Raw genomic sequence first — 63,620 nt, 5'->3', positions numbered from 1 at the left:
AACTAAAAGAATAAAATTTGATGACACAATTTAGAAAATTAGGGCGAGACAAACATGTGCCTATAGCATTATTCACATAGAAATTACCTAATTTCAAATGCATTTAACATTCCTCAAATACCTGGACATAACTAACATGGAGAAGAAAATAACTGCTTTGAAAATTGAAATATGAACTTGGACATCCACCAAAACGATCTTGTTTCCCACAATGGCCTCAACAAGCATTAAGCATATTAACATCTCTCCGGAAATAACAAAAACTGTGGAAGGATAATAAATCAAGAATCCCAAACACTTCAAAACGTATTCAATTTGAAGTAATGAATCCAAAATATTAGAATAATAACTCATTAAAGAGTCGATTATAAGCATTTAAAATATAATTTCCAAAATATAACCAATCATTTTGAAATACAATATCTTATTCATTCAACAAGTTTTAGCTAATTATTAGTATATACTACTATCTTAAATCACTATTGATTTGATAAAATATCTGATAACCGTTTTAGCTAATTGTATCCAAATCATCAAATCCCTCGAAAGTTCAGTATGCCTAGAGCATCAAATATATTGAGTCAATGTGTCTAGAGCACCAAATATACTAAGTCAATGTGTCTAGAGTACCAAATAACCTACACTAATCCCGCAAAGGGCCAATGTGCCTAGAGCACCAGATAAAATAAAATAAAAAGCAGAGAATTATACAGATGTGCCCAGGGTTACCCTCATCATCAACACGAGAAAAAAAGGAAAATGGGAGAGAAAGAAAGAAGAAAAATAATAATATCGAGGAGACAATATCATCAAAGCGAGACCGAAAATGTGTATTAGAGTCCCAACCAAACCATAAGAAAAATTATACGAGAGTTTCAACCAAAATCGACAGAAAAGTTGTATGAGAGTCCCAACCAAAATCAACGGGGAAAAAAACTTGAACCAAAAAACCAAGTCCCATTAGAAATTCAACCAAATTGAGGGGGGAACAAATTAATAATCATGATTAAAACTTAAAAGCATCCAACAAAGAAAAAAATAACCGGTTTGAATAAGAAGAAAATGAGAAAAACAATAATCAAATCACATGTTTTAACCCAACATGTGAAACCTAAATCGATATAACTTATCATCAACCTATTCCGGATCGAACAATAGCTCCGAATATCATTTTTTTTACAACCAAACATAATAAAGGAAAATATCCTAATAAAGAAACTATTATAATAATGAAACTATCCAATAATATAATATCATTATATATGTTAACAAATAGTATTTTAATATTTTAGTAGTTTAGCAAATATATAATACTATTTATTTATTTTTTTAATAACCAAAATTAGGGGATAACCGTTGAACCAAATTATACCCTATTTCAGTTATTAATATTATTATTAGCCTATAACCCGTGCGATGGACGGATTGCTTTAACACTCGAATAATTTTTAATAATATATTTTATCATAAAATTATTAATATAGTAATATAGATTTTCAATATTTGAAAAATAAATTGAAGAACATAATAAGTTATAAGAATATATGCTTTATGATAATTTGAGACTTGACTGAAAATAAATAATATAATATATAATATGTTGTTCACGGGATTCGAACCTTAAACATGTAGAAATTGTTAAAAATAAATAATATAAAGTTTAAATATAATACGCCGTTGACGGGATTCGAACCCTGAACCATGTGAGCGGTTTAAATATTAATATAATATTATTTTATTATCACATCCCACGGTTCCCATCTATCTGTTTTTTAATCTGACGGTTGTTATTTACCATATCAAACAACTGTACGGAACAACCAACCAACTACCAAATAAAGGATGTTAACCAACTACTAAATAAAGAGTGTTTTACTTATAAAAATATAGTATAGATATAGATAGATAGATAGTATAGTATAGATTATTATAATCAATCATTACATTCAACGTCACTCTAGAGGGGGGGAGAACAAAGAAAATGAAGATGTTAATTCGGGTCCACCAGATTATAATTTTTTTATAAAAAATTTTGAAAGAAAAAGTTTGAATAATTTAATTTTATATTTTTGAAATAAAATGAGTTCTTTGAAAAAAACAATCTTTTTTCACTATTTAATAATAAAATTCCATCTTTTTGCACGAGAGTCCGTTGAAATTTGGATTTTTTGAATAATACTAGGTAAACCAAAATTTGTATCAAAATATTTACAAAATGATGTGATAGCACAAATGTCAAAATTTTAATTCGTTGGTGCATATAGATGCACGCAGAGTGTCACATTATTACGAGAAAAATAATCATTTATAAAATATTTAAGAATTTTTTTTATAACATTATTTGGGATATCTAGCATTTTCATTTTTATTCTTCATTTAATTTCTTTGTGTGAATGAGTTATAAACTTTTAATAATGCATTATTGAAGTGAGAGGAAGAGAATCGAGCTGAGCAAGGGGCATTAGTTTGAAGACTGATTTAAAAATGATTTTGAAAATTTTAGCATTTCTCGTTTCAATTTAAGTCTTCTAGTGTATTAAGCTTTAAGCCTAATTATTTTGGATATAAAGTTTTTCTTACTGCCAACGGATTGTTATAAAGAAAAAAAGGCAAATGATAACTTCACTCCCGCGACAATCATGAAAAGCTTTGCTATCGTTGTTTATTCCACTTGAAAAGAGAAAAAATTTAACTGCAACTGGACTGGAGTTCTAATCGTAAACATTAACGGCTTGTGTAAACAATTACTTACAAAGTTTGTATATACAATTTTCTGTTACAATCTGTTATGATCATCTTCTTCATTCCTTGTTTACTAGCTTTAATGGAGTTTCATGTTGTTCAATCACTCAAGATGTTATCAGAGCTTACCGCACACAATCATTCTCTCAACATGATCTTCTTTTCGTGTTCATGATCTTCGTTTCATAATTTTTCACGATTTCTTCGCAATCTCTTCAATCTCTTCGCGATCTCTCTCTTCGATTTCTTCGATCTCTCTCACGATTCTTCGTATTTTTCTGTAATCTTTACGTTACAGCCTTCTCAATTTTCTGCAATTGTTCGTATTATTGTTGAGTTACGCTTGTGTAATGGCTTCAACTTAGCGTCAAACATATTTTAATGATGTCTCTGGTGATCAACGAGCTACTACGCCGGTGAACACGTCTTCTACTGATCAAGCACACACATCTGTTGATGATATCAATGTCAACACACATCCGTTGTTTCTGCACAATAACGATCAACCTGGTATGATCTTAATCTCTAAAAAGCTTACTGAATCTGATAATTTTGCTAGTTGGAAACGTTCGATGCAAATTGCGCTTTCAGCTAAGAATAAGCTAGTGATTTTAACTGGTGATTTTGTTGCTCCTGCCATCAATTCTCCTTCATTTCCACACTGGAAACGTGTCAATGATATGGTCATAACGTGGATTCTTAACACTGTATCAGATGATATTAGTAATAGTATGAATTACATGGATAGTGCTCTTAATGTTTGGACGGAGCTTAATGACATATTTTCAGTTGTTAGTGGTCACAAGATATATGAGACACAAAAGGAACTATTCAAGCTAGAACAGGGCAATGATTCAATTGAGTTTTAATTTCACAAGCTCAAAGGTTTATGGGATGAATTACGAACTTTAGAACCAGTTGTTAAGTGCACTTGTGGTGCTACAAAGGATTGGGAGGATCAGCTTGAGAAGAAAAGATTAATCCAATTCCCTATGGGTCTGCACAACAGTTACACTGCAGCTAGAGGAAATTTATTGATGATGAATCCTTGGCCATCAGTAAATCAAGCATATATGCTTCTTAAACAAGAAGAAAGACAGCGTCAGACTCACACTACATCTACTCCTCTTTCCTTGATGGTTAACTTGCCTAAACAGTCTCAAAATCAGAACAAGTCATCATCTGGTTCTCTAGAATGTAGCTACTGTCATGGCAGGAATCACACAAAAGATAGGTGTTTCAAGCTTGTTGGATATCCTTTGGATCATCCTTATCATCCAAATAATAAAGGAAAGAAACGTCCATTTACTCATAAGAATGCAGTAGCTACACCAAAGATTGATCATGCTATGCAAACTGCAACATCTGGTATTGCTAATAAGGCTTCTGACATTGTTGTTTCTGATTCTGCATAATGGACTTCTCAAATGAATGTTTTGCAACAACAAATGAACACTTTGATGCGGCATATTTCTCCTAAAGGATCTACAACTCCATCATCTTTTGTTTTTGGTCATAATGTGGCAGGTACCACATTCTCTCTTTCTTCCATTTCAACATTGTCTTCTGGTGTCTGGATTTTGGATACTGGAGCAACAAACCACATGTGTTGTGATGTCAACACAATGCATGATGTCAAAGTATTACCACAGTCCATTTCTGTGAATTTTCCAAATAGAGAAGCATCTATTGTGACACATTCAGGATCCGTATTTCTAAAGCCTGTTAACATTACTGTTCTTGATGTTCTTTTGGTGCCTTCTTTCAAGTTTAATCTATTGTCTATTGGCAAATTGGCATCACAAACAAATTCTCCCATTCACTTTTCTGCTGATGAATGTATTATGCAGGGCCTGAATCAGAATCCTCAGATTCTTGGTAGATTGACAGGAGGTTTATATCAGCTTGATAATACTGGTATTCCCTCTAATTCTAATCCAAATAATTCTACTGTGTCTTCTACTTTTACTTTCTATATCTTCTTTATGGTACAAAAGATTAGGACATGTTCCCACTAGAATTTTGTCCAAGATTCCTTTATTGTCATCCTTTTATACTGATTCCACACCATCTCATTTGACTTGTGACACATGTCCTTTAGCTAAAATGAGTAGATTACCTTTCCCTATTAGCAAATCATCTACTCAACACATCTTTGAACTTGTTCATTGTGACATATGGGGTCCTTATAGGACACCCACTTGCAATGGATGCAAGTATTTCCTCACTATACTAGATGATTATTCAAGAGGCTTATGGGCCATTCTGTTACCTACCAAACAGCATACCAGTAAAGCTTTGCAAGATTTTTGCACCTATGTTCAAAATCAATTCGAATGTTATATTAAGAGTGTCAGAACATATAATGGTAAAGAGTTTGTCAATACAAAATTGATTTCTTTCTTCTCTCAGTTTGATGTCATTCATCAGAAAAGTTGCCCATATACACCACAACAGAATGGAAAAATAGAAAGAAGACATAGAAATCATCTTGAAATGAGTAGAGCCCTTTTATTCTAGAGTCATCTTCCAACCAGTTTTTGGGGAGATTGTCTGCTTACTTCCACATACTTGATTAAAAGATTACCTAACTCCAAATTACAGTTTAAAACTCCTTATGTCAAATTGTTTAAAGAGCCACCAGACTATAGTAATCTCAAAGCTTTTGGTTGCCTTGCCTATATGTCCTTGCATTCCGGTGACAAGTTAGTTGCTTGCGCCCTTAAAACTATATTCATTGGCTATCCTGCTAATCAGAAAGGATACAGGTTGTATAATCCTGTTACTTCCACCATTCACATTTCCAGACATGTTCTTTTTGATGAAACACAATTCCCATTCTTACAATTCTCACCTTCTACTCCAACTTTCATTCCTCCTTCTGATTCCTTTGTTGATGATTACGACACTCCTATTCATGAAGTATTGCATCAAATAGAGGTTTCTCAATCATCAACTCCTGGTATTTCATTACCAGTTTCTGTTGATTCTCATTCAGATATGAGCATTGGTCTCAATACTGATTCACAAGATGTCAACACTGATATCATTTCTGATAATTCATCTGTTTCACAAAATATTGTGCCTTCACCTGCACCTGCCAGATTTTTTTTGAGAAGAAAAATCCAACCAACTTGGTTTAAGGATTATGTTGTTTCTACCAACTGTATCTCTGCCACTTCTATTTTACTAGATTGTCCTATAGATGCTGTCAAGTACAGTTTCAGCCTTTATTCTGCTATTCCTAGCACCATTTTCTCATGTACTGTCAATAAACAATATGTTGTCAAGGAACCATATAACTACAGTCAAGCATCTATTGACCCTCGTTGGATTGATGCTATGACAAAAGAATTGAATGCCTTGGAAAGTAACCATACTTGGACTATTGTACCTCTACCAACCAACAAAAAGGTTGTTGGTTGTAGATGGGTATATAAAGTCAAATATTTGGCAAATGGTGAAATAGATAAGTTCAAGGCCCGTCTTGTGGCCAAGGGTTATACTCAAACTGCAGGGGAAGACTATCATAGTACTTTTTCCCCTGTAGCTAAGATGGTTACTGTCAGAACCATCTTGTCAATAGTTTCTACTAAATCATGGCCTGTTCACCAGTTGGACGTCAATAATGCCTTTTTGCATGGCGATTTGCCAGAAGAAGTTTATATGGAAATCCCACAAGGAAATCCACAATATAACCCTGATTCTAATTTTGTCTGTTTGCTTCACAAGAGTATCTATGGTTTAAAGCAAGCCTCAAGGCTTTGGTTTGAAAAGCTTGGAGCTGCTCTTCTTTCTTTTGGATTTAAACAGACCACTGCAGATTACTCTTTGTTCACCTATAATCATCAGGGTTCTTTCATTGTTGCTTTGATTTATGTAGACGACATACTTTTTGACTGGAACTGACATTGATCTTATCTCTCAAGTTAAGGCCTTTCTTGATAAATCTTTTACAATTAAAGATTTAGGTCTGGTGAAATATTATCTTGGTTTGGAGGTTAGTCGTTCTGATTCTGGTATTTTTCTACATCAACACAAGTTTATCCATGACTTGCTTGTTGATGTTGGTTTAGAAGATAGTAAACCTCTTTCCTTGCCTGTATATACCACTATTAAATTGTCTCTAGAAGATGGCTTGCTTTTAGACAATCCATCTGTTTACAGGAAGTTCGTTGGAAAGTTGTTATACCTCACTGTTTCAAGACCAGACATTTCTTATATTGTACACCACTTGAGTCAGTTTTTACAGGGGGGTAATTATCAACTAGGTCATTTACTCCGTCCAAATGTATCAAGTGAGTCACTTATTATAAAACGGACTCAAATGAATCACTCATTTAAAATTTTGTATCAAAAAGATCACTTTATCGTTAGTCGAAATTCTTAAAAATATTATATATTGAGTTTCACACATTTTTTTATGAATGATATTACATCTAAATAAAAGATTCCGAGTTATAGTATTTTTAATAATATTTTTAGATTTTTAAAAATTTATCTACTATTTATTTTTATTTAAATCAAATAAAACAATCAAAAAATTAAAAATAAATAGATGATAAAATTTAAAAATCTAAAAATATTATCTAAAATAGTAGAACTCGGAACCTTTCATTTGGATGTAATATCATTCGTAAAAAATGTGTGAAACTCAATACATAATACTTTTAAGAATTTCGACTAATGATATAGTGATATTTTTGATAAAATTTTTAAATGAGTGACATATTTGAGTTCGTTTTGTAATCAGTGACTCACTTGATACATTTGAACGCAATAAGTGACCTACTTGATAATTAACCCGTTTTTACAGTCACCATGAGTCCCTCATTTGATTGCTGTTCAAAGGGTACTTCGATACCTCAAAGGTACTCCTTCACAAGGAATACTCTTCCTGGCATCTTCTGATTTGCAGCTCTGAGCTTTTTTGTGATAGTGACTGGGGCAATTGTCTTGATACCAGTCGCAGTATTACAGGTTTTTGTTTGCTTTTAGGAACGTCATTGGTGAATTGGCAATCTAAGAAACAAAAGGTTGTTTCTAAGTCTACTGCAGAGTCTGAGCTGCGTGCTTTAGCAGACACAACTTGTGATCTGTCTTGGATGCATTTACTCCTTCGAGAATTGTTTGTTTCTCAAACACTACCAACTGTTGTTTATAGTGATAGTCAGGCTGCTCTTGATATAGCAGCTGATCCAGTTTTTCATCCAAATACTAAGCATTTTGCTATTGAATGCCACTTTGTCAGGGAACATGTGCAATTGCAGATGATCCAGCCTACTTATGTTCATAGCTCACACCAACTTGCTAATATATTCACTAAAGGATTGTCAAGAACTGCTTATTGGAATATCATTTCCAGATTGAATGTGATTACTTCTCCAACACATTCCAAACTGACAGGGGAATGTTAAATGTGTATTAGTCAAGATAAAGTAACTTAGAAAGTCAATCTGTAAAGTCTATAAATAGAATTCTCTTTACTCATTTGTTTAGTTAGTTAGAATCTTTACAATCATTAGCCTACATATTCTGTTATTTAGCTATCATGTAAACAATTACTTACAAACAATTACTTACAAAATTTGTACATACACTTTTCTGTCACAATCTGTTATGATCATCTTCTTCATTCTTTGTTTACTAGCTTTAATGGAGTTTCATGTTGTTCAATCACTCAAGAGCTTGCTCCCGAGTTTTCAGGAAGGAAGGAAGTGATCAGAAGGTGAAATACTTTCATTACAAGATTGTCAAATTTGCATTTACTGACACTTGGTTTCACTCCTTTTAAAATCTTGGGAACATAGTTACGGAAGTGAAACTACCTTATTTATCCTCCACTTGCTTTCCTTCATTTTTAAAACTCAGGAGCATGGGTAAGAAAACATCCAGAGAGTGACTTGGTTCTTGCAAGAGGTTTAAAAGTTGGGATATCAAAAACCTACTGTTAATTACTCTTTGTAGTAATTTGTGAACTGTTAGGGGTTGGTGTTTCCAGTGTAGCTATGCTCAACCATGTAATTAGTTTCTTTCTTGAGCTGTAAATTTTTTTTTTTTTATCAAAACAAAAACTTTTCTATTTCCCTCCTACAGCTAGCAGGCAAGGTAGTACAAAACTGAATCATACAGTATCATTCCCAGCCCCATTCTCAGCATTAACAGTTTAACACAGTCTGTCAGTCTATATGTTTCAATTCACTTTCCAAGTACTCGTAAAGTTACGTCGAGAAAAAGAAAAGAATACCACTAATTCGAAAAAGTACTCAACTGTAATTACAAATGTAATTACATACACGGCTCAAACATTATAACTGAAAACGACAGACCTGTTCAACTTTGGATTTAGGGAGGAGGTCAAGACTAGAAAAGGAATTTTTTTATGAAAAGGGAAAAAAAGTCAGAAGATGTGTCTTAGCTTGCTCAAAGTGGTTCCTAATTTTGCCAAGAAAGATTTCTTCTACCTTCATGCATGATCTCAAAGGCTACTTTGAATCTTTCGATAGATGTTGCCCCTGCCTCGATGTAGTTACGAGCTTCTTCTCTCAAACTCCACAACATCAACGGCTTATAGTCTTGATAGCTGCCTCCGGAATCAACATCTCGTAAGATTCCGTACTTTGCATTTTTGGTCCAACGATGTAAAATATAGCGAGATGGAAGTTCCCTTATGTTCACTATTTGGAAAACCTTTAATGCATGTCTACACAGTATACCTTCAAATTCAAACATCTTACAGCTGCAACTGATATTAAGATTGGACGCATTGAAGGCAACTGTCTTACTTTCCTCTCCATTGCCACACTTCTGCACCAGATATCTACTAATAGCTCCTTCAACATTTAACTTTATTCCAGCATAACCGTAGCATTCTAACAGCTCCTTTTGAAACACTTTAAACATTGAGATTGTGTAAAGCCTTCGACATTGTTCCTCTATAGGGTCTTTAGTGTGCAAGACAGGCTGCAAGTTAAATGAACTGAAATCCTCTTTCTTTTCCTCCTCCTGACGTTGCTCAAGACCTTTCTCATAACGTAGGATAAATTCGTTAAGGGGTGTTTGAGAAGTTAAAATATTACCAAAGAATGGCTTCATCCCATCCACATGGATGCCTGCAAAAAACGTTCCCCTTATATACAATGGAACCCAGCTTTTGCGCATCAGGTACATTTCCTTCAACCACCCATTTTCCTTCAAGTTGTACTTGCTGAGAAGCACATTCCAAGAAAGATCGAATTCATTTGCTGTCTGACTCTGCAAAATGCAAGTTTGATATTCATATTTAAACTCATCATTTATGGAAAACAGTGCCCCCAAATTCTCTTCCATTTTTTGACATGTGGAAAAGCGGTGATGTGTCCCGGGAAAGACTTCTGCAATTGATTGTTGAATGATTTTGTCCTGATCTGCTGTTATCGACAAAGGATGGCGACCTGACATAGCCCTAAGCCATGCCTTGAACACCCAAGTAAAGGACTGCTCAGAATCATCCGCGATTAAAGCACAGCCAAGAAGTACTGGTTGCTTGTGATGATTAACCCCAACAAAACAAGCTAATGGCACAGAAAAACTGCCTCTCCTATATGTTGTATCAAGAACAATGGCATCTCCGAACTGTGAGCAAGCAAATCTAGATCGTCCATCAGCCCAGAACACACTCATGCATTTTCCATTATCTGCTTCGACTGCATAAAAGAATCCTGTATCTTCTGCCTGCCGAGACTGGAAATATTCTATAAGCACGTGATACCAATCACTTCCAATGTTACTCCTTCGTCCTCTTCCAACAGGACTGAAGCTGCCATTTGCTTCAACTAGATCTGTATGTTCAAAACCATTGCCTAATTCCTCCCTAAATCCCTTTGGTAGAGTAAAAGTCCCACTAGCATCAACCGGGCAGTCCATTGAATGATTGTGTTCCATATCAAGACGATCAACAACCCACCTTCCTGATGCCTGTCTTTGTATTCTCAAGAATGCTGAGCAACCAACTCGTGAAGGGTGCTGATGGCCTTCCTTTGAGCAAACAAATCTTCTGGATGTGACAGAACCATCTTTTTTTGATCGGAACAACTGACCAATACGAACTTTGAATCCTACACTAGCAGCATATATATGGTAATATTTGTAAGCTTCTAAAGCAGAATTAAATTCAAGACCTTTGTATGGTTCTCCTCTAACTACTACGCTGGTTTCTTCTTGCACTTCCTCCCTTTTAAAACGTTTACGATCGATTGTGCCAGATGGGCTATCCTCCTCAACCGAACTAATTCCAGTTCTGGCGGACACACCAACAGACGATCTTGGGGCAGGAAGGGATTTTCTTTGTATACGGGGTGGATTTATCTCACCGGGAAGTTCAAGATCGTGATTGTGTTCCTTGTTGACGTTGGCGAGCATCCACATCCCAGAGTCATCTTTTTGTACCCTAATGTAAGCTGGGCAGCCAGTTCTTGTATTTGTCTGAAAACCCTCTTTTGAACAAACATATTTACGAGAAATAACTGACCCATCCACCCTGGATCGATAAAGCTGACCAATCCTAATTCTGAATCCATTCCGGGTTGCATAAATATTATAAAACTCTTGTGCACCTTCTGCTGAATCAAACTCCAACCCCACATATGGTTCAAGTCTTATATCTCCATCTTCTCTGTGGCTGCTATTTCTTGGGATGCTCAGACCTGCTGGTTCAATATCGTCTCCATCTTCTCTGTGGCTGTTATTTCTGGGAATACTTAAACCTGCTGGTAGCCCCCTTAAAGGCATGACATTCCCGAACTCTTCTATATTCATGTTAGTATCTGAGAAAAGCAAATACAAAATCCATGTAAGAAAGAAAACACCTTCACTGAATATCCAATAAATCTTGTACTATTGACTGCCACAGCATTTGTACTTGGAAAAGTTGATAAGAAAAAAACAGGAAAAAAAAATACCAAGAAGAAACCACTTGTCTTTAACTAGTGCTACTAGTTAACATGGTTACCATTTAAACTTTAGCCTACATAGATATTCAGTTTCATAGAACACAACAGAGAAACTACGAAGTTACATAGACAAAATTGTAGCAATCCTTGGTCAAGGAATTAAGGCCCTCGCTCGAGGTACAAGACCATAATTTTTGCATTCTCCCGCTTGCTCGAGCCTCTAACCTTTGTTTCACTCAAGGGTTGACTTCAGTTCAAGTTTTTGGTCCAAAACATATTTTTGGTTATTTCTTATCTAGGGTTTATAAACCATATATATTTGTTCATTCTTTTGGTTTTGAGGTAGTTATTAAAAATATTAAAAACTGTAAACGTGTTTATCCCCTTCAGTATTCTTCTTAAGGCAACAAATATAGGATTTTAATTCCTAGTATTACTTGTAACCAAAACGTTGCAGAAGGTTAATATTCTGGTATTTGGCGGAATCAACAGTGTATTGACATTTATCCCTTTTAGTTAACTTCTGCCATGTCACACAGCGATGTTATCACCATCAGATCGCCACAAGAGAACAGAATATATTAATGAAAAAATTATGGTGTGAATTTGCAGATGATAGGAAACTTTATCCTATTAATTATGGAAGAGTAAGGTTGATGCCTCTAGGCAAGAAGTTAAAGAGAACTGAGAGCTGGAATGGTAAAAAAGGCTATTTCCTTTCTTTTTTAGGAATTTATATGTTCTAAGTTGGAAACTAACTTTTTCTCCAAAATCCACTTAAAGGCAGACTGAAACGGTTAAGTGGAACCCAAAACCTTTAAGTATAGCGGTATTTCCTTCGCTCCCTTTAAGGGATGTCGAGGGTTCGAACCTTATCTAATACAAGGTGGGCGTGTGAGTGTGTTTAACTAGCAAAAAACAACTGGTGCCTAATAATCCATTAAATTCTTTCATTCAGTTACTAATCTATAGCAATTATACTGTTATCTAGAACCACACTAAATATTCAAGTAATCGCAACTGTCTCCCGCCAATTCTTTTAGACATACAAGGGAGTGGAATAATATGCATTTCTGTCTATAACGGGCTATGTAATTCCATCAATTCTCAAAGCATGACAGTAGATGTAGTACACAAAACACAAGGCTGTTTTTACCATTCATCACTTATTCTAACCACAAACCATATATTCAAATTCCCTTACTCTACTAACTCAAAAAACGAAAAGGCAACACAAATGTACCCATCATATCCAACACTAAACCATCCACACTATTTATTCCCTAGAACACGTAATCCCCTACATTAACTACAGAACCATAATTAGTCTATCTTCCCCATCCATTTCAGTAATTCAACTATCACAAATGCAAAAACATGCATGCCACACATAAAGATCCAAACTTCACACATGCAAACACCACTAGATAACAAATCACACTCAATTTCACACAATTCCCAAGAATCTTGATCAAACTCACAACAAAAACAATAAAAATCCAAACTTTACCACAATTACAATCAAACTACCAACCCAAACCAAACCCAATTCAAATAAACCAAGAAAACTCCTACCCACAAGTCCAAACACACCTAACAACCTATAGACACAACATACCCACATAATCATTCCAAGATGTTACCTCAGATGGTCAGAAAAGAAATCAAAATTAGGGTTTTTGGGCACCCAAATCTGGCAAAATGAGGGGAAATTAAGCAGTAATTTGAAGTGAAATCAATGAAAAACAAGACAAATCTTAGCTGATAAAATCAAGAAAAAGTGAAAAGACAGCATACCTTAGAATTTTGACAGGATTTGATTTGGGTATATAGATACAGATAATATATCAGCAGCCCATGTATGCAAATGTTATCATAGACATATTCTATAAAAATCTCTCTCCTCTCTCTCTATCTCTCCCAATCTCTCTCTCTCCCTCTGTGTTTTAACCAACTATGGTTCTGACTTCTGATGAGTTATTAGGTCATGGTCCCTATCCTACTACTTTGCCTTTATTTTTCAGTTTGTTAAAAAATACTATTGCAACTCCGTAAAGATGAGCAAGTTGTGTAAATTGTGTGCGTGACGTTTGATTTGTTTTCATGGTTTTGTAAAAAAATGTGAAAAAATTAATAGAAATTAAAAAAAATACTAACAATTTTAGGTTTTTTTTATTTAAAATTTTTTTGAATTGAGCACATATATAACTAGTTGAATAGAGGTTTTTGATTGTATTTGAGATTGCATTTAGTTGCATAAACTTGTCAAAAATTTTATTCAGTTGATTTCAGTTGTCAAAAATCGTATTTTTAGAAGAAAGAAAATGAAAAATAAATTTTTTATAAATTAAAAAATATTTTTGCAATTTATTTAAAAAATGAATATATTTTTCAAAAATATTCTTTTGGATATTTTTCAAAAAAAAATAAAAATTAATGATCTCGAAAAATTGAGACGCGTATTAATTCCATATTCGAAATTTATTTTCTAAAATATATATTTGCACATCTTCCGTGCCGTTGAGATAAGATGTTTTTTAATTTTTGTAATAAGGTGATTTCAATATCAAATTTAATTAAAAATGTTGTAATATTTTATTTTATTTTTATTAAAATAAAAGTATGCATAAAATTAAAAAAATATCAAAAACAATCTACAGTTCTCTAATATTTAAAATAGATCTTTTCTACGAGCACAACAATTTTTATCAGTAATTATAAACTGAGCTGAACAATTCTGACAATAAAGACGATTATAACTAATAAAACTTTAAAAACAAAAATATAGTTTAAAAAAAATTCTCAAGAATTGAAATTTTATGGAATACCTAAACAATTCTCGTTAGAAGAATTTATATTATAAGAGTATGTTATTATTTAGAATTATTTGTTGATTTATTAATAAACAGTGAATAATCAACCCAATTATATTAAAATTTGGATCAAACATAAAATTCATTCAAATATCGACAAAAATCAGTGTTATCATTCAAAATTGACATAATTGTTAAAATAATTAAAAAATTAAACAAAATTTAAAAGATATATTTCTGAATAAAAGAAAATACTGAATCACTATTTTTTTTTGTTTTTGTCCCTTTCAAATTGACCCCCAATTCGAAAGTCACATTTTAAACATTTTATTTGTTCCAACTATACAAAATTTTAATTATATTTATAGAAATATGATAATAATATACATATATATATATTAAAATAAATATATTAAAAATATGTTAAATTAGTTTCGATTCATTATGTGACTAATGCACTTCCAATGATTAACTTTAATTCCATTTTTTAAATATTGGGATAAGTATTCACAATTATTTGATTTTCTTTCAACTTCGAAAAATTATGTATATAGAATAATTTAATAAAGCATTTACGTCTTATACATTACAATTTAATAACATGCCTAAATAATACACATTATAATTATTATTTTTCAAATCATCTCTTCATTAGAGATATGTTAATCTTAAAATTATATTGAAAAGAAAGAATTCATTACTTGAAAGAGTTGATTAAAAAGGATCAAAATATCGAAATTAGTGATAATTTGAAAGTATTATTGTATTAAAAATATCCAAGTTTTTAAGGAAAAGGACAATTGCGAAATTTACAATAAATTAAAATCAATTTACAATTTCGCCTTATAGTTAATTCAAATTATTAAATTACAGATGTTCTTTGCTATTAGATTGAACGGTTTTCATCTGCTTTTGGAATAGTACACAGTACTTACTTATACTTGGTTTAAATTATTAAAGCATGGAATATTATTTTGTATTATAATTAATTATTTTTCATATATTTATTTTAATATTTAAGTGCATCTTCAATGATAAAAGTTAAAATAGTGGCTAAAATATAACGATTGGCTATCTGAATTATGTAAAATTATTGTGATGTATTGTCTAGATTTCAACTGGGTTGATGTATTGTCTCGTAAACTTATTTATAATTATGATTATGTAAAATTATAGCTGATGGGTTTTAAACCGCACAAATATTGCGACAAATTATGTTTGTCTATATTTTTTATTTTTTGTGCGTGTGTATGTTGTGGTCCGAGCTGTTGTCTCTACGGAGATCATGAGTTCGAATCTCGGGATATAATTTATTTATTTTTTGCTTTTATGATGAGAGGATAAAAGGATGGAATGCTAATTTTTTTATATGTTCTCTTAAAAATGACCCGACACTTATATGCTATTTAGATTATTTAGCAAACGCTCTAATCCTGAATTTTGAAGAAGAGATGAAGTAAGTGTAACACCGTAAAATTTGAAGAAAGAATGAAGCAAGTAATACATAATTAGATACTTTCTTTTTACAAACAAGTGAAAAAATATTAAAATATTAGATTTCAACCAGAACAATTCTGTGAACTTTCAAATACAATCTGACTGTGAAATAAAAGAAAAATTAAATAAATAGTCATTTTATTTTCAGATCGCTTAGCATATAAAATTTACAAATTCTTAAATCTAGAAAGTATTATATTAACATCACGAGAATTTCAACCTACACCTAATGTGAAAAATGTAGCATGATAATTGATCTTCACATAAGTATCATTTATAACCCATTGTTCAAAAAACAGTTACATCAAATTGATATTGAAGTAATTAATACCCCTAAAATGTAAACAACTTTTTAGTTATGATATGTGAGATTTTGCAATATCAACCACCATCCTGTATGATTCGAGTCTTGCAGAATCCCAAAATATCATATAAATCTTCTTCAAAAAGTTACCGAATCCCGTAACATGACAAACACAAAAATAAAAAAAGAACACACTAACATAAAAAAATGGGCACAAATAACAATTTTGAATCCTGATAAAAATGTATTCAACAAAATTTCCTCCAAAAATGATTAGATCTCGATTTCATTAAAAAAAATTGATAAATAGAAGAGAGTATTGGAGAGGGAAAGGGAGAGGAAGGACCGAAAAGTGAAGAATGGGCGGATAGGACCCCGAATATGTGAGTCAGTTCTCAAAACCTTTTTTCAAGAATTATAATACTTTCGTTTCATTTTGAAGTGAAAATTTTAAAGCGAATATATGTCAAATTAATTTATTACTCCCTTATTTGTGTTCTTCTTAAAAACTCGAATTTAACTATTCTTATTTAATAATAATTGTTATTTATTTTGGGGTATGGCCTAACATAAAAGATGTAACTTAATATTATTAGAGTAAATTGAATGGTATCCTATATCCTATTCTATATATATATTATAGAATAAAAACTAAAATTTATCATCTCAACGATATTCTAGGTCTTGTGCTAAAATAATACTATAAAGTTATAATTTCCAACTCATAAAAAAATAATAATTTTATATTAAAAAGGGTGGAACCTAAAAGTCGCTCTGCTATGTTAACATCAAAAACTACTTTTTTAGTGGCATTAATTTGAAAACCCTAGTAACATATACATACATACAAAAATCTTCAAGGTAACATATACATACATACATGTTTACTAGTTTCTTCATACAATCTCATACACAATTCTAATTTAATTTTAGTAATTTTATTATATATTGCTACTGCTCAATCAATTCATCTTGTTTGTGTAACTCTAAATTATAAATTTATAATATGTTTGTTTTAACATAGCAGTTATAATTGATCTTGTTTGCGTTTAGTGATTAAACAACTTCGAATTTAGCTGAAAAAGTAGTTATAAAATCCCGAAAAGTTAGTAGTTGGAAGGGAGGTGATTAATTTGGTAGTTTATGAATACGGCTTCAGTTTCGGGTTGAATTTAATTGGAAGTGATTACGGAATGTGTTATGGCGTAATTGAGAGTTTTGGAGTGAAGGATTAGGTGTTTGATATGATGTTGGAAAGTTTGTAGGGTAATTATGTCGATTTGGAGAATCTCGGGAGGGATATAATTGGGTATCTTACGTAGTAATGTGTTTGTTGTTTAATGAGTGTCGATCAATTTTGACGATTCCTTTATTCCTGAACCTCGGCGGATGGGATATAATTGGTATAATTGGATTCCGTTCGTAGTAATATGTGTATGTGTGTGTTTAGTGTAATGTCAATCGATTTTTATGATTGTTACGTATATGCATTTTTCCTTTGTTCCTCTATCTTTGGAGCATGATTTGTGGAAAATAGTTGAGCAGTACTTGAATTGTCATTCTTTGGTCTCATCATCGATATTTTTTTTATAAGTGTTACTCGGGAAAATATGAATGTTGGAGTAATTGACACAAATAGATGCTTGTTCTTTAAATGTGTGCTAACTGACTTGTATAATTTAACCTGTTCCTGTTTTTTATATTATCCTCACTATTACAATTAATATTTCCATGTTTTTAGAATTACAAGGCGAGAGCTTGCTTTGCGGGTACCAGCAGTGTTCACTTCCTCACTATGTCGGACGGTCATAAAACTGATAATAACATTGAGATCTGGAAGATCAAGAGCCTCATGAAAGCTCTTGAAGCTGCTCCTGGAAATGGAACCAGTATGATATCATTAATAATGTCTCCTCGAGACCAAGATGCTTGGGGATGAATTTGGCACTGCTTCAAACATAAACAGCAGGGTAATCGTCAATCTGTTTTAGGTGCAAGTACATCTGCTCAGGAGAGACTAAAGCTGTACAATAAAGGTCCTCCAAACAGACTTGTGCTCTACATTGGGACTATTATAACTGATGAAAGGAAGGAGAAGAAGGTTACATTTGACTTTAGCCCTTTAGGCCTATCAATGCCTCTCTTTATCTTTGCGACATCAAGTTCCATACTGAAGCTCTAAATGAACTTTTGGAATCTGATGACAAGTTTGGCTTTATTGTTATGGATGGTAATGGGACCTTTTTTGGGGCTAAAGTGGAAACACGAGAGAGGTTCTTCATAAGTTCACTGTTGATCTCCCAAAAAAACATGTATGAGGAGGGCAGTCAGCTCTCCGTTTTGCTTGCCTCTGAATGGAGAAGCGCCACAAATATGTAAGGAAGACAAGAGAGCTTGCCACACAGTTTTATATCAATCCTGCCACCAGTCAGCCTAATGTTGCGGGACTAATACTTACTGGATTCACAGACTTTGAAACGGAGTTGAGTTGGTCTGTTATGTTTCATCAACGTCTTCAAACAAAAATATTGAATGTTGTTGATGTTTTTTATGGTGGAGAAAATAAATAATCAAGCTAATGAGTTATCGGCGGAGATACTTTCCAGTGTGAAGTTTATACAGGAAAAGCGCTTAATAGGCAATTATTTTGATATAATTAGTCAGAATACTGGAAAGTATGTATTTGGTGTGGAAGATACTTTGAGTGATCGGGTTCTTCATTGAGCTAGCTCTATATCAAAGTCCATCTAATTCATCTTTTTCTTGATCATGGTTTTGTGGCATAGAACATTGGCATCGCATGTTCGAAATATTATTGAATGTACTAGCTAGTGTGGTATCAGTTTATCACAAAGCAAAATCTACAAGCCCAGCTTTTTTTTACCATTGGTAATGTAGACATCCATTTATATTTTTTAAAGTCTGTTATTATTTGACACAGGTATTCATAGATTTGAACAAGTCGTTCAAAGGTGGGTGGATCAGATAGTGGGTATAAAATCTCAGGAATACATATCTGATGGATTATTCACCATATATCTACAGGTTCTTATTGGATTTGTGAGCTCGAATAGATATTACGTTTTTATTGTTGTGCGGAGTGTTTTTTTTTTGTATAATAGACTTTTATGCCTCACACTTACAACTCAGTACGGTTCTAACAAATCTAAGGGGTGAATACTGAATACTGGGTGAACACTTTTGAAAGTGAGGACTGCACTTTTAAATACAGGAGGTGCATACATTTTTGACATGCCTATGTATATTTGCAAGTCTTTGCTTTGATGTGGGTACTTGGACAGTTAGATCTGATGAAAAAGTAGCTTTTTTTTGCTAAATAAAAAGTAGCATCTTTGAATATCCACTAGTTATTATTTTTATTTCTAGTTAGTTATTATTAAATAATCTTTTAGGTATTAATTTTTTTTTAAATATAATATCCATTTTTCATTCATATTCATAGTTTATTAAAGTATAATAATATTTTTAATTATTCAAAATTTATAAAAAGCCTTCATATTTGAATTGGACTTGGACCTCCAAAATTCTTCAGCCACATGGTTCTACAAGTTGCTGGTATCAAGTTGGGGGTATTTCGTTGTCTTTATCAGTCAGGACTCAGGAGTCAGGATGGCCATATATGAATATTAAAAGAACTGTATTCTAACTCCTAGATAAAACAAGTTATCTTCTAAGAATTTTTCCGCAAAAATAACTGTAATCGTATAATTAAAATTATTACAATAATTATTGTATGTGTTGAGTGATTTTTATTGGTTGAGATTTTTGTGCATGCAGTCCATTACATATATTGAAAAATAACCAATTCAAATTTGACACGTAACTTATTATTGCACAGATTAATCGTTTTCTTTTCTTAAATTATAGTATCACCTACATATTTTAATCTATTAAAATTACATGTACTACTTTAATTATAAATTGAAGTACTTCCAAATGTGCGCAAAAAGTCATAATAATACAAAGTTGGCAGACTTCATTTGTAGAATTGTAAAGAAGTCTTTGCCTTCTCACAGCTTTAAAACCAGAGTAAACTTGTGCACATACTCACCATTTTTCCTTCAAAGTTCTAACTATTTTTCATGGCTACTGCAAGTAATCTTCTTGCAACTTCTCCTTCTTCTTCTTCTTCGTCTTCATCTCGGCCTAAACGGTGGGATGTTTTCTTGAGCTTTCACGGCATGGAAACTGGTAAAAACTTCGTTTCACATCTTTACTCTGCTTTAGATCAAGCTGGAATATCAACATTCCTATATGATCCTACTTCTGAAGAAGTGGATGAAAGAACTAGAATCGAGGATGCAGTCTTATATTCAAAGATGTTTATCGTCGTTGTATCAGATAACTTCTTACCAGAGAACATTATTACTCCATCAGATTTCTTGAAGCCCCTTGGGGGGCTTTCTATGCTTGCTGGAATCCTTAGGTTTGCTGATATGCCTAGCCCCTATGGAATAGCAAATCGGGTTATACCTGTATTTTACTATGTCGCTCCATCAGATGTACGTCACCTGAGAGGAGATTACCAAATTATAGAGACCTTAAAAGAGGACTTACCGGAACTTTTCTCTGACTGGAAAGGTTGTCTTGTTGGCATCGCGGCGCTATCTGGATACCATCTCAAAAAAGAGCAAAATGAGTGAGTCCCTTCATTTGTTGTTAGATTATGATTATTTGAGCTGTGCTCGTTTGAAATATCTTATAAGTAGCTTAAAAGTTGAAAAATAATATTTCCGACTTAGAGTAACTTATGGTTATGTTATTGCATTACGTCACTATTTAATGAGTTGTCATGACTCGTCAAACTATTTAAGAAATTTTTAGAACAATAAATTCAGTTTTAGAACTTGAAACTTTCTGAGTAATTAATTTAATGAACTGTGTTTGCTCCCTGCTATTTGTTATGCTTATTTGTTTCTAATTACTATTCTCTTCAGTTTCTTGAAAATGTTAATACAAGGGCAGTAATTAGTATGCAGTGTCTACATATAAAAACTTTTGGAATTATAATTCTGTATGTTTGATTAAACACAGGAATGAATCGAAAATTATTCAAGAAATTGTGGATGATGTGGTACGTAGAACATGCAGAAAAGTATTACATCTTGAGCAACATCTAGTTCAAATAGATTTTGCTGTTGAAGAGGTATTTCAAAAACTTAGCATGGAGTCGAATGATGTACGTGCTATTGGGATTTGTGGCATGGGCGGAATTGGGAAAACTACGATTGCCAAAGTATTCTACAACACATATTCCAACTATTTTGAAATCAGCTGCTTTATTGAAATTGTAAAAGAATTTTCACAGGGAGGTAGCCCTCTACTTCCTTTACTTCAACAAATCTTGATAGAGCTTCTCGGTAAAAAGGATTATAAGGTCCGCGATGTTGAAAGTGGTATAAGACATCTGAAACAAATTCTTTTTTCCAAGAAAGTTCTAATTGTTTTGGATGATTTGGACCAGTTAAGCTATTCGGAATTTCTAGCAAGGTTTTGCAACTTGTTTTCAGGTGGAAGTAGAATTATCATTACGACAAGAGATGTAAACCTTCTTAATCAATTAAAAACAGAAATTCCAGAAGTAGAAATTTGCATGGTGAAGAAATTGGGACAACTTGCTTCATTGGAGCTTTTTAGATATTATGCCTTTGGTAAATCAACGGCGCCTGAAAGTTTGAGAAAGCTCTCTGAAAGCTTTGCAACTTATGCTGGAGGTCTTCCGTTAGCTCTAAAAGTGTTGGGTTCATCTTTGCGCGGTAGAACTAATGATGTCTTATTTTGGGAAGCTAAACTCGAAAAGCTTAAAAAAATTCCAGAGAATGGAATACATAAAATCCTTCAATTGAGCTATGACGAATTAGATGATGAGACATTGAAGGCAATGTTCCTTGATATTGCATTTTTCTTCGTCGGAAAGGACAAAACTGAGGCTGTTCATGTATTTAAATCTTGTGATTTCTATCCAGAAGTTGGAATACCAATTTTAGTGGAAAGATGTCTACTTTCAATTGACAAGAATAATAAGTTTCAGATGCATAACCTCATAAAAGACATGGGAAAGGAACTCGGAAAGAGCACACACTTGTTTTTGCAAGGAGATGAATGGAAGAATCTGCAAAATTTAGAGGCAAGTAAAAACAAAATATATTCGATATTTTACAATTCCAGTTTTGAATATTTAAATTGATAAGTGATAAATTCTTACTAAAAAACTACATTCAAGAAAATAAATAATCAAACAAGTGCATATCTACCATGTGTCTATCAATCCGAGTGGGGTTTGAAATTTTAGAAACAGCTTGTTAGAGATTTTTTTTAAACGGAGAGGTTTGTTTTAGGAGGGTCATGAGTGAAACTCTCTCTAACCCTCACAAACCCTCCTAAACCCGACCCCTTCTTAAAATCTTCCTATACCAACATAGTGCTTATTTTTTGGTGGATCAAGCACCAGCTTACTAGGACATTCTAGTTTTAATATGAGCTTACTTATTTTTTCATTGATAAAAACAGGGACCAGAAAAGATCGAAGGTCTCATCTTAAACCTGACAGTGTCGACGGATAGACAAATAAGTTCCCAAATATTTAGAAGGCTGACCAACTTGAGATTACTTGAAGTAGTTCATGCCAGTGACATTAAGGGAAATTTTAAAGATTCATTTCATGAGTTAAGATGCATCCGTTGGAGTTATTGTCCGTGGACTTGCTTACCATCTAGTTTTTGCCCACAAAAACTTGTCACACTTGACGTGCCGGGCAGCAAATTCAAGATACTGTGGAATAGAGCCCTGGTACGAAGCTGAAAATCTTTTCCATTTAATTCTTTGTTTGTTTAGTAGATACATTTTAACTTTTTATTCAAACTTAAAAACTTACATATGATGCTTATGCTTTTCTTTATATGTATTGAAAAACATTATGTCTTGTTTGATCACTTGAAAGTTGAAACTCATTTGAAAAATTGAAATATTGGATTGGTACGATTGACATGTTTGGATTTGGTTATATTCCATGACATTCAAATATAAGTATAAGCTTGACAATTAAAATGACAACTCAATTATGTTACATGAAATGAATTATATGTTTCCAAACATAAAGTTAACAGAACTTTAATGCATACCCGTATACCAGAACTTTAATAGGAATAGTTTTTTTTTTAAATTTACTAACATGTATTTTTTTAACAGCCTTTAGTAAATTTGAAGACTATGGATGTCAGTTATTCAGTGAACTTGAAAACGACTTCGGACTTCAGACATTTAAAATTGGTTGAGAAGCTTTCTTTCAGGGGTTGTGAAAGCCTGCTAGAAGTCCACCCATCAATTGGACAGTTGACTGAACTGATTCATCTAGATTTGAGTGGATGTGGCAAATTAGAAGAATGGGATGAATCAATCAGACAAAAACCTAGACTGGACTATCTTTTAGTTTATTTAACTTATTTATTTCTATTTCTTGTCAGCAAATTGGACTATTTGCGCATGTACAGATCTGTGAAGCGATTGCCTGATCCTATTAAACAGTTGACTAACTTAAGCTATCTGAGTTTGAATTTTTGCCGCAATCTGAAACGATTGCCAGATCAGTTGGGTGATATGAAAGGACTAAAGACGCTTGATGCAAGATATACCCCAATTGAGCAACTGCCAGATTCAATTACTCGCCTGAAGGATTTGGAACGGTTGGAACTGACTGGTTGTTTCAATCTCAGTATGATACCAATGCAAGTTGGGGATTTGGAGAGCTTGAAGGTGTTCATTGCAAATGGTACTGCAATTAGACAACTGCCCGACTCATTTGTAGACCTGCCAAATTTGGTAAAACTTTCTCTGGGATACTGTGTAAACCTTACGAGTCTTCCAGATGACATATGGAAGCTAAAGTTTCTTAAAACACTAGATGTGGAACATTGTTCGAAGCTGGAGAGCCTGCCTCTGAATTTGGGGTTGATTCGTGGCTTAGAAACCCTTGATGTTTCTTATACGGCAATTGAAGAATTACCAGTAACTATTATACTACTAAGTGAGTTACAGGTGTTGGATTTAAGCCATTGCGAGAAGCTTAAGGATCTGCCGGATGTATGGTATTATTTTAAATCACTTAAAAGTTTATCTTTTGATGGAGCGGACACTATTTGCCAAGTTGGTTTCCCTGTCCTGGTAAGAACTATGGAGTTGGAATATTTAACTCTAAAATGTGATATTAAATCATGGTTGCCTATAATTTCAACTTTCTCCTGCTTAAAAGCGTTATATCTTAACGATGAAGGACAGAGTTTCGCTCCAACAGAACCGTATAGTCTTTCTATGCTTTCCAACCTAAAACAACTCACGGTGGCGAACTGTACAAGTCTAGGGTCCTCCTTTCCTGAACTTCCTCTTAGTTTAACTTACTTGAGGATACATAAATTTGCAATACTGGAGCAGCTACCTGACTTATCCAGCTTGAAACAGTTGAACCATTTGTATATATCGAATTGCGTCAGGCTTCATTCACTTCCGCCACTTCCTCCTCGAATGCAAGGGCTTATAATATACAATTGCACAAGCCTAAAGGATGTGTCTGATTTCTCCATGTTGAAGGAATTGGTATATTTGACTTTTGGTAGGTCCAGCACTCAGAAACCATTTGGTTTGAACCAGAGTTTGCCTCAGGTTTGTTGTTGTCTCTATCCCTCTATGATATACAATCACACTTTTAATAAAATAGTCCCTCAGTGTTTTTCACGTTACAGGTTGAACGAGACTCTTCCAGTTCACATACAGAGGATGTACCAAACATGGAGGGTATAGAATTCTTCAGGTACACAAATACCTCCAGCACTCAGAATCCATCTGGTTTGACTCGGGTTTGTTGTCTCTATCCCTCTCAATAATACACAATCACACTTTTAATAAAATAGTCTCACACTGTTTTTCATGGTGCAGCATGAACGAGGATTGTTCAGTCCACAGAGAGAGAATGCACCAAACAGGAAGGTTACAGAATATTTAAGGTCCACAAATAGCTCCAGCTCTTGGAAACCATCTGCTTTGAACCAGAGTTTGCATCAGGTTTGTTGGTGTCTCTATCCCCCTCAACAAAACACAATCGTACTTTAATTAAATATTTTTGCACTGTTTTTCGCGTTGCAGGTAGACCGAGACTTCTTCAATTCATATATGGCTGATGTATCAAACAGGAAGATTACAGAATGGTTCAGATACACAAATAGCGGACTTAAAGTTTCTTTAGAAATACCTTCAATAGCGGAAGATGATATCTTAGGTGTCCGTCTCTTGGTTGTTTTTACATGCAAAACTGTTGATCGTCATTATATCTTAAGAGCTGTTATTAATAATGAAACGGAGGGTAGAAGAGATTTCTACGAGGTCCCTGTATATTGTATGAGAGGTGCTGAAGTACAAACGCTAGTGGAATGCATAAGAGCAGAAAGAATCTCAGTGAGAAGTGGAGATAAAATTGAGATTGTATTTTTTGAGTCACTATATGCTTCTAATGGATGTGCAGAAGCAGGAAGATCTGCTGACGAGTTAACGGTGAATATGTGCGGGGCTCATGTAATGCAAAGAACACCTTCCACTCCTCATTTTAGCTCAGCTTTAAATGAATATTTGCAATTAGTCTCGGGAAATTGACTGAGCTACTAAGCTTACATGTTAAGGTTCTCTTGCATGCTTTTCTCATTGTATTCACGTTTGGTTTACTCTGACTCGATGCAGATTCCTGTTAAATCTTTAATGGTAAATGTGCGAAACAGCTGCTTGTTTTTCTGCTCGAGCATTTTGTTGTTTTCAGGCTGACTGTAGTATTTGATTGAGTAATGTTGCCTCATTGTCATTGTAACTGTTGTAGGAACATGTAAGTTATTTAGTTATTCAAGAATGTGTATCAAAAGAACAAGTTGTGTATAATAATGTTTTTAATTTATGATAAAGGGAATCGCTCAAATGAGAACCAGTTTTAAAGTCAGATTTGAGATTTAATCCCGACCATCAATTTTTTACATGTAAATTAAATCCTATCCATCCCGTTACTATTTTAAATATTATTTTAATTCCTCACCCCCACCCATCAACCAGCCTTGCTGTCTAACAGTCCCTTCGTTCAACTCTTCTCTACCTTGTATCTCCTGTCCTCTCTCTTCTCCCTCCTCTCACTCATCTCTCTTCGCCTCTCTCTCTCTCTCATATATATATAACCATACACACACAACTCCCTCGCCCATCTTCATCATCCCCCACTTCTATCTCTACGCACCCGCCCAATCTCCGCCGCCCAAACATCGTCAACCTCCACCGTCCGGTCAACAATACAGTTTAGTTGCCAACGTCGAATCTAGTATGATTATATTGTTGTGATTCTTGATTTAGGTAATAGATCATAGAATAATATATATTTTGTAGTGATTTTGATTTTTAGTTAATGATCCTTCAATAATTGGGGGTGTATGTAGATGATAGTGGTGGTATAAATGGTGGTGGTGACGTGGTGATTATAACTTAATTGTAGTGTTTTGTAATAAATTTGATGATTTTTGTTATGGTATTGGTGATTGTAGTTGATGAACGGAGTTGGTGGCCGAATCTGATGGGTAGATGCAGTGACCAGTTGTGGTGATTTTTTTGTTCCGGTGGTGATTTTTTGTTTGCTGGTGGCCGGATGTGATGATTTTTATGTTTCCAGTGGTGATTTTATATTTTGACGGTTGTGATTTTCTGGAAGTCGCCGGAATTGGTGGTGGCCGGAAATGGTGGTTGCCGACTGGAGGAGGTGGTGGGTGATAAGTAAAAAAAAAATTATGGAAGAGGTGATGGTTGAAGATGATGATGAGATTTAAAATGAGTGGTCTAGATTAAAAATAAATTTAAATTTATGTGGTTGAGACTACATCTCATATCTCACCAAAAAAAGTTCTCAAATGAGGTAAATAAAAAGCCTACATATTTGAATTGGTCTTGGACCTGTAAAATTCCTCAGCCGCCCCTTGCTGTTATTCAATTAGTCAGGATGGCAAAAACAAGTTATCTTCTTAGGATGTTTCCGCGAAAATAACTCGGATCGTATAATTAAAATTATTTTATTTTATTTTTTATCCCTAACATATTGTAATTTATAAAAATTATATATACTTCATTAACTATAAATTGAAGTACGTTCAAATGTACGCAAAAATTAAATCGGCAAATAATATAATTTCTTTTAATAATTAATTACGCATACAAGTCCAACTCTTAACCTCCAGCGACTAACAAATTGTTAGCAAGTAATATAAAGTTGACCGACTTCATTTGTAGAGTTGGAAAGAAGTCTTTGCCTGCTCACAACTTTAAAAGCAGAGTAAACTTGTGCACATACTCACCATTTTTTCTTCCAAGTTCTATTACTATTTTTCATGGCTACTGCAAGAAATCTTCATGCAACTTCTCCTTCTTCATCTCAGCCTAGATGGGATGTTTTCTTGAGCTTTTACGGCAAGGACACTCGTACAAACTTCGTTTCACATCTTTACTCTGCTTTAGATCAAGCTGGAATGTTAACATTCCGCGATGATCCTGCTCTTCAAAAGGGTGAAAAAATTACACCCGGACTTCTCAATGCAATCAGAGATTCAAAGGTGTTTGTCGTCGTTGTATCAGAGAACTATGCTCGTTCTCCCTGGTGCCTTAATGAGCTCGTTGAGATCCTTAGCTGCAACACAATAGAAAATCAGGTTATACCTGTATTTTACTATGTCGATCCATCAGATGATCTACGTCACCTGACAGGAAGTTTCGGTGAAGCTCTTGATTATCATAAGAAACGTTACTCTGTTGAGATGATAGACAAGTGGAAAGCTGGTCTTGTTGAAATCTCGGAGATGTCTGGATACCATCTCAAAAATGATCAAAAAACGTGAGTCCCTTCAATTTTTAGTTATACAGTTAAACCTCGATTAAGTAATAATCGATAAAGTAATAATCTCATTGAAATAATATTTTTCTCCAGTACCAACATGATGGACACAGTATATTTTTGCTCCCGATAAAGTAATAAACTCGCTAAAGTAATATTTTTTCTTGGTCCCGACCCTATTACTAAAGAGGTTTAACTGTATTATGATTATTTCATCTGTCCACTGGCCTGTCTTATAAGTTAGAAAATGGATGTATTTTGGACGTATAAGTAACTTATGATTATGTTAATTCATTGCGTCTCTATTTAATGAATTTTCATGACTGGTTTAACTAATTGAGAAATTTTTAGAACAAGAAATCCAGTTCTAGAACTTTAAACTCTCGAATTAATAATCTATTAAGTTGTTAATTGTAACTAATAAATATATTCTTAGTTTTTTAGAGATGTGAATGTAAGGACAGTAATTAGTATGCAGTGTCTATAATCTACATATATAAACTTTTAGAATTACAATTCTGTATGTTTGATTAAACACAGGAATGAATCGAAAACTATTCAAGAAATTGTGGATGATGTGGTACGCAAAACATCTAGAAAAGTATTATATCTTGAGCAACATCTAGTTCAGATAGATTTTGCTGTTGAAGAGGTATTTCAAAAACTTAGCATGAAGTCAAACGATGTACGTGCTATTGGGATTTGTGGCATGGGCGGAATTGGGAAAACTACGATTGCCAAAGTATTCTACAACACATATTCCGAAAATTTTGAAATCAGCTGCTTCATTGAATGTGTAAAAGAATTTTCACAGGGAGGTAGCCCACTATTTACTTTACTTCAACAAATTTTGGTAGAGCTTCTCAGGAAAAAGGATTATAAGGTCCGCGATGTTGAAAGTAGTATAAGACATCTGAAACAAATTCTTTGTTCTAAGAAAGCTCTAGTTGTTTTGGATGATTTGGACCAGTTGAGCTATTCAGAGTTTCTAGCAAGGTTTTGCGACTTGTTTTCAGGTGGAAGTAGAATTATTATTACGACAAGAGATGTGAACCTTCTTGAACAATTGAAACCAGAAATTCCAGAAGTAGAAATTTACATGGTTAAGAAATTGGGACAAACTGATTCATTGAAGCTTTTTAGTTATCATGCCTTCGGTAAATCAGTAGCGCCTGAAAGTTTGAGAAAGCTCTCTGAAAGCTTTGCAACTTACGCTGGAGGTCTTCCATTAGCTCTAAAAGTGTTGGGTTCATCTTTGCGCGGTAGAACTAATGATGTCTTATTTTGGAAAGCTAAACTCGAAAAGCTTAAAAAATTTCCAGAGAATGGTTAACGAATGTGAATCTTTTTTGTTGTATTGGAAGTTTATAGTGCAGTTCAATTTTAAAACTGTAGTAGCATTGTCATATCATAATTCACTGGGAGTGCCGTACTGGTTATATGGTGATATTCTCATGTGGTCATACCATTTTTGAAATTAAATGAGCCGAGTTCGGGTAGAAGTTCCGGCTCGTTTAATTAATCAAGAACGAGCAACTTAAATGAGCCGAGTTTGGGTAGAGGTGTAGCCTCGATTAAGTGTAAAATTAAACGAGCCGCCTCGCCCGACTCGTTAAAACCGGCTAAACGAGCCGCCTTGACTCAACTCGTGTGGAGCCGCCTCGCCCGACTCGTTAAAACCGGCTCGTTTAACTAAACGAGCCGCCTCGACTCGTGACTCGTTAAAACCGGCTCGTTTAACTAAACGAGCCGCCTCGACTCGACTCATGAAATTACACGAGTCGAGTTTGGGTAGAGGTTTAGGCTCGATTAGTTAAACGAGTCGGCTCGGCTCGGCTCGACTCTATTAAACTCGGCTCGAATCACCCGGCTCGAAACTCGGTTCGCTCGTCCCGAGTTATATCCCTAAACAATGTTGTAACACATTAAAAAAGATTTTCTGTAGTCCCAATATATTAATCCAATTTTGCGCATTACCGCCCTCGTGTTGTGATGAGTTGGAAACGTCTGTCTGCGACCAATGGTGCAGTTCATCCTGTTGGAAAATGTCGACCGGAGAGGGGCCAAAAAAGAAGCTACTAATTGTTAAATAACAATCAATCTGCAATATTAGACTTTGACAACATAGAGAAAATGATTCTTTATTGATAAATAACACATGTGATATGCCTATATGAAGCTGAAGCCTGATTCTGAAGTAATTCAAGACTTAGCCAGTAAAGTGTGGCTTGTTTCACTTGATCTTAACAGATGGAAGGATTGACAAAAAATGAAGCAAGCCATGAAAATGAGGAAATGGCCCGAGCACAAGTTGGTATTTGGAGATTAGTGCATGGTTCTGCAGAAATGGCTGCAGTTAGGTGTGCTGTTGAGCTTGGAATACCTGATATTCTCGAAAATCATGCAGATCCGATGACACTTTCTCAGCTATCATCAGCACTGGCTTGTTCATCAACGCCTCTTTTCCGGATCATGAGGTTCTTGATGAACATAGGTATTTTTAAGGAGAAGAGGACAAACCAAGGCTCCATGGGATATGTTCAAACCCCCATGTCTCGTCTTTTTGTAAAAGATGGAAAGAATAGCTTGGCCAGTATGTTTTTGTATGTAAACAGCTCTGTTACGACAGCTCCATGGAATTTCTTAAGTGCACGTGTGTTGGATGACAACACGTCACCGTTCATTTGTGCTCACGGCATGGACACATGGAAGTATGCATCTGAAAATCCTGACTATAGGAAACTAATTGATGATGCAATGGCTTTCGATACCAGGATAACAGTTCCTGCAGTACTTGATGGATGTCCTGAGGTGTTCGATGGACTGAGCTCTGTGGTTAATGTCGGAGGTGGTAATGGAACAGCTCTGCGCATAATTGTCGAAAGGTGTCCATGGATTCGTGGGATCAACTTTGATCTTCCTCAGGCAGTGCCTGTTGCACCCGAATGTCAAGGCATTGAGCACGTTGGAGGAGACATGTTTGTAAGTGTCCCTAAAGCCAATGCGGCTTTCCTCAAGGTTAGTACACTTGAATCTAGAATAAGTTACTACTGTTATTATACCGTGGTAAACGTATTTTTGGTGTGAATACATAGGGCGCTATCATTTTGCCTGTACAAAATAGTTGGGGTCCTTTGCGAAATCTCAAATTTTGGGCCTTAATTTAAATTAAATATAAATTTAAAAAAGATATCTTCCGACATATAAAATAAACTAGCAATATACATTATAAACAAGAAATACATTTCAAAAATTTACGTGAAAAAAGAGGTTCCTCTCGTATTTTGCAACAATATCATTTAAAGCACTTTCTTTGTCCACGTCATCCTAAAATTCACATTCGATTTTCATCAAAACAAGTACATTTAGCCTTTATTATGATATCGTTGTTTGTAAATATATAAACAATCTTAAAAATTATATCAATATTATTAAAATTTGGGGGGCCTTGTATTTTCGAGGACTCTCAGTGGTGGCTCACCCCGCGCTATCCTACCGCCCTTCTGATTGTAACATCAAATATGTTGTAATCCGACAATACGTACATACTCAAACTCTTATAAATGTAGTGGATATTGCACGACTGGAGTGATGAAGAGTGCATCAAGATCCTGACGAACTGTAGAGAAGCTATAGCAGAGTATGGCACAGCTGGGAAAGTGATAATTGTAGAGGCAGTGATCGAAGAAAATGGAGGAGACAAACTTGTAAATAATGCGGGGCTAATGCTTGATCTGATTATGTTGGTACAAACTGATAAGGGCAAGGAAAGGACCGCAAAGGAATGGACTTATGTTCTGCGTAAGGCTGGATTCACCAGGCACACGGTCAAGACTATTCAGTCTGCATTATCTGTTATCGAGGCTTATCCTTAATTGCATGGGGATTATTCGGAGTGAGTCTTGTGTTGAAATAAATGTACCCGTAAACAAGTTTAGAAATTAGGGGTGTATTGAAGAAAAAATGATAAAAATAGCCGATTTTTGAAAAAATTTAACAAAAATAGCAGTTCTGAAAAAACTGACCAATTTTGGCCGATTGAATACTCCACTGTCAGTTGGGTATCCCAATTTGTATAGGATACTCCACTGGTAGTTGGGTATTTCATATATGGGATACTCCACTGCCAGTTGGGTATCTTGTATAAAGTGGATACTCCAGTAACAGTTGGGTATCCCATCCGCTAAAGTTGGTCAACTTTTCAGAAACTGGTTATTTTTGTTAATTTTGTGTAAATTTGTCCTTCACCCTGTATTGAACTCGGATTTTAAAAGATTTTTTTTCATTCATGAAATCTAGTGTATTCAAGTGAGATTTTAAAAATGTATCGGAATTTTATGGTATTCAACTAGTATTTTAAATTATGCTACAGGATGTGGTGGTATTCAATCACGATTTTAAAGTATGCTTAAAAATCTGATGATATTCAACTGAGATTATTTATAATCCATTAAAATCTGATGGGCTGACGGATGTTTTGGGACTATCTCACCATAATTCATAAGATTTTGAAAGATTGTGTTTAAATCCTAAATACTTTTTATCAACACTATGACACTCTACGACATTTTATTTAAAATCCGCGTAAAATCAAAATCAGATATAATTCATTAAAATTCGTAGATTATATATAATGCATTAAAATCCCAGTTCAACTCAGCTTTTTCTACCGTGTGCCAGCATCTCAAACTTTTATAACTCTATCTTATATTATGTGTCCTTGTTTGACTATTATTATACAGTCAAGTTGACCACATTTTGACAAATAATTAAAACAAATTTACGTATTATTTTTCTAAATTGAAAAATACATTTTAAAGATGATGAGATATATTTTTAATGATAAAAGTTTAAAAATCTATTTAATTATAATTTGCGGTCAAATTTAGACCATTAACACATATTGATGGAACGAGTATATTTATATATTTTAACATGTACCTATGGGAACACATCTAATGGAAGTGCTCTCTTTGTTCCCCTAGGAAGTATACATTGGGGGACGGGAGCCAGCACGCATGTTAATGCTCTTTTATAAAATAGTTGCATAAATAATTTTAATTTTTTTTTTCTGAATAAAAGTTTGATATTTGAAGTTTAATACAAAAAATGAAAATTTTAAAAATGAATTATGGAAGTGTGTTTTCTATTCATGTTAAAATGCATGTCCAACATTAAAAAAAAATTGTATACAATTGAATAGGACACAGGGAGTACTAATGAAACGGAGGGTAGAATCGAATACTACGAGGGTAGAAGCGATTACTACAGGTCCCTGTATATTGTATCAGAGGTGCTGAAGTACAAACGCTTGTGGAATGCATACGAGCAGAAAGAATCTCAGTGAGAAGTGGAGACAAAATTGAGGTTTTATTTCAGAGGGTATTGTATTCTTCTAATGGAGCTGCAGAAGTGTTGTTAGAAAATTAGGATTTTAGAGCTTAATTTAATTATGTTCTTGATGTTAATCCTAAAATCTAATGATTGGAAATTGTTCAATGATATTTGAACTTAAATTTTCATGTATGGTTTTAAGAATTTTCTTAATGAAATCCATATGAAATGAGAGTTGAAAGTAGCTTGGAAAAGCTTGGAAAATTTGAGAATGTTTGTCCCACATTGAAATAAATAAAGGGGGTTGTGTGCTTTATATGGTATTACCCACATGAGTAGTATACAACTACTAAGGTGTGTGATGGTCCATTGTGTTGTTGTGTGCTTCACGCGCGCCCGCCCCGCCACGCACCGCACCGCACCGCACCGGACCGGACCGGACCGGACCGGGTCGGGTCGAAGGGCGATTTGGGCGAATGTCTCGGCGTCTCGCGTACGCGAGGCGACTTGGGCGAGGATTTTATTTATTTGAGAATTATTTTAATTCGAATTTATTTATCGGTGATTGGATTATTGGGTTGGGTTCTGAAATAGGCTAAGTAGTCTAAATATATTGAACCTGCAAATAATCTGATCTGTAACAAGTTCTGATATTAGAATCAGAACTGATGAATAAAATCAGAACTTAACAAGTTCTGATATCAGAATCAGAACTTAAGTACTGATGAGTCGAATCAGAACTTAAGTACTGATGAGTTAAATCAGAACTTAACTTAAGTTCTGATAATAATGTGGGTGTTAATGTGAAAAGCTGTTACAAATAATTTAAATTCAAAAGCTGTTCAGTTTTGATTTTTTTTCATTTATGAATTCAAAATCTGATCAGTTTTTATTTTTTATTAATGAAGCAGTTTAATTCAGACATTAAGTGTGTTGACAGTTTCATTTTTCCTCTCCTATAAATAGAGGCTAAACTGAATGAATAAATACATACAACACACTACATTCTCATCTCTTCTCTTCAATCTCTCTGCATTTCTCTCCCATAAGTCCTGAAGTGCTGATATTTTCCGGCGACTGAGGTGCTGGTCGAAGTGGAGGTTTTGTTGCTGCTGTTAACATAAACTCCGAGCTGTTTTATCCTGGTGGAGATATTGCGCACATCCCAAACGCAGCAGGTAGGGGGCAATAATCTCTTCAAGAGCAGCCAGGACTTCGAGCAAGGCCTGGTGACTCAGCTGTAATCATTTTCTTGGCGTTTTGTATCTGTAAACCTTTATTTCAGTCACTGTTGAAAGCTATGGTTTCGGGTACATCTTTCTTTCTCTCTACGTTATTTCAGTTACTGATTTTGTTTACCTGCATGTTTTGTTTTGTTAACTGTGGTCTTGGCCTAAACTTGTTAAATTCTTTATACACTTGCCTCTATGTTGCTTTACTTGTTAGTGAGTTTCTCAACATTCTTGAAGAGATTATTAGTTATATAGAATTTAGCATAATGGTTAACGAAAGTGAGGTTATCGTTGGTGGTGGTAGCAGTTCGGGTGCAACTGCTGGGGCCATTGATTGGACCACCTATAGTTTCCCACAGGCTGTTGAACTAACCGGTTTACCGGAGAAATTCAACGGTGGCATTGGCTTTTCTCGCTGGCAGAAAAGGATGAAGCTGTGGTTGACTATAAAGGGTCTGTGGCCGGTTGTGGAATATGAGAAACCAGTAGTGGATCAAGAGAAGGCTGACACAGTTAAGGCTTTTGCGAAGTGGGCTGAGAAGGATGGAGTGGCTAGAGCGGCCATTCTTGCGGCACTAACAAACACTTTGTTTGATGTCTATTCTTCTGATGCCTACTCTGCAAAACTCTTATGGGAGAAGCTGGACCAGACACATAATACTGACTCACAAGGTCTAGAAAAGTATTCTGTGGCAAGGTTCCTCGAGTTCAAGCTGGTGGACAATAAGTCCATGACTGAGCAGGTGCATGAGTTCGAAATGATAGTGCATGCTTTGAAGGAGTCTGGAATGAATCTCCCGGAGAAGTTCAAGGTGATGAGTGTGATTGAAAAACTCCCGAAGTCTTGGGAAGAGTTCTCTCTCTCCCTGAAAAGACAGAAAGGAGAGATCACCTGGACCAACCTTATGCTGGACATCTCGGTACAAGAACAACACAAGTCCAAACAGGGACATGTGATGCCAACTGAACACGGTACCTCGAAGGTAAACGTAGCAACTGTAGGACAAAAGAGGAAGGCTTTTGCTAAGAAAGCTAATAGTAATAAACCTAAGAGTGACAAGGACAAGGCCAAGAAACCCAAGGCAAACAAACCATGCTGGTCTTGTGGGCAGGTTGGGCACTGGAGTAAGGACTGCCCTACGAAGAAAGCGAAGAAAACCGAGGTAGCACAAGCAAATGTTGTGCTTGGAACCGCAAGTGGGCCTGTAGTGAACATGGTTGTTGGTGAGGCTACGACTTCTGAAACCAACGTTGACCGGTATGTATCCTACAACCCTGTGATATTTTCTACCTATCTGTCAAATGAATGGTTGATAGATACTGGAGCTAATGTACATATTTGTGCTGATATTAGTTTATTTGTATCTTATCAACAGAGTCATAGCCTGACTGTGAAGATGGGGAATGCTAGTGCTGCTCAAGTACATGGAGTTGGAAACGTGGATCTGAAGTTCCCTTCAGGACGTATTCTATCTCTGACGAGAGTGCATCATGTTCCCGACATGCGTAGAAATATAATAAGTGGAAGCTGTTTAGTTTCTAGTGGTTTTGAAATTTCGTTCAAGTGTAATAAAGTAGTTCTTATTCACACTGGTACATTCTTTGGCAAGGGTTACTTGTCAAATGGTTTATTTGTTATTAATGCGGATCCCGTTTTGGGAAGTTTGAATAATAATGTTATTCCTACTGTTAATTGTATTGAATCCTCAAATATATGGCATGCTAGACTAGGTCATTTAAACTTTGGTGCTCTTAAGAACATGATGAACTTAGAGTTGATTCCAAAATATACCATAGAAAAGAATTCTAAATGTCAAGTATGTGTGTCTGCTAAACAGATAAGGAAACCTTTTCATAACGTTGTTAGGGATTCAGACTTGTTAGATTTAGTACACACTGATATTTGTGAATTTGGTGGTGTGTTGACCAAGGACCAGTTTAGATACTTCATTACTTTTATAGATGATAGTAGTAGATATTGTTATGTTTATTTACTTAGACATAAGGATGAAGCACTTAGTAAATTCATTATATATAAAACTGAAGTAGAAAAACAAACTAGTAAGTTACTTAAAAGATTGAGATCTGATAGAGGTGGTGAGTATACGAGTAATGCTTTTAATGAATTTTGTGCAAACAATGGTATAGTTCATGAAGTTACTCCACCATACACACCTGAGTCTAATGGGGTTGCTGAGCGAAAGAACAGAACATTTAAAGATATGATTAATAGTACAGTTAAACCTCGATGAAGTAATACTCGATAAAGTAATAACCTCGCTAAAATAATATTGTTCTCCGGTCCCAGCATAATGGACACAGTGTATTTTTACTCCCGGTAAAGTAATAAACTCGCTAAAGTAATATTTTTTCTTGGTTCCGACCCTATTACTTTAAAGAGGTTTAACTGTATGCTTATTAACTCTGGGTTGCCTAAATACATGTGGGGAGAGGCTCTAAATACGACTTGCCATATTTTGAATAGAGTCCCTCTGAAACACATGGATAAAACACCCTTGGAGTTATGGAAAGGCAGGATGACTAGTCTTAAGTATCTTCGTGTGTGGGGGTGCCTTGCTAAGGTGCTTGTTCCTGAACACAAGAGAAAGAAACTAGGTCCAAAGACTGTTGACTGTATCTTTCTGGGCTATCTTGAAATCACTACAGCTATGAGATTTTTAGTGTTAAAATCTGACATAGATGGTATAGTGGCAAACACGATAGTTGAATTTCGAGATGCGACATTCTTTGAGGATGTCTACCCTATGAAGACTGGAATACCTGAAACGACTTCTGAGGAAGATCCTACTCACACTTCAATTTCTATTCCTGATCATGTGGAAAAGATGACAAATGTGGGGGCGGAACCTAGTAGTAGCTCTATTCCTAAGGAATTAGAGGAACCAAGGAGAAGTAAGCGTGCAAAGGTAGTCAAGGATTTTGGAGGTGATTTCATCACTTACAATATCGAGGATGAACCTTTAACTTTCCGGCAAGCTATGGATTCTTCTGAGTCAAGGCACTGGAAGGGCGCTATCAAGAGTGAAATTGACTCTATTGTTTCCAATGGAACATGGGAGTTGGTTGATCTCCCTCCTGGGTGTTCTACTATTGGGTGCAAATGGGTCTTTAAAAGGAAGTTGAATCCTGACGACTCAATAGATAAGTACAAAGCTAGACTGGTAGCTAAGGGTTTTAAGCAAAAGGAAGGAATTGATTATTTTGATACATACTCTCCGGTTGCAAGAATGGTAACAATCCGAATGCTTATAGCATTGGCTTCAGTCCATGGTCTTATCATTCATCAGATGGATGTAAAGACGGCTTTTCTTCATGGTGAACTTGAGGAAGAGATTTATATGGATCAGCCTGATGGATTTGTTGCATCAGGCAATGAAAGGAAAGTATGTAAGTTGATCAAGTCCATCTATGGCTTGAAACAAGCTCCCAGAGATTGGCATAAAAAGTTTGATGAAACTATATTGCCTTTCAGTTATAAGATTAATGAAAGTGATAAGTGTGTCTACACTAAAGTTAAAGGTAATGAGTGTGTTATTTTGTGCCTATATGTGGATGACATTTTACTGTTTGGAACCAATATTGAGATTATTAACGAGACTAAAGAATTCTTGAAAAGGCATTTTGAAATGAAGGATATGGGTGAGGCAAGTGTGATTCTTGGAATCAAATTGATTCAGTCCACTGAAGGAATAACCTTGACTCAATCTCATTATATAGAGAAATCTATACTTGAGAAATATGGTTATTCACAGTGTAGAATCGCTAGTACACCTTATGATTCGAAAGTTGCCCTTGTCAAGAATACTTCAGGAGTGCCTGTGTCTCAGTTAAGGTATTCTCAGATTATTGGGAGCTTGCAGTATCTTGCTAACTGTACTAGACCAGATATTTCATATTCTGTATCTAAATTGGCGAGATATACAAGCTGTCCAAACAGAACTCATTGGGATGCTCTTGATAGAGTACTTAGATATCTAAAAGGCACAATGTACCTTAGTTTACACTACAGGAGATTTCCTGGTGTGCTTGAAGAGTACAGTGATGCAAGTTGGATAGCTAAGAAGTCTGGTTCCAATGGAGTGACTGGATACGTGTTCACCTTGGCTGGTGGAGCAATATCCTGGAAGTCAAGCAGACACACTATTGTTACTCGGTCTACTTTTGAGGCTGAGTTGTGTGCACTTGATGCCACAGGGACGGAGGCTGAATGGTTACACGGACTTATGTCTGCAATACCTGTAGTAAGCAGACCGCTTCCTGCTATTGCTATTCACTGTGATAGTCGAACAACTATCGACAAGATTAGCAGTAAAAAGCATAATGCTAAAACTAAGAGACACATCCAAGTTAGACTCAAGTCTATAAAGGGTTTAGTGACTGATAGGATCATAGCTATAGAGTTCATAGGAACTCAGAATAATATAGCTGATCCTCTTACTAAAGGACTGAAACCTGCAGTGGTCCTTAAGTCAAGGTTGGGGATGGGATTGTCAACCCATCATAATTCATCAACAGTGGGAACCCAATACACATGAGAGGAGATCCCTTGAAGTGTATTCAATGGGTAATAACAAGCTGTAAGGATGAGTTGGTAGTACCTTTGCTACATAGATGATACTACAGTATCTGAATCTATCCCCTGTAAACCTAGAAGGTACTGACACTGCCAGAAAAGCAAGAGTGTTAAAACTCTGAATGGGATCAAGTCATTTGACGAGATAGAGGCAGTATATCTCTGGAGATGCCCAGCTAAGCGAATGTAATTGTGTGGTCGCAATTAGAGGATAGGGTTAATCCTTGAAGCATTCGACGAACAGGATCGAGACATGACCATTAATGTCTCAAAGCCGTAGATTGGCACCATAACCTTTGACTTGTCGTCGTCTATGGAATATGGTTATACTAAACGGATTAAGATTCAAGGTGAAACATTCCATCTGAGTCCGATAGCCATTGAAGTAGAGGAATTAGGAGGGTTCAAACCCGGAAGGGTACCAACTCTGAAAAACAAGTCATGATGGGAAATTGATCACATTTCTGTATGGATTTGTGGGGGATTGTTAGAAAATTAGGATTTTAGAGCTTAATTTAATTATGTTCTTGATGTTAATCCTAAAATCTAATGATTGGAAATTGTTCAATGATATTTGAACTTAAATTTTCATGTATGGTTTTAAGAATTTTCTTAATGAAATCCATATGAAATGAGAGTTGAAAGTAGCTTGGAAAAGCTTGGAAAATTTGAGAATGTTTGTCCCACATTGAAATAAATAAAGGGGTTGTGTGCTTTATATGGTATTACCCACATGAGTAGTATACAACTACTAAGGTGTGTGATGGTCCATTGTGTTGTTGTGTGCTTCACGCGCGCCCGCCCCGCCACGCACCGCACCGCACCGGACCGGACCGGACCGGACCGGGTCGGGTCGAAGGGCGATTTGGGCGAATGTCTTGGCGTCTCGCGTACGCGAGGCGACCTGGGCGAGGATTTTATTTATTTGAGAATTATTTTAATTCGAATTTATTTATCGGTGATTGGATTATTGGGTTGGGTTCTGAAATAGGCTAAGTAGTCTAAATATATTGAACCTGCAAATAATCTGATCTGTAACAAGTTCTGATATTAGAATCAGAACTTAAGAACTGATGAATAAAATCAGAACTTAACAAGTTCTGATATCAGAATCAGAACTTAAGTACTGATGAGTCGAATCAGAACTTAAGTACTGATGAGTTAAATCAGAACTTAACTTAAGTTCTGATAATAATGTGGGTGTTAATGTGAAAAGCTGTTACAAATAATTTAAATTCAAAAGCTGTTCAGTTTTGATTTTTTTTCATTTATGAATTCAAAATCTGATCAGTTTTTATTTTTTATTAATGAAGCAGTTTAATTCAGACATTAAGTGTGTTGACAGTTTCATTTTTCCTCTCCTATAAATAGAGACTAAACTGAATGAATAAATATATACAACACACTACATTCTCATCTCTTCTCTTCAATCTCTCTGCATTTCTCTCCCATAAGTCCTGAAGTGCTGATATTTTCCGGCGACTGAGGTGCTGGTCGAAGTGGAGGTTTTGTTGCTGCTGTTAACATAAACTCCGAGCTGTTTTATCCTGGTGGAGATATTGCGCACATCCCAAACGCAGCAGGTAGGGGGCAATAATCTCTTCAAGAGCAGCCAGGACTTCGAGTAAGGCCTGGTGACTCAGCTGTAATCATTTTCTTGGCGTTTTGTATCTGTAAACCTTTATTTCAGTCACTGTTGAAAGCTATGGTTTCGGGTACATCTTTCTTTCTCTCTACGTTATTTCAGTTACTGATTTTGTTTACCTGCATGTTTTGTTTTGTTAACTGTGGTCTTGGCCTAAACTTGTTAAATTCTTTATACACTTGCCTCTATGTTGCTTTACTTGTTAGTGAGTTTGTCAACAAGTGTCTCATCAAGAGATGGAGGTCAATATTTGCGGGGCTCACGTAATGCAAAAAACACCTTCCACTCCTCATTTTAGCTCTACTTAAACGAAAGGTTTCCTTAGCAAATCACTGTCATGTTAATTAGCTTCTACTTCTTTGATGATCATTATTTTTAACTTAATGTACTTAATCAGTTAATCCAGTCTTTACTTGTAAGGACTTTGTACATTGTATCAGATCACGAACAACCGAGGAGATGTTCTTCTATTGTTCTGCCTGAAGCAAAAGCTCTGCCCTGTGTATGCATATAATTCATTTTTCTTTATCATGGTTTTCTGGAAAAGAAAGTAATCTGCAAACATGATACACAAACACAAACACATGATTATTCCATTAAACAAATTACACTATTTTTCTGTCACAACTCACAAGACCCTCTTTCTTGACTCTTGACATTTGACAGAAACATACACAAACATTGACGCAGAAACATAACATACCTTGACTGTGGTGTCAGCCAATTTTACATAACTACTGATGAAACATTATTTATTTTATTGTTTAAGACTCTCAAGATAAAATATAACGACAAAACAAAAACAACTTAATTCTGCATAAGCTCGAGGACAAAGCATCTTCATTCATTTAGCCCTTCTAGCCAACCCCAACATGACTAGTAGTAGTTGTTGTTGACATGATTGTAAGATGCAGTGTTCCAGAACTGGTTAGTCTCGAAATTCTGAGGATTCTTGCCGAGATGGTTTTGCTGAAACTTCACAGGGAGGTTGAACTGGTTTGGTTGGAAAGTCTGAGAACCAAAAGAGTTGAGCTGGTTTGGCCTGAAATTGTGAGAATTTGGAACAAAGCCGTTTGGGAAAGGCTGAGAGTTTGATACAAAGCCAAGCTGGTTTGGCTGGAGAGCTTGAGAATCAGAAGAAAAGCTGGGTTGATCAGAGCAGAATCTGATGTCATTGATACTTCTTCTACGTTTCTCAGGAGGAGTTTTGTTGTGCATGTGCTTCTCGAACTTCTGTGCATGACTTGCAATTTGAGTTGGTGTTTTGGTAGGCAAGTAGTTTCTTGAAATGGTTTTCCATTCTCCTTTTCCCTCTTGTTGTAGCCCTTTCAGGAACAAGCTGGTGTATTTTACACAAACAAAATTGATAAGTAATGTGAAAAAATTGCATGCCACTATGTAAACACAAATGATTCAAAGTATTTAATAAAAAAATAACTTAAAGAAATGAAAATATTACTCATGTTCCTCCTGAATCCATGATATTCCCTTTTTCCGCCTGCGAGTCACACTTCTAGCCTTGTCCTTCATTTCGATTTTTCTAGTCTCTTCCTGCATTACAATGTCCTCTTCAAGGATATCTTCAAAGTTACCATTAGAAGACTTGATAAATTTCAAATCCTCCATCATAATTTGATTATGTTTTTTAATGGATTCAATAGTTTTCCTGGCATCAAACTAGCCACATGTTTAAAAAAAGCCATGGAACCAGTGTCTTCAAAATCCACCATTGCATTTTCATATATCTTGTTCTCTTGAAATGTCCAACCATTTTCATTTGATGAATTTAACTGAAAATGATTGTTTGAAAAGTTTTCAAGATACAGATCCATAAAAGTTTACAAGTTTTACTATTGGAACTGATTAAATTTTTTTTCTGTGAAAGTCATGGAGGATGTGTCTTCATTTAAAGGTAGGTTGAGCGTTTTGTATTAACTAACCAAATCCACCGTATATATTTTAATTTGGATTTTGGGTTGAAAAATAAAAATGTCACGCTTTGCCTATAGATAAGTTACACACCTACAGATAACTTCCGCTTCCACTTATACATACATGCATAAATATTTAAATAATTTTTTAAAATAAATTCAATTTTAGTTCAGGTTTTTCAACATAGTTACTAAAAATAATCAGACATGACCTAATGAGTGTTATTGAACTGACTCATTATAACATTTGTAATTTTTATTTTAATATTTTTTAAAAGTAAATTATAAAAAAATAATTATATATTATTGAGATTAATTAAGTTAAATTATTTATGTATTATTTTGTATATATTATATAATTGAAAGATTCAAAATTTAGATAGTTAAAATTTAAAAACAAACATGGGAGTTTTCAACTGTGTATTTAGTATTTTTTTTTAATATTGTTTTTAATTTTTTCTTGATTTTTTATTTGAATTAATAAAATCAATTTCGGAAGTGTCTCCTTATAAAAAAAGTTGAGTGTTATTAGAAATTAAATTGGATAATAATTTATAAAATTTGTAGTTATATTGTACATGATTTAATTTTTTTAATTAAAATATATTTATTTAAATTTTATTTTGAAAGGTGTTAAAATATGTTCAGCAACAACCGCTCAAACCTCAAATCAAAACCAAACCAAACCATGTTAATATAGATTAAGAAAAATGCTAAATGTACAAAATGAGTTATTAAAATAGTTACAAATGCCACATGTCACATGTTGGTTGGTTAAAAATAAATGGACCCCTGCAGTTACATTAATAGGACCAATTGAATTTTTTAATTGTGTCACATCACCCATGTCATGTCATTTTGTGATAATTTTTTGTAACTTTCTTTTATGCCTCTAGCATTACTCTATAGATACGTGATCAGTTTTGTCCGAGATGGTTGTGTTTACATGCAAAACTTTCGATCATCATTATAACTTAAGAGCTGTTATTACTAATGAAACTGAGGGTATTGTTCGAGATGGTTGTGTTTACATGCAAAACTTTCGAACATTATTATAACTTAAGAGCTGTTATTACTAATGAAACTTAGGGTAGAATCGATTACTATTGTATGATCAGAGGTGCTGAAGTACAAACACTAGTGAAATGCATAAGAGGAGAAATAATCTTAGCGAGAAGTGGAGATAAAATTGAGGTTTTATTTCAGAAAACCTCATCATTTTAGCTACAGAAGTGTCTGCTTCGGGACTTTTTTGTCAAAAGTTCATTTTTATGACACAATCATTCAAAATCTTCCAAAAATGACACATAACGCCACTATTTTTAGGGTTTTGGGGTTTTATAGTTTTTTTTCCTTTTTTCTTTTTCTCCCCCGGTTTGTGACTTGTGTTTATTGTTTTTCAAGTACAAAAAATCTTATGAAGGTCATTTTTTGAGCTCTAATATTAAATTATAAAAAAATTACTTTGGTTTAATTTTCTTTTTGTCGGTGAGGCATGTAAACCTATTTTTAGTGTATATTTTTTTATTTTAATCAAAAAGTTGTAAATATATGATTTTTGTAGCTTCGAAAAGGGTACCATGCGAGTCGAGTGTGCATTTGTTACGTGAGGACATGTTTTGCAACGCTTATATTTAATTCCCAAAAAATTATTCAGGTTTAATTCTTTTTTTGTTGACTAGTGATGTAAACCTATTTGTAATATGTATTTTTATTTTTATTTTATTTTTTTTTGTATGTTTTTACTTGCTTTGAACTTTTTGAATATTATTTATCAAGTACTTTGAAAAGTAATACCGTGAACGGAAGTGACTAGATCATGGCATAATAAAAACAACAAGTCTGAAAGTGACCAGAACTAATAAAAATAAGTCTGAACTGAATACGTAATGAAAACATGACATAATAAAAATATCAAGTCTGGAAACATTAGAAACAATACTGATCAGCCACAAAATCTCCCGCCGGTGTGGCATAGCCTCCCCTTTCCTTTCACTGCTCTATGGGGCTGCTGTCTCAGCTGTACAGGAGGATCAGGTTCCTCATCGTCGTCATCATGCTCATCACTGTCATCCCCCATATCCTCCTCCTGCATGACGAGGGGTGTATGCATCTGACGCCCCTGCTCAAATCTCTGTGAAGAGGTATCATGTACTAACCAAGGGTCGAATCCCCTAGCCGAGGTCTGGAAAGAAAAGTCCGAACTACATGTCTCGGGTGGGAAATCGTATGTAGGCTGTGGAAAAGCCTGAACCACATGACCGCAATCGCTCTGAGTAGAATGACCCCAACTGGATCCAGTAGCCCAAGCATTAGGAACAACATAAGGGGCCTGAGTAGTGTGGCCCATAATAGATGTACCGCCATAAGGGCTCTGGGCCTGAGTAGTGTGGCCAAAAGTAGATGTACCAGCATCATGGCTCTGAGAGCTCTGCCCCTAGGAAGACCCACCAGCATCATGGACATGTGAACTGTGACCCCAAGTAGACATATGAGAAGCTCCCTCTCCCTGAATGAAGTGGTCCTAGGTACGCTTAGTATGTCCATGCCCATGAGAACTATGCTCCTAATCTGAGCCAGAGGAGGTGTATAATGAAGAACCCTCTCCACCTGATGGACGAGCCCAAGGCTCCCAACCATCTCGATGAGCTGGTGCAACATGAAAAAATGCAGTACCTCGCCTACGGGCATGATCACCGCTAGTACGTGGGGTAGCAGGAGGTGGATGCGGGGGCCTCTGTAAAAGATATGTGAAACCTATGGCATTTAATATGTCATGTAAGCCCTGAAGAGACTCATCCATAGTATCATCATCCTCAGCCACGCCGGAACCCCGAATCTAGTGGTAGGCAGTGGACAAGCCCTCAACCTGTATTGACAACATATAAATGTATTTACATAAACTCATACTATGACAAATGAAGCGGTAGTAATCTAAGAAGAGAAATCTTACAGCCACGGGTAGGTGCCCCTGCAACCCCTGAAATCCTTGATGGTCCCTCCAAATCCTGGATTTGATCATAAAACGCCTAATGACTCTATCGTACCACTGAGGATACTCAACTGCGTACATAAGTCTGCGAGTACGTCTGTAAGCTGGTGGCCCAAGTACGACAGTTTAACGTGACTCCCACAGCTCACGCACCCTACTGAACTGAAAAGGCCATCCTCTCTGACCCCCATGGTAAGAATCATGGCTCGTAAGCGGAGATTCAGTAGGGACCTGCTGCAAGTATCCAAACTGTCTCGTGACCCTATCAGTGTAGCACCACTCCATCCATGTCAAGTAAATAAGGGGAAAATGTGCACTCATAAGTCATAACTCAAGCTCAGGGATGTCTCGTGCCTCAACCGTGCAATCATCGTAGGGCCTCCACCTGAAGGAATCCTCGAATATAGTATCTAGGTTATAACAAATTCCGCGTAATAAATGTGTCTGCACAGCCGTACCATCCATCCACCTGAAGTCAAATGTATTGTGTTAACAACATGATTGCAATATTTCTGAATATAAAACAAAGAGTCATAGTTAAGTTAGCATTCCTAAGAGCACGGGGATGCTGCATCAAATAAGCGTCTCGCTGTCTAGGATGTGCAATATTTTGAGGCTCACTTAATGCGAAGAACACCTTCTACTCCTCATTTTAGCTCTGCTTTAAATGAATATTTGCAATTAGTCTCAGGAAATTAAATTGAGTGAGATCCTGGTGTCACCCTTGCTCCCCTTGCCGCATGTATGGTTCAGATCTTGTCAAAGACCTGTAGGGAGTGCATGTAGATCCCCGTTTTAAATGGCAACTGTGCCAAAAAAGCTACTTGTTTTTCTGCTCGAGCATTTCGTTATTTTGAGGCTATACAGAATTTTAATAACGAGTCTTAATCTTTGTCTTATTATCTTAAAAAAATTAAGAATGTTAAAATTCAGAAAACGCTGATGTGACGAGAAAACTCTATTGAAGCATAGCATTTGATGTCTCTATAGACCAAGAAGTCTATAGGGGGGAGAACAAACCATTTAAAACGAAAGGTTTCCTTAGCAAATCATTTCCATGTTAATTAACTTCTAATTCTTTGATGATCATTAATTTTAACTTAACGTACTTGATTAGTTAATCCAGACTTTGGTTGTATGGACTTTGTACATTGTATCAGATCATGAACAACCGAGGAGATGTTCTTCAGTATAGTCATTACGTGCCTATTGTTCTTCCTGAAGCAAAAGCTCTACCTTGTGCATATTACTGGTAAAACTCCAGTTCTTCATTGAGGCAAGCTCTATGTTAAAGTACATATAATTCACATTTCTTTTGGTATCACATGTTTAAAAAATACTACGACGTTTAAATGCCTATTCTGTTTACGCGTTTATTGTTTGTTCAAGCCAGTGCAGTATCAGTTTATCACCAAAGATGATCTGCAAGCCTCATTTGTTTTTCCTTTGCTGGTTTTAACCATTAGTAATATAGGTATTCATTTGTTTTTTAGTGTCGATGTTAATAATTGAGACATGTACTCAAAGATTTAGGATCAGATAGTGGGTATGAAATCTTGCAAGCACGTTTCTGATGAATAATTTACAACATATCTGCAGGTTCTTGGCGAACTACTTTTTTTTGAGAAATATTGTTGGTTGCTAATTCTTGGCAGATTTGCTAGTTCTAATAAGCTAATTCCGGAGGTGCAAACATTCTTAAGGTGCCTATTAAAGTTATGTTCCCATATTTATGATAGATTAACAAGTCTATGTAATTTTTGAATCATTATAAAGTTTGATGTCAAATTTTCAGTTGTAGCAAAATAGGTTTCTTGATTGATTTCGTTGTTTTGAGCCCGAAAAACTTGTATCAGCCTCTGCTGTGATGCAATGTGGAACTCGGATGAAGATATGGGTATCAGTACTAACAAAAAACAGGATCATAATGTATGTAATCACTGGGACAGATAACAAAATTTTCTGCAGATAACAAATTTTCCTGCAAAAGTATCGTAAAAATTAACTATCTGGAATCAAATCCAAGTACCTATTGTGAAAATTAAGCCGAAGTACATGCATGTTGGAACATATTTTACGGTTGCGAATGCAGAATATAGTATTTAATATCATTTCCAATTTTTAATGCAAAATTGTGTTTATTTATTACTTTCATGTTTCCCCCCTTGCTAAAGTGTTATTTTGCTTAAAGTATTAAAATACTTCCTCAGTCTCTTTAATTGTGCAAAAAAAAAATTGTCCTTAAATGTTCCAATACATATTTGTATATATTTAACGCTTATTGCTAGCTCACTTTACAAAAAATATATATACTTGTAGTTTAGCATTTAATGCAATAAATATAGACATGCTTGAAAATAACTCATAAACTTTATTTTTTTAACATATTTGTTTTTGCAAAAAGAATAAATAAAAAGGGACGGAGGAAGTATAGTCATACTCTCCATGTGCTACCCTACAAGTGAGATGCCCAAAAGACCCACCGGGCTGTATTTTGACCGGGCCTTAAAAACCCCGGGTTTTTCAGGCTTTGATTTTAACCGGGCCGTGTCGGGTTTTTCGAAAATATCAGAGCCCGTTTGGGCCCTCGAGGCGGGCCTAACCAGGCTTTTTTTGGGTCGGATCGGATCGGGCCAGACTTTTTTCTAATTTAAATCGGATCGAGTTTTATTAGAGATTCCGAACACTAGATATGTTAGCAACTATATCATCGTAAAAATATATTAGTTTACATGGAATATTTTATGAAAAACATCACTGCGTTGAAAACATTTTTTTTCGGCAAAAAATAAACATGTTTTATGATTATTATCCAAATATATATAGTGTACTTTCTATATCTTCTTTCATTATTTATACAATAAAGCATATAAATAATACTATTAATCAGAAATATGTAAATATATATGTGTTTAAAATATTATTTATATTTATAGTAAATGTGAATTCATAAATATATAAGAAAATATATTAGAATAATAAGATTTTAACCAGGTTTTTCCGGGATTTTAATCGGGCCGGTCCAAAGACCGGGCCGGGCCGAAACCCGGGCTTTTAACCGGGCTGAGCCGGGCCGGGTTTTACCTAAAAATATAGGGTCAGACTTTGACCGAGCCGAGTTTGACTGGATTGGGCCGGGTCAGATTTTCGGGCCTAACTTTTTGTGCATCTCTATATACAATGCTACACTACATTAATTATATTTCTTAACCAACAAATTTAAAATTTAATTGACATTTAATTTAAGTCTTAAATTTCATGCAAAGTGGATTGTCTTGTACTGTAGTTAATTAATGACTAGATAACAATGGGGATAGGCGGATCTTGGCAGTACTGGTGATTAATGAAAATGGTTAGTGAGAGTATTAATAGGATGTATTAAAATATTATTGTTATTATAAAATTTATTTTTTATATTAAGCATTACTTTTTACATACATAAAATAAGTAAATATATAAATATTTCATTTAATTTGTTGTCAAATACAATAGGTAAATCCCTTAGTTTACATATTAGTTCAGTTTTTAATTAAAAATTTGTAATTTTTATAATTTTTATTTTAATTTGACAATTTTTTTATTTTTAACCAATTAATCCCGCTAATTTTCGACGGATTAAATTCCTCTTAAACACATTAAGTTCTCCAATTATTTTTAAAAAAACTTTAACCTTTTCTTATGTAAAAATAAGAGTATGAACCGTTTTCATAAAAAAAATTTTAGCCACCTAGATTTTTATTTTTTCATAAACCTATTAAATTAATGTTTAAGAGAGAGGATTAATTAGTACATATAACTATATTTTACTTATAATCGAATAGATACAAAATTGATATAAAAGAAGTAGCTTTGGACAATTAATACAAGTTAAATATATTAAATAACAATTTTTCAGTTACATGAAATGTTATACGGGCCTATTCAACATTGTCACATTACAGAAAAAAAGAAAGTATTCTGTGTAGATATGATACACAAACACAAATACATTATTATTCCATTAAACAAATTATACTAAATTTTTGTCACAACTCACAAGACCTCACAAGACCACATGACCCTCACTCTTGACTCTTGACATTTGACAGAAACATGACATACCTTGACTGTGTTGTCAGCCAATTTTACATAACTACTAATGAAACATTATTTATTTTATTGTCTAAGACTCTCAACATAAAATACGACAAAACAAAAACAACATAATTCTACATAAGCTTGAGGACAAAGCATCTTCATTCATTTAGCCCTTCTAGCCAACCCCAACATGACTAGTAGTAGTTGTTGTTGTTGACATGGTTGTAAGATGTGGTGTTCCAGAACTGGTTAGTCTCCAAATTCTGAAAACCCATGCTGAGTTGGTTTTGCTGAAAGTTCACAGGGAGGTTGTACTGGTTTGGTTGGAAAGTCTGAGAACCGAAAGAGTTGAGCTGGTTTGGCCTGAAATTGTGAGAATTTGGAACAAAGCCGTTTGGGAAAGGCTGAGAGTTTGATACAAAGCCAAGCTGGTTTGGCTGGAGAGCTTGAGAATCAGAAGAAAAGCTGGGTTGATCAGAGCAGAATCTGATGTCATTGATACTTCTTCTACGTTTCTCAGGAGGAGTTTTGTTGTGCATGCGCTTCTCGAACTTCTGTGCATGACTTGCAATTTGAGTTGGTGTTTTGGTAGGCAAGTAGTTTCTTGAAATGGTTTTCCATTCTCCTTTTCCCTCTTGTTGTAGCCCTTTCAGGAACAAGCTGGTGTATTTTACACAAACAAAATTAATTAGTTATGCAAAAAAAATGCATGCCACTATGTAAACACAAATGATTTAAAGTATTTAATAAAAAAAATAATTCAAAGAAATGAAAATATTACTCATGTTCCTCCTGAGTCCATGGTATTCCCTTTTTCCTAGGCCTGCGAGTCACATTTCTAGCCTTGTCCTTCATTTCGATTTTTCTAGTCTCTTCCTGCATCACAATGTCCTCTTCAAGAATATCTGCAAAGTTACCATTAGAAGACTTGATAAATTTTAAATCCTCCACTAGAATTCGATTATGTTTTTTGATGGATTCAATAGTTTTTCCTGGCATCAAACTAGCCACATGTTTAAAAAAAGCCATGGAACCGGTGTCTTCAAAATCCACCATTGCATTTTCATATATCTTGTTCTCTTCAAATGTCCAACCATCTGCAGTATACTCATCCTTTTCAATTTCATTTGATGAGTTTAACTGAAAATGATTGTTTGAAAAGTTTTCAAGATATGGATCCATAATACTTTACAAGTTTTACTTGGAACTGATTAAAATTTTGATGTGAAAGTCATCTACAATGTGTCTTCTTTTAAAGGCATTCTAAACGCGTTTTGTATTAACTAACCAAATCCATTGGATACGTTACAGATAATGGATTTTACAGATAGCGGATTTGGATTTTGAGTTGAAAAATAAAAAAATTACGCTTACAGATAAGTTACACCTACAGATAACTTCAGCCTTCCACATATTCCACGTATACATATATGCATGCATAAGCATTTAAACATTTTTTTTAAAAATAAATTCAATTTTAGTTTAGGTATTCAACAAAATTATTAAAGAAAAATTTGACAAGAATTGTGTTCAGTTTTGTTTGTTTGAGATGGGGCTGAGTTTTGTTTGTTTGAGATGGGGCTGGGCATGTAGTTCAAATATATTAATAAGAAAAGAGCAACTAAATTATATTTAAGAAAATAATTATATTCTAAAGATGAAGATAGCAAGAATGTACCTTTACATCTATATTTTGATATCATAATAAAATTAATAGATCTCTATTACTGTCATTTTAAAATTGTATATGATTATTGTTAATATCTCTTTATGTAATAAAATATGAAGTTCAATTTTATGAATGAAACAATTAATGTGATATAATAAAAAGAGTGAAATCATGAAAAGAATCAGAGATTTTATGATACAAGGAAGGTTATATAGAACAATGGGCACTCATTGAACTTATAAAAATTAACAAGAATAAATAAATTAGTACTGTTATTTATAAATCAGAGTATGAACAAATTTCATAAAAAAATATGAAAAAAGTTTAGCCAAATAGTTTTTTAATTTTTTTAAAAATCTATTAATTAAATTTATGTTTAAGAGAGAGGTAATTAGTACATGTAACCATATTTTACTTTTAATTGAATAGATACAAAATTGATATGAAAGAGATAGATTTGGGCAATTAATACATGTAAAATGACAAGAAATGTTATACGAGCTTATTTAACAGTTTTACATTACACAAAGAAAAAGTAATTACAAACATGATACACAAACACAACTACATTATTATTCCATTAAACAAATTACACTATTTTTTTTATCAAACTCACAAGACCACATGCACAAACATTGACGCAGAAACATAACATACCTTGACTGTGGTGTCAGCCAATTTTACATAACTACTGATGAAACATTATTTATTTTATTGTCTAAGACTCTCAAGATAAAATATAACGACAAAACAAAAACAACTTAATTCTGCATAAGCTCGAGGACAAAGCATCTTCATTCATTTAGCCCTTCTAGCCAACCCCAACATGACTAGTAGTAGTTGTTGTTGTTGACATGGTTGTAAGATGTGGTGTTCCAGAACTGGTTAGTCTCCAAATTCTGAAAACCCATGCTGAGTTGGTTTTGCCGAAAGTTCACAGGGAGGTTGTACTGGTTTGGTTGGAAAGTCTGAGAACCAAAAGAGTTGAGCTGGTTTGGCCTGAAATTGTGAGAATTTGGAACAAAACCGTTTGGGAAAGGCTGAGAGTTTGATACAAAGCCAAGCTGGTTTGGCTGGAGAGCTTGAGAATCAGAAGAAAAGCTGGGTTGATCAGAGCAGAATCTGATGTCATTGATACTTCTTCTACGTTTCTCAGGAGGAGTTTTGTTGTGCATGCGCTTCTCGAACTTCTGTGCATGACTTGCAATTTGAGTTGGTGTTTTGGTAGGCAAGTAGTTTCTTGAAATGGTTTTCCATTCTCCTTTTCCCTCTTGTTGTAGCCCTTTCAGGAACAAGCTGGTGTATTTTACACAAACAAAATTGATTAGTAATGTGAAAAAATTGCATGCCACTATGTAAACACAAATGATTCAAAGTATTTAATAAAAAAAAATAACTTAAAGCAATGAAAATATTACTCATGAGTTCAGAAAAACCGTCATAAATGGCGAGATTTCTTTCAGTGTCATGTTCCTCCTGTGTCCATGGTATTCCCTTTTTCCTAGGCCTGTGGGTCACACTTCTAGCATTGTCCTTCATTTCGATTTTTCTAGTCTCTTCCTGCATTACAATGTCCTCTTCAAGAATATCTTTAAAGTTACCATTAGAAGACTTGATAAATTTCAAATCCTCCACTAGAATTTGATTATGTTTTTTGATGAATTCAATAGTTTTCCCTGACATCAAACTAGCCACATGTTTAAAAAAAGCCATGGAACCAATGTCTTTAAAATCCACCATTGCATTTTCATATATCTTGTTCTCTTAAATGTCCAACCATATGTAGTATACTCATCCTTTTCAATTTCATTTGATGAGTTTAACTGAAAATGATTGTTTGAAAAATTTTCAAGATACAGATCCATAAAAGTTTTCAAGTTTTACTATTGGAACTGATTAAATTTTTTGCTGTCAAAGTTATGGAGGATGTGTCTTCTTTTATAGGTAGGCTGAGCGCGTTTTGTATTAACTAACCAAATCCACCGGATACGTTATAGATAATGGATTTTTTTACAGATAGCGGAAGTGAGTTTTGGATTTTCCACACCATAAAACAGGTTGCGGTCTTTTGTATATATAGACTTAGTTTTACATGTATGTTACAATTATTATATCTAAAATAAGATCAGTTTACATAGAGCTTATCTTTACAACAGAATGATAAAGATACAAGAGGATAGGGGTAATTTTTAACTGTTATGATAACTAAGATTAAGTCTTCTGCGCCACAGATTTAGGACTTGTCTGAGATGTGTCAATACCCCCCCTCAAGTAGAGCATCCCATCGCGGATGGTCAACTTGTGTCTAGGTTCTTCGAACGGTTGTTTAGGTAATCCTTTGGTGAAGAAGTCAGCAAGTTGGTCACGAGAAGAGATGAAGCGAACACTAAGTTGTTTGTGAGTTACTCTTTCACGTACAAAATGAAAATCAATTTCAAAGTATTTCGTGCGGGCATGAAAAATGGGATTCACCGTAAGATAAGTTGCCCCAAGATTATCGCACCATAAAATCAAAGATGTAGGAGGATGGTAGCCTATCTCAGACAGCAGAGATTGTACCCATATTAGTTCAGCTGTAGCAGTAGCCAGAGACTTATATTCTGCACTCCACGAGACCAAGTTACCACAAAAAAGAGCGAATAGCCACTAGTGGAACGGCGATCATCTGGACAACCGGCCCAATCAGCATCAGAATATGCTTGGAGACTAAGACTAGCAGAGGGACGAAGAAGTAAGCCATGATGCACGGTTGCTTTGAGATAGCGAAGTATCCCCTTACAAGTGACCAATGATCTTCAGTAGGATTATGCATGTACTGACACACTTTATTGAGAGCGCATGAGATATCTGGTCTAGTAAATTGTAGATTTTGTAGTGCGCCTACAACACTCCGATATAGTGTAGCATCCTTCATTTTGGAGCCTGTTGCTTTAGTAATAGTTAATTGAGTACTCAATGGTGTAGAAATAGGTGCTGCCCCATCCATCTTTGTTTTTCTCAGCAAGTCAACAATATATTTTTGCTGAGACAAAAATAAACCAGATGCAAACCTGGTAGCTTCAACCCCAAGAAAGAAAGTAAGACAAATTTCCCAAATCTTTAATTGCAAAAGTTGTGTTAAGCTGCTCAATTGTTTTTTGAACCTTACCGGAATTAGAGCCGGTAATAATAAGGTCATTAACATAGACAAGAACAAAGAGCTTATAGGTACTAGTTGACTTTAATAACCTTTATTAAATTTCTTATTGGCTGAATTTGTATTTTTATATAGTTTGTGATTTCATAATTTTTCTGATAAAATATTCATTATATATAAATTTGTAATTGGTGCTAAAATAGCATTCTGTAGGTATAAATCTATAAATTACAATGTATATACGATTTTGTTTATATAAAAACAATATAAATATGTGGTATATAAGAATCAAAAAAGGGAAAGTATTACATATAGAATTATAAGTCATATATGAATAAAAATGGTATATTTAGAGTTATAACAAGATTTAAAACAGGGTGAAACCAAAAGTTAGTAAAACCGAAAAGAGGTGAAACCAAAGTATTCCTTAAAAAATGATTTTCTTATTAATTAATAATAACACTGTTTAAAGGATTCCATTTTATTATTTTAATAAAAAAAAAGAATTCTACGAAAAATAAAAATATCGTAATTATAATATGATTCGAATCTATATTTTATTAAAAAATAACATAGAACTCTACATAAAAGAGAACTATATGAGTGAAACCAAAATACGGCTTAACCATACTAAGATGAAACCAAGTAATAATTTGGAGTTCTACGAAAATAGAATTGTAACCATATTACAGTTTGAACAATTTTATTATTTTATAGTGGTGAAACCAAAATACAAATTTCCCAAATCTTTAATTGCAAAAGTTGTGTTAAGCTGCTCAATTGTTTTTTGAACCTTACGGGAATTAGAGCGGTAATAATAAGGTCATCAACATAGAGAAGAACAAAGAGCTTATAGGTACTAGTTGACTTTAATAACCTTTATTAATACTATACTAAGCACGTGCCGGGATCAAAATATCAATATTTAATAATGATTATAAAATTTTATTTTAATTTTTTTTATTAAAATATATAATAAATAAAATTGTAAGATTATTGCAATTTTCATTTTTAAATTATATGTAACTTTCATTAATTCAAATCTTATTAAAACAATAAACTCAACGTTATTATGTATCTATTGTTCAAAAAGACATAACTAATATTTTACATCAAAACTTTAGTCGCGACACAATTGATGGATAATTTAACAAAAAATTAAATCAATACCACTAAGTAATTGCATATTAAATTTCTTATTGGCTGAATTTGTATTTTTATATAGTTTGTGATTGCATAATTTTTCTGATAAAATATTCATTATATATAAATTTGTAATTGGTGCTAAAATAGCATTCTGTAGGTATAAATCTATAAATTACAATGTATATACGATTTTGTTTATATAAAAACAATATAAATATGTGGTATATAAGAATCAAAAAACGGGAAAGTATTACATATAGAATTATAAGTCATATATGAATAAAAATGGTATATTTAGAGTTATAACAAGATTTAAAACAGGGTGAAACCAAAAGTTAGTAAAACCGAAAAGAGGTGAAACCAAAGTATTCCTTAAAAAATGATTTTCCTATTAATTAATAATAACACTGTTTAAAGGATTCCATTTTATTATTTTAATAAAAAAAAATTCGAATCTATATTTTATTAAAAAACAATATAGAACTCTACATGAAAAAGAACTATATGGGTGAAACCAAAATACGGCTTAACCATACTAAGATGAAACCAAGTAATAATTTGGAGTTCTACGAAAATAGAATTGTAACCATATTACAGTTTGAACAATTTTATTATTTTATAGTGGTGAAACCAAAATACAAATTTCCCAAATCTTTAATTGCAAAAGTTGTGTTAAGCTGCTCAATTGTTTTTTGAACCTTACGGGAATTAGAGCCGGTAATAATATGGTCATCTAGACAAGAACAAAGAGCTTATAGGTACTAGTTGACTTTAATAACCTTTATTAATACTATACTAAGCACGTGCCGGGATCAAAATATCAATATTTAATAATGATTATAAAATTTTATTTTAATTTTTTTTATTAAAATATATAATAAATAAAATTGTAAGATTATTGCAATTTTCATTTTTAAATTATATGTAACTTTCATTAATTCAAATCTTATTAAAACAATAAACTCAACGTTATTATGTATCTATTGTTCAAAAAGACATAACTAATATTTTACATCAAAACTTTAGTCGCGACACAATTGATGGATAATTTAACAAAAAATTAAATCAATACCACTAAGTAATTGCATATTAAATTTCTTATTGGCTGAATTTGTATTTTTATATAGTTTGTGATTGCATAATTTTTCTGATAAAATATTCATTATATATAAATTTGTAATTGGTGCTAAAATAGCATTCTGTAGGTATAAATCTATAAATTACAATGTATATACGATTTTGTTTATATAAAAACAATATAAATATGTGGTATATAAGAATCAAAAAACGGGAAAGTATTACATATAGAATTATAAGTCATATATGAATAAAAATGGTATATTTAGAGTTATAACAAGATTTAAAATAGGGTGAAACCAAAAGTTAGTAAAACCGAAAAGAGGTGAAACCAAAGTATTCCTTAAAAAATGATTTTCTTATTAATTAATAATAACACTGTTTAAAGGATTCCATTTTATTATTTTAATAAAAAAAAGAATTCTACGAAAAATAAAAATATCGTAATTATAATATGATTCGAATCTATATTTTATTAAAAAACAACATAGAACTCTACATGAAAGAGAACTATATGGGTGAAACCAAAATACCGCTTAACCATACTAAGATGAAACCAAGTAATAATTTGGAGTTCTACGAAAATAGAATTGTAACCATATTACAGTTTGAACAATTTTATTATTTTATAGTGGTGAAACCAAAATACAAATTTCCCAAATCTTTAATTGCAAAAGTTGTGTTAAGCTGCTCAATTGTTTTTTGAACCTTACGGGAATTAGAGCCGGTAATAATAAGGTCATCAACATAGACAAGAACAAAGAGCTTATAGGTACTAGTTGACTTTAATAACCTTTATTAATACTATACTAAGCACGGGCCGGGATCAAAATATCAATATTTAATAATGATTATAAAATTTTATTTTAATTTTTTTTATTAAAATATATAATAAATAAAATTGTAAGATTATTGCAATTTTCATTTTTAAATTATATGTAACTTTCATTAATTCAAATCTTATTAAAACAATAAACTCAACGTTATTATGTATCTATTGTTCAAAAAGACATAACTAATATTTTACATCAAAACTTTAGTCGCGACACAATTGATGGATAATTTAACAAAAAATTAAATCAATACCACTAAGTAATTGCATATTAAATTTCTTATTGGCTGAATTTGTATTTTTATATAGTTTGTGATTGCATAATTTTTCTGATAAAATATTCATTATATATAAATTTGTAATTGGTGCTAAAATAGCATTCTGTAGGTATAAATCTATAAATTACAATGTATATACGATTTTGTTTATATAAAAACAATATAAATATGTGGTATATAAGAATCAAAAAACGGGAAAGTATTACATATAGAATTATAAGTCATATATGAATAAAAATGGTATATTTAGAGTTATAACAAGATTTAAAATAGGGTGAAACCAAAAGTTAGTAAAACCGAAAAGAGGTGAAACCAAAGTATTCCTTAAAAAATGATTTTCTTATTAATTAATAATAACACTGTTTAAAGGATTCCATTTTATTATTTTAATAAAAAAAAAGAATTCTACGAAAAATAAAAATATCGTAATTATAATATGATTCGAATCTATATTTTATTAAAAAATAACATAGAACTCTACATGAAAGAGAACTATATGGGTGAAACCAAAATACCCCTTAACCATACTAAGATGAAACCAAGTAATAATTTAGAGTTCTACGAAAATAGAATTGTAACCATATTACAGTTTGAACAATTTTATTATTTTATAGTGGTGAAACCAAAATACAAATTTCCCAAATCTTTAATTGCAAAAGTTGTGTTAAGCTGCTCAATTGTTTTTTGAACCTTACGGGAATTAGAGCCGGTAATAATAAGGTCATCAACATAGACAAGAACAAAGAGCTTATAGGTACTAGTTGACTTTAATAACCTTTATTAATACTATACTAAGCATGGGCCGGGATCAAAATATCAATATTTAATAATGATTATAAAATTTTATTTTAATTTTTTTATTAAAATATATAATAAATAAAATTGTAAGATTATTGCAATTTTCATTTTTAAATTATATGTAACTTTCATTAATTCAAATCTTATTAAAACAATAAACTCAACGTTATTATGTATCTATTGTTCAAAAAGACATAACTAATATTTTACATCAAAACTTTAGTCGCGACACAATTGATGGATAATTTAACAAAAAATTAAATCAATACCACTAAGTAATTGCATATTAAATTTCTTATTGGCTGAATTTGTATTTTTATATAGTTTGTGATTGCATAATTTTTCTGATAAAATATTCATTATATATAAATTTGTAATTGGTGCTAAAATAGCATTCTGTAGGTATAAATCTATAAATTATAATGTATATACGATTTTGTTTATATAAAAACAATATAAATATGTGGTATATAAGAATCAAAAAACGGGAAAGTATTACATATAGAATTATAAGTCATATATGAATAAAAATGGTATATTTAGAGTTATAACAAGATTTAAAACAGGGTGAAACCAAAAGTTAGTAAAACCGAAAAGAGGTGAAACCAAAGTATCCCACATCTGGTTTATTTTTAATTTTTTAATTTGTTGGTAGAATTCCATTTTAATAAAATGGTATGAATATTATAAAAAATTGTATTTTGGTTTCACCACTGGAAAATAATAAAATTGCTCAAACCGTAATATGATTAGAATTCTATTTTCGTAGAACTCCAAATTATTTCTTGATAGGGTACTTGATTTCATCTTAGTACAATTACGCTGTATTTTAGTTTCACTCCTATAGTTCTCTTTCATGTAGAGTTCTATGTTGTTTTTTAACAAAATATAGATTGGAATCATATTATAATTACGATATTTCTATTTTTCATAGAATTCTTTTTTATTTTTTTTATTAAAATAATAAAATGGAATCCTTTAAACAATGTTATTATTAATTAATAAGGAAATCATCTTTTAAGGGATACTTTGGTTTCACCTCTTTTCGGTTTTATGAACTTTTGGTTTCACCATTTTTTAAATCTTGTTATAGCTCTAAATATACTGTACCCGTTTTTTGATTCTTATATACCATATATTTATATTGTTTTTATATAAACAAAATTGTATATACATTGTAATTTCTAAATTCATACCTACAGAATGTTATTTTAGCACCAATTGCAAATTTATATATACATAATAAAAATTTTATCAGAAAAAATTATGCAATCACAAACTATATAAAAATACAAATTCAGCTAACAATAAGATATTTAATATGCAATTACTTGGTGATGTTGATTTAATTTTTTGTTAAATTATCCATCAATCGTGTCGCGACTAAAGTTTTGATATAAAATATTAGTTATGTATTTTTGAACAATAGATACATAATAACGTTGAGTTTGTTGTTATAATAAGATCTAAATTAATGAAAGCTACATATAATTTAAAAATCAAAATTATAATAATCGTACAATTTTATTTATTTATTTTAATAAAAAAAATAAATTTTTATAATCATTATTAAATATTAATATTTTGATCTCGGCCCTACTTCACACGGGTTATCTACTAGTAATAAATAAAGAGATGTCTGCCTTTGAAGCTTGGAAACCCATGCCAATAAGAAAGCTGCTCAACCGTTTATACAACTCCCGAGGTGATTGCTTGAGGCCGTATATGAATTTGAGAAGAAGACACACATAATGCGGGAATCGAGGATCCACAAATTCAGGAGGTTGTTTCATATACACCTCCTCAGGGAGATTGCCATGAAGAAACACATTTTGTACATCAAGCTATCTCAACGGCTAGTTATTAAATAAAGCAATGGTATGAATAATTTGAATTGTACATGGCTTAACTACGGGACTGAATGTCTCGTTATAATCAATTCCTGCTTGTTGATTGAATCCTTTGGCAACAAGGCGGGCCTTGCGCCGCTCTATAGAACCATCTGGATGCTGTTTAACTTTAAAAACCCATTTGCATCCAACTATGTTGATGTTGGGTTTCATCGGGACTAAAGTCCACGTACCATTTGCTAGCAAAGCGTTGAGCTCAAGATCCATGACAGCCCTCCAAGCAGGATCTTTTATCGCTTGAGAGTAACATGTAGATTCCCAGAGGTCTTCCGAAAGTAATGGATGTTTGGTGGCCAAAAAAAATTTCTACTTAAAAATATTATTCACTGAACGTGTAATCATGTTGTGGGATGGTTCTGGTTATCGGGGAGCACGAGATATTATTTCTGGTATTGATTCCGGTGTGGTTGTAGAATAAAAAATAGTAGGTGGTACATGTGACTGGTTATTATTGGGAAGCTTTTGTTCATGGTGGGTGTCATTTGTGGGATGATCATGTGAGAGTTGTGGTGTTTCATTGAGCAAGTGTGTTGGTTCTACAAAAGGGACTGAGGGAAAAAATGTTACCTCTTGGACTGGTGAAATATTCTCGGGTGAGTTATCAAGTGAGAGAGTGGTACTCAAGCTGGACTCCTGGAAAGGAAACATTGCCTCTTCAAAACGTACATGCATGGAAATATAAGTACGGTTTGTAGGAATATGATGACACAAGTAACCTTTGTGAATGGAACTATAGCCAATAAAAACACACGGAAGAGATCTATGATCAAGTTTATGAGTACTATAAGGACGTAAAAATGGATAGCATAGTGAGCCAAAAACACTAAATGCTCATAATTTGGAGTTTGCTTAAACAAGATCTCTAAAGGAGTTTTATTTTTCAAGAGCGGAGTAGGCAAACGATTTATAAGGTAACATGATGTTAAGAATGCTTCAGACCAATAAGATAGAGGCATATATGTATTTGTTAGCAAAGTACGACATGTTTCAACAATGTGACGATGTCGCCGTTCTGCAAGGCCATTTTGTTCAGATGTGTGTGGGCAAGAGAATCGATGAAAAACTCCCTGAGATTCAAGAAATGTGTAAACTTTTTGAATTCACCGCCATTGTCAGATTGAAAAACTTTAATTTTTTGGTTAAGGAAGTTTTCAATCCTTGCTTTAAATTTAACAAATATAGTTAAAGCATCAGACTTTCTTGCAAGTGGATAAACCCAAATAAATTTACTGAATACATCAACTAAGAGTAGATAATAGCGATAACCATTTCTGGAAATTACAGGTGAAGGACCCCACAAATCCGAAACAATTAACTGAAGAGGTTCACTAAGGACTGTGTAACTTAATGGAAATGATAACTTGCAACTCTTGCTAACATGACACGAATTATAAAAAAAAAACCTCATTTGAAACTGGCAAAGAATAAGAACTGATTATTGATCGCACGGTCCGCATCGTTGGATGTCCAAGACGGTTGTGCCACAAATGCAATGAACTAGAACAAAAAAAAGGCCGAATTAGGAGTATGATATGGTGCAACATTATGAAAGTGATATAACCCATCTTTAAGTTATTCGTGAAGTACCACTTTCCCTGTTTGACGATCATTTACATAGAAAACATGTGGATGAAAATCAAACCAAACATTATTATCTTTAGAAAATTGAGCAACGGAAAGCAAATTGGTAGATATATGAGGAACATGTAAAATGTTATTAAGTTAAAAGGAACGAGAAGGTGTGTGTAGCTGAGACTTACCAACATGAGCCACTGGAACATAATTACCATTACCAACAAGCATTTGATCCGGTCCATCATAATCAAAGTAAAGCTGCAAGTTGCTTAGAAGTTAGATCAGAGGTCACGTGGTGAGTGGCGCCACTATCTGAAAGCCAGGTGGATGCATTAATAGGCTGAGATGTAGCAACATAAGCCGTAGTTGCAGGTGCAGCAGGAGGAGAAAAAACTTTATTAAAGCGATGCCATCAATTAACAACGTGGTGATTTTGACGACCACATAGCTGACAAGGGCCTGATAAGCGAACACTTGTTGATGACCGTACCCTTTGTTGATTTTGAAGCCGGCTTGTATAGTTCCTTGTATGATTGAAGGAACGAGACAAAGGCTGATGATAATTATTGTCGCTTCGTTTAACATAGTTGGAATTAGATTTGGCCAAGTGTGTTGTAGGTGCAGATCCAAGGACACTAGTTTGGGACTCCCGACACATCTCAAATGAGAGAAGATGTACTTGAAAATCTTTTAGAGTAAGATCAACATTAGTTGCAGTTAGAGTTGTGACAATGTGGTCATATGCAGAGTCTAAGCCACTCAAAATATATTGCTGCAGATCTGCTACCGTGATGGCATGACCACAAGCTGCAAGATTGGCACTAAGCTGTTTAGCAAACAAAAAATACTCCGACATGCTTTTGTTACCTTTTTTTAGTAATTGTAATTCGCGACGAAGTTGCATATAATATGAGATCGGGAGTTGGATGTGAAGTGTCGTTGCAGAGCATTCCAAACATCAGCAGATATCTCAAGCCTAACAATTTGAGCGAGAATAGGTTCTGTTAGAGAAGATAACAACCATCCAAGCAGGATTTGATCTTGCTTAACCCATGATATATATTCTGGATTTTTAATTTTTTATAAATCTATTAAATAAATGTTTAAGGTAGAGGTAATTGGTACATGTAACCATATTTTATTTTTAATCAAATAGATACAAAATTGATATGAAAAAGATAGTTTTGGGCA

General features: G+C 33.8%; 5 protein-coding genes, 1 long non-coding RNA gene and 1 pseudogene across 8 annotated transcripts; 5 read left to right on the top strand and 2 right to left on the bottom strand.

Moving 5' to 3' along the window:
* Positions 1 to 8,963: 8,963 nt before the first annotated feature.
* On the bottom strand, positions 8,964 to 13,682 carry LOC141677395 (protein FAR1-RELATED SEQUENCE 7-like). 2 transcript variants are annotated; one of them, XM_074483324.1, is made up of 3 exons: positions 13,470 to 13,682; positions 13,316 to 13,365; positions 8,964 to 11,546 (listed from the first exon to the last, which is right to left on the bottom strand). In XM_074483324.1, the coding sequence occupies exon 3, from the start codon at positions 11,536 to 11,538 to the stop codon at positions 9,178 to 9,180; it is 2,361 nt and encodes a 786-aa protein (XP_074339425.1). In that variant the 5' UTR covers positions 11,539 to 11,546; positions 13,316 to 13,365; positions 13,470 to 13,682; the 3' UTR covers positions 8,964 to 9,177. The 2 variants fall into 2 exon arrangements, with proteins under 2 accessions (XP_074339425.1, XP_074339418.1); XM_074483317.1 differs by lacking the exon at positions 13,316 to 13,365 and having other exon boundaries at positions 13,470 to 13,681.
* A 3,364-nt stretch (positions 13,683 to 17,046) lies between these two features.
* On the top strand, positions 17,047 to 19,222 carry LOC141677393 (eukaryotic peptide chain release factor subunit 1-1-like; annotated as a pseudogene).
* A 1,167-nt stretch (positions 19,223 to 20,389) lies between these two features.
* On the top strand, positions 20,390 to 26,280 carry LOC141677379 (TMV resistance protein N-like). Of its 2 annotated transcripts, none has more exons than XR_012557414.1 (7): positions 20,390 to 20,946; positions 21,342 to 22,434; positions 22,818 to 23,096; positions 23,496 to 24,962; positions 25,043 to 25,110; positions 25,236 to 25,361; positions 25,443 to 25,669. XR_012557414.1 is itself a non-coding variant. In XM_074483289.1 (7 exons), exons 1-7 carry the CDS (start codon positions 20,390 to 20,392, stop codon positions 25,944 to 25,946), a joined length of 4,140 nt encoding a protein of 1,379 aa, XP_074339390.1. In that variant the 3' UTR covers positions 25,947 to 26,280. The 2 variants fall into 2 exon arrangements, 1 of the variants encoding a protein (XP_074339390.1); XM_074483289.1 differs by having other exon boundaries at positions 25,043 to 25,156; positions 25,443 to 26,280.
* A 116-nt stretch (positions 26,281 to 26,396) lies between these two features.
* Positions 26,397 to 26,951, top strand: LOC141723996 (uncharacterized). The gene is made up of 2 exons (XR_012576431.1): positions 26,397 to 26,681; positions 26,870 to 26,951. It is a non-coding gene; the product is annotated as an uncharacterized LOC141723996 (long non-coding RNA).
* A 650-nt stretch (positions 26,952 to 27,601) lies between these two features.
* On the top strand, positions 27,602 to 29,597 carry LOC141677368 (disease resistance protein RPV1-like). The gene is made up of 2 exons (XM_074483264.1): positions 27,602 to 28,203; positions 28,744 to 29,597. Exons 1-2 carry the CDS (start codon positions 27,704 to 27,706, stop codon positions 29,534 to 29,536), a joined length of 1,293 nt encoding a protein of 430 aa, XP_074339365.1. The 5' UTR covers positions 27,602 to 27,703; the 3' UTR covers positions 29,537 to 29,597.
* Positions 29,598 to 29,739: 142 nt separating this feature from the next.
* On the top strand, positions 29,740 to 32,463 carry LOC141677372 (acetylserotonin O-methyltransferase-like). Its single transcript, XM_074483279.1, has 2 exons — positions 29,740 to 31,221; positions 31,773 to 32,463. Exons 1-2 carry the CDS (start codon positions 30,454 to 30,456, stop codon positions 32,076 to 32,078), a joined length of 1,074 nt encoding a protein of 357 aa, XP_074339380.1. The 5' UTR covers positions 29,740 to 30,453; the 3' UTR covers positions 32,079 to 32,463.
* A 17,498-nt stretch (positions 32,464 to 49,961) lies between these two features.
* LOC141723986 (transcription factor SRM1-like) lies at positions 49,962 to 51,210 on the bottom strand. The gene is made up of 2 exons (XM_074525972.1): positions 50,790 to 51,210; positions 49,962 to 50,668 (listed from the first exon to the last, which is right to left on the bottom strand). Exons 1-2 carry the CDS (start codon positions 51,188 to 51,190, stop codon positions 50,203 to 50,205), a joined length of 867 nt encoding a protein of 288 aa, XP_074382073.1. The 5' UTR covers positions 51,191 to 51,210; the 3' UTR covers positions 49,962 to 50,202.
* Positions 51,211 to 63,620: the final 12,410 nt, after the last annotated feature.

This window comes from Apium graveolens, chromosome 1 (assembly GCF_009905375.1).
Source record: "Apium graveolens cultivar Ventura chromosome 1, ASM990537v1, whole genome shotgun sequence".
Lineage (NCBI taxonomy): Eukaryota > Viridiplantae > Streptophyta > Magnoliopsida > Apiales > Apiaceae > Apium > Apium graveolens.
The sequence above is the reverse complement of the archived record's forward strand: the minus strand, read 5'-3'. Positions and strand labels throughout refer to the sequence as shown.

Bases quoted from the DNA above. Each gene is read 5' to 3' on its own strand.
- LOC141677395 (XM_074483324.1), bottom strand. From the start codon at position 11,538: ATGAATATAGAAGAGTTCGGGAATGTCATGCCTTTAAGGGGGCTACCA.
- LOC141677368 (XM_074483264.1), top strand. From the start codon at position 27,704: ATGGCTACTGCAAGAAATCTTCATGCAACTTCTCCTTCTTCATCTCAG. The intron at 28,204-28,743 runs GTGAGTCCCTTC...GATTAAACACAG, and splicing joins CTCAAAAATGATCAAAAAAC to GAATGAATCGAAAACTATTC.
- LOC141723986 (XM_074525972.1), bottom strand. From the start codon at position 51,190: ATGGATCCATATCTTGAAAACTTTTCAAACAATCATTTTCAGTTAAAC. The intron at 50,669-50,789 runs GTAATATTTTCA...AAAATACACCAG, and splicing joins TGGACTCAGGAGGAACATGA to CTTGTTCCTGAAAGGGCTAC.
- LOC141677379 (XM_074483289.1), top strand. From the start codon at position 20,390: ATGGCTACTGCAAGTAATCTTCTTGCAACTTCTCCTTCTTCTTCTTCT. The intron at 20,947-21,341 runs GTGAGTCCCTTC...GATTAAACACAG, and splicing joins CTCAAAAAAGAGCAAAATGA to GAATGAATCGAAAATTATTC. The intron at 25,157-25,235 runs GTTTGTTGTCTC...TTCATGGTGCAG, and splicing joins ATCCATCTGGTTTGACTCGG to CATGAACGAGGATTGTTCAG.
- LOC141677372 (XM_074483279.1), top strand. From the start codon at position 30,454: ATGGAAGGATTGACAAAAAATGAAGCAAGCCATGAAAATGAGGAAATG. The intron at 31,222-31,772 runs GTTAGTACACTT...TTATAAATGTAG, and splicing joins CCAATGCGGCTTTCCTCAAG to TGGATATTGCACGACTGGAG.